Raw genomic sequence first — 72,089 nt, 5'->3', positions numbered from 1 at the left:
AGCAGCCGCCGCAGCGACCCCGGGGCAGAAGCAGCAGCAGCAGCAGCAGCGACCCCGGAGCAGCAGCAGCCGCCGCAGCGACCCCGGAGCAGAAGCAGCCGCCGCCGCCGCCGCCGCCCGCGGAGCACAGCCGAGCCGGCCAAGGCGTTTTCGATGCCGCTGAACAGAGGGAAGGAGGAGGACAAAGAGCCCCTCCTCGAGCTCTTCGTCAAGGCTGGCAGTGATGGGGAAAGCGTAGGAAAACGCCCCTTTTCCCAGAGGCTCTTCATGATTCTTTGGCTCAAAGGAGTTGTATTTAGTTCCGCAACCGTTGACCTGAAAAGGAAGCCTGCAGACCTGCAGAACTCGGCTCCTGGGACCCACCCGCCATTTATAACTTAACAATGAAGTCAAAACGGATGTCAATAAGATCGAGGAATTTCTTGAAGATGTCTCATGCCCTCCCAAGTACTTAACGCTTTCACCAGAACACCCCGCATCAAACACTGCTGGAATGGACATCTTTGCCAAATTCTCTGCATCTATCAGGAATTCAAGGCCAGAGGCTAACGAAGCACTGGAGAGGGGTCTCTTGAAAACACTGCGGAAACTGGATGAATATCTGAATTCTCCCCACCTGATGAACTTGATGAGAATAGTATGGAGGACATTAAGTTTTCTACACGTAAATTTCTGGACGGCAATGAAATGACATTAGCTGATTGCAACCTGCTGCCCAAACTGCACATTGTCAAGGTGGTGGCCAAAAAATATCGCAACTTTGATATCCCAAAAGGAATGACTGGCATCTGGAGATACTTAACTAAGGCTTATAGTAGGGATGAGTTCACCAATACCTGTCCCAGTGGTCAGGAGGTTGAAATAGCATATAGTGATGTAGCCAAAAGACTTACCAAGTAAAATAGCACTTACGAGAGAGCTATCTTTCTGTCTTCCCCTAAGAATATGCTTTTCCTAACAGACTGCTCTTATTCCTATAAAGTAGAAATTGTATTTTGGATGAACATGCAGTTATTCAAGATTAGGGCCAAGGATAGACAAGGTATAGTATTTATCTTAAAATGTACACTCCTAAGCAGTATTATTGTAAAATCCTTTTACCCTGCCTACCTCCCATATCCTCCCCCCTCCCATTTGGAGACCCTCCAACACAAACTTCACTGCAGAGGTAGTTTGCCATCTCTCTGGAGCCCTCGCCGTTGTGTCCATTCACTGTGTATAGAAGGCAGAACTTTTGAGGTGCAATGTTTAACTGTTAAAATAGTAGCCATGACTTCATCAGTCACCCCCAAACTGGTGCATAATGCATGGTACAAGGAATACTTATGGTTTTTTTTTTTTGAAATTTTGTAATATTTAGTAAGAGTATATGAAAGGATTGCTACTGTATCAGAAACAGTCTATCCTGGGTGTATATTAAGGGATATTACCACCAGAGAAGAGCCTTCTACAAAAAGTCAGTACAGATTTCGCTATTTTGCTTTGTAGATAGATTTTTACTTTTGCCTAAAAGCATTTATCCACACCAATTGTAACACCTGACACTATGTAGAAGCTAAAAGTTTAGAGGGAGGGGTGTATTCTCAAGTTCTTCCTCAAGCATTTTATCCTTACAAGAGAAACTGATAGGTACCTGATACTCTGTCTAAATGTATTGCGTGTTACGTGTATTTTGCCCAGTGCCATTCATTTGGAACATTATTGCTTTCTTTCCTCATTTTAAAAAGCTCCTTTATAGGTAAGCATACACCTTGCTGTTTATACATCTTTGGAGCAACACTACATAAACTGATATTTACTTGATTTAGCTCTAGCAGTACAGTGTTTAGTAATGTAGAAGTTAACACATACAGAAATTAACCTATGGAATGTAGGGTGGGTTTCTCAAAATATCAAGTAAAATTTTGTTTCTAAAGCATGTTTAATGTAGATGACCCAAAGAATACATTGTCCAGGTGGCCAACTTTCCCGTCCCATCCCCATTTACTGTTGAGACTTTGCGTAGAGGATTGTTCACTCCTTGTGGAGTAAATGATAGTTGTGTTATGGTGAATGCATATTAACAGTTTTGCCTGATCTCAATTACTGCTCTTCCTCAAGTTAAATTTTCTACAGCCACGTTGGAGAATATAACCCTGCATGGTTTTTTTGTTTGTTTTTGAAATCAAAGTCCCAAACCAGGAATTATTTGTGCTCTAACAAGGGAGAATGAACTTGGTGATTAAAAAAATAAAAGTTTTTTATTCATCTTTAAAAAAAAACCAAAAAATGGACTTTCTAAGTACTAAAAGAACTGTGGTTGTGACTCTAATACATTTTGGGTAATTTTTTGTACCTAACTTGTTTAAGAAGTGTTGTTTCTCATAGGCTGATTAGGCTGTTTTTTGAAAGTTTAAGTATATTGCTTTAAAATGGCAGTACTTTCTCCCCTTTGATGTGCTAGCATTTAGTAAGCACTGGCTTTGTGGAAGCAGCCTGACTTTTATCAGCATACTGCATTTTTTACCTATCAGTAACTAGCTTAGGATAGAAACATAACAAAAACTCTATGTTGTATCCATTTGGCTCAGGGAGATTCCTTTCCCTTACCTTTTCTAGAACTCCTTATTGCTGATCTAGAGTTTGAGCACCCATGTTTTTGTAATTCAATGTTGGGTGATGATGTGTCTGGTTCCAGGAAGAGGCACCCTCTAGTTATCTACTGACAGATTGTGTTGCAGTAGCTTCAGGGGGTGCAAGTGCCCTGTCTGCACTGGTGAGCAGACAAGCTTCTCACTCTTCACCTACTTTTAAATCGTGGCAACTTGGCCTTCAGGTGATATTGAACCTTGCCTCATAGCTTAAAGTACAAGAAAGACTCAAGAGGAGGGTGTCTTTCTCCTAATGAATGGTGGGCTGAGTGGTGCAGGACAGAGGGCTGACAGAGGAAGGAGCTCCAGTTCTCAAAACAGAGTGGCAAACAATACATTCTGAGCCTCAGTTGTGAAGTGTTTTCACTTTGGGTATTTATTCTATTGTTTTTAATTTATCCACTGATTACAGTTGGCTGTCCCTCTGGATGTCCAAGGAAGTCAGGTCTATTATGATTTTGATGAAGGCAGAATTATTTTTCTCTGTAGAAAGACAGATTTTATTACTTTACGAGGGAAGTTATTCATGTGAAATTGAGTTTGGCAAATGGACGAAAGCTAGTAAGAAGGATGATCCTACAACATGCTTTTACCCCATTGTATATTTGTGGAAAGATCATGGCTTAAAATCTTGAGATATTTGGGACATTAAAGTTTTCTTGGCAGTTTGTGTAGCATATGTATTAACATGGAAATCATCTGATTTTTTTTCTGCAACTAAGGAATCATTTCCCCTTTCGTGTTTCACTTCAGCGAGGAGATCTGGATGGAAGGTCTCATTATTTTCCAAGGGATTTTGAAAAATCATTGTATTCAACCTTTGGAAAGCTCTCTACTATTCCACTTAATGTAATTTCCCTTTTCTGATACAGATGCAGGTTTTCTATACGGTTCTGTTCTCTTCTTGTGCTAGGATTATTAACTTTTGTGATAGAATTCAAATAAGATTTTATTTCTTGGTAAGTTGCTTTCACAACTTATCTTTAAACCCTTGAGCAATATGTGTACAATTAAGAGATTTCTGACATTTATTCTTATACTAAGTGGATAAACTCTAGAATTTAGGCATTTTCACTTTACTTCTGTTGTGTTTCGATTCTCTCCAGAGTTGCATGTAGATAGCTTTTATTTCTGTGCATTTACAAAACCCATTTAGAAAATATCTACAAAGTAAAAATGAGAGGAAATAGAAGTGTATTTTTTTCAAGAACATTTTGATACACATTTCATGAAGTTTACTGATTTATCAGTTTCTTACACTGCTTATAATCAATATTTAATTCAAAGAGAGGGAAGCATTCATTATGATATACATGGCTTTTTAAACTCCTTCCTTTACGATTTATTGCGGTTGGGGCCACCAAAATTATATTTTTATCAGGAAAAAAATTTTCAACTCCTCTAGCCATAATGTTGAACAGAATTGGAATATTTTCTCTAGAATTTTCTTCAGCAGGCAAATGAAAGCTTAGAGTACTTGTATTTTCTTTTCTCTCTCTGGAACATCAATACCAGTATATTGCTGGCAGCTATTGTATTAAAAAAATAAAGTATATTTTCACTATCCAAAAAAAAAAAATCTTAAAAAACAAAGCCTATTTCCAAATAAGGTCACATTCTGAGGTATTGGGGGTTAGGATTTCATCATCTATTCTATTGGGGGACACAATTCAACCCACAACAAATACACCCTTAGCAGAACCTTGCTAAAGGAATTAACAGCGAATATCTTTTAAGATCAAGGAAGAATGCAAGAACTATGACATCTTTATTTTTTATAAATTTCCATTTTTGAATTGTTTTATAATTTTATAAAGGAATATTAAATACACAATATGCCTTTTTATCCAATTTTAAGAAAATATTAGGCAATTAAGAACATTTGAATAGCAAAAGAAAGAACAAATGATCATATAATTTGTATAATTAAATGATTATTTCTCCAACTAATTAGCTTCATAAAAACTCAACTAATTAACTCAAAGTCAAGGGTTGGGGCTAGGGCATCTTTACTTTTCATAAGACATACATACCACACTTTGGGAACCACTGGCTTAAACCATTCATATATGTGTGCAAGTTCAAATCCATCTTGTTGATAATTAGCAAGATGAAAAGTGATAGAAAACATTACTAAAAGAAAACACTAAGTTAGAAAAACATTATTATAGGAAAATTGTACAGATCCTTTAGAAGTTTGGTGAGAGATTTCACTATTTCTTCATTAGTGCTTGATTTCTAATACATTAATGTGAATAAATAAATCCAGATATTTTAGGGCTGTATAGAAGATTGAAAGAGAAAATGTTTTAAAGTAATTTCAAAGCATGTAAAGCTAGATACAAATTAAAAATTGTGATGACAATTTTCCTGTTGCTGATTATCTCGCATTGCCATCTATTGGGGTGACATTTTAAAATATCATTACTGAACTTTGGCAATGGTATCTGAGCTGAAAGCACTTTCTGTTAATTGTTAGCTAGAACTGTTATGCTTGCAATTCTCATTTCATTGGGTGCAGAGATTGACCAACTTAAAAAAAGGATACAAGTAATAGGTTAAAGAAGCAAAAGCAGCAAAATTCAGGCAAAGAACATTGATTAATGAATTTTAAAAAATTCTTAAAGGTCATGTACTCGAGTTTGGTTAAGCTTCAGGCAGACCTAATGAACATGACCAGGCCCCTCCATATGGAGCATGTAACCCATGCTGACTCCAAATTTGCTGACATTATAGGGTTATTATTTCTGGAAGGATGTAGCATTCTGAAACAATTACTTTAATGATTCCATTAAGACCATGGTTTCCTTCCATTTAGGTTTACATATTTCATTTTTCACATTACCCCATACCAAAAAGAAAATAAAACCATATCTTAGATTGAGTGTCTGTGAGCCAAAGGAAAAAGAAAATCACTTGATTTTGATGGTTCTTAACCCCATTTTATTTGATAAGTACATGTGTTTTTTGGATCATGCATCAGTGTGTAAATGATGAAATTTTATGAATACTAGTTTAAAGGCAAAAAGTGATTTTGCTTACACTAAATTATGGCAAGCTTAAACGTATGCCATCATATGAATGATACGGAAATGCACACTCCATAGCAAAGAAGCTGCAGGAATAGGGATCTCAGAGAACAGAATGTGACAACACAGGCTTCCAGGTAACAGACTCACACTGAGTGTGCAGTTACTAGTCTCTTAGTTTGAAGAATATCTGCTTTTTACTTATTTGTCACTAGATGTTGCTTTTTCTTTGGACAAAGGAATAAAATTCATTTTAATTACTAATAAAATCTTTTGAAATGCTGTCATAGAAAGGTTCTTCTTGGATATTTAAATATAAAAAATTAATTCTGAAGGCCCAGACATGGTTGAATGGTGGTTGAGTGCGAGCCTTACAATCTCATTTGAATTCTGGTCCCCAAACCTGCTTAGGAATGTGACAGCAGTTACCTGACCTCCCTGTGCCTCTGTTATCTCCACTATGAAACAGCCATCCCAAGAAGCCCTGTGACGTTGATCTTATGATGTTACCACCAACAGAGCAGTGGTCTGGAGTCAATGTTATAGTGCACTTAGTGTCTGGCATACTGAAGGACTAAAACAATTTTCAACTAAAACCAAACCAACTCTAAAAAGCAAACAGTGAACAAGACCCAAATATATACCTTAAGTGAAGTTTTGGTAAATTAAAGTATGTGGTTATTTCCCTTTATAGCACATCCATGATTGTATTGTTTGAAAGGATAAATGAGCAATTTTGAATAACATTTATATTTTGATTTTTTAAGTCCTTCCTTTCTAAAAACAATAAAATCTTTTTACATTAGAGTAGCATTTACAGCTTTCACTGATATTATGACCTTGAACTTCAAAAGAAATTAGTAAGGTGTACTAGTCCATTTTGTTTTACTATAACAGAAATACTTGAGACTGGGTAATTTAGAAAGAACTGAGGTTTATTTGGCTTATGACTCTGGGACAGCTTCATCTGGCACGGGCCTCAGGCTGTTTCTTCTCATGGGAGAAAACAGCAGGCAGCTGGTGGGTACAAGCAGATCACATGGCGAGAGGAAGCATGGGACAGAGAGAGAGAGAGGAGGTGCCAGTGTCTTTTAAACAACCAACTGTCATGGGAACTGATAGAGCGAGAACTCACTCATTAATCCCCCCTCCCCCAGGGAGAGCAGTAATCCATTCATGAGGGATCTCCCCCCATGACTCAAACAGCTCCCAACACTGCCACATTGGGGATCAAATTTCCATATGAGTTCTGGGAGGGCAATACATCCAAACTCCATCATAAGGTAAACATTAATATTTGTATTTCACTGATGAGAAATAGAATTTTGGAGAAGTAATGCAAGTTACCCAAGACCACATAGCTTATGATGGCAATGTGAGGAATAAAACCTATCCTCTATAACTTTGGGTACTTGACCCTTGCTTGCTAACTCCAGAAAGGGCATTCTATTAACTCAGTGTCATCACCAAGACCCCTAAAGTCATCATTAACTAAAATGGTCTTTCTGCCATGTTTCTTTATTGCTTTACTCTTAAAATCATTTGGCGACTCCCCTTTGCTCTTAGGATTGCTCAGACTTCTTGCCATGGATTTAAAGACCGCAGTAATGTAGCCTCAGCCTCCTTCCACAGTCTTTACCCACATCAAATAGAGCCTACCTCCCATGGCATACTCAACTACCCTTCCAGCTTGAGCTGTATTCAATTTCATATATCCTCCAAGATCTTTTTATTTTATTTATTTATTTATTTATTTATTTATTTATTTATTTATTTATTTATTTTTGACTGGTAAGGGGATCATAACCCCTGGCTCATTGTGGTCCACACCATGCTCAGCCAGTGAGCGCACCGACCATCCCTATATAGGATCTGAACCCATGGCCTCAGCGCTACCAGCTCCGCACTCTCCTGAGTGAGCCACGGGGCCGGCCCTGTCCTCCAAGTTCTGATGTGCCACCAGGCATTTTTCCCTAGAATTGACTCCTACTTACCCTTCAGTTTCTAAACTTAGCCACTTTTGCTATTGTTTATACACATTAATCAGCTCCAGCAAGATTTCAGGTATTTGAGGGCAGGTGCCATACCATGTTTATCTTTATGTTTTTCAGAGCATACAATACTTGTGTATAATAGGTATTCAATAGCTGTACTTCTAGTCAAAGAGGTGCAACAAGTTTAATATAAATTCAGCTCACCAAAACTGTGCATTGTTTCCTGAAAAAACAGAGAAAGTGAAGAAAATGTTATGATAATCTTAAGAGTAACATCTTGGTGTCAGTCATTTCTAAAATAAAAATTAAAGAAAGATCTGATGGAGAAGAAACAAATCAAGTCAGAGATATTATTTTAACATTACTTATAAATGGGAGTCCATCACTGGCAATGAATAAGAAAATAAACATCAATATTTAATAGTTTTACAACTTCATGTTTATTTTGTCTCTTCTCCTCTGTTTGGAAATACAATATTTTAAATATACATTTTCTAAGAAGAGAAGTGAGCTCATAAACTTACTTCTTTGAGGCATGAGCAAACTCAGTAAAGCTCAATGTCAAGGAGAAAACTAGATGGAAGGCCTCTGGATGTTTTCTGAGAATTTCTGTAGTACTGTGGCATGCATGGCGACCTCCCCCAAATACACCTGTTTATTGTCATGTTAACTGTAACCTCAATTTCTTTAAGAATGAGGCAAAAATTTCTTCAGACAATTTTTGATATTTTCAAATGAAAATAGCTGTATTGGCCTTTCTGACTATAGAAGAAAACTACAAACTCTTTATTAAGAAAATCAGAGAATTAAAAAAAAAAAAACCTATGTACATGGTCTTGTTTTCAACAGGCATATACTCCTATCCTAGAACTTCATTAATTTCATATATATTGACCTTTCTTTTCTTGGTTATGGCCATTTAATCTGGGTTGATTAAATTATTTATATGCACTGTGTGTTAAGACACACAGTTCAGGCAGCCATAACAAAATACCATGGAACAGGTGGTTTAAACAACAGACATTTACATCTCACAGTACTGAAGGCTGGAAAATATAAGGTCAAGATACTAGTAGATTTAGTTTTTGTTGAGGTCCCTCTTTCTGGCTTGCAGATGGCTTTATCTCCCTATGCGCTCATGTGGCCTTTCCTTAGTGTGTGTGCATGGAAAAAGAGTGAGATCTCTCTGTCTTCTTATAAGGACACTAATCCCATCCTGCCTTGGGTTGAATGTCCCCCTAAAACTTAAATCCCACTGTAACTGTTGAAGATGGGAAATCCTCTTAAGGTAATTGAAAGGTGATTAGATTGTAGGACCATGCTGTAGTGAATGGAATAAAAATGGTGGTCATGGGCATGGTTTGGTGGGCTTTAAAAGGAGAGTGAAGGAGGAGGTCAGTCTCTCTCTCTCTGCTCTGCCATTTTCACAATGTGATAGCCTGTCATTGCTGTCACCACCACCAAGACTTTCACCAGCTCTGTTCCCTGGACTTTGGACTTCCTAGCCTTAGAAATTGTTAGCAATAAATTTCATTTTCTTTATAAAATATCCAGTTCTGTGTATTTTGTTATAAGCAATAGAAATGGACTAACACAGAAAATTGGTACCAGAGATTTGGGTGTTGCTTATAACAAGTGAAATGTTATAACAAGTTGAAAATGTGGAAACAGCTTTGGAACTGATTGTTGAAGAGAAGCTGGAGGAATTTGGAGGAATAGGCTAGAAAAAGCCTAGATGCTGGTGAAAGTTTAGAAGATAAGAAAACCAGGTAAAATTTGTAACTTCTATATGACAACCACAATTATTTGAAGTTGATACGACAAGCAAACAGAAAGGACATTGTTGGGGGGGGAGGGAGAAGGGAGGGAGGTTTTGGTGATGGGGAGCAATAATCAGCCACAATGTATATCGACAAAATAAAATTTAAAAAAAAATTTGTAACTTCTTAGATGCTGGTTAAGTCGTGGTAACCAAAATGCTGATAGGAATATGGACAGTAAAGGTGTTGGGAAGAATTCAAAAATAATTTTCTGATAAGCTTGTTTTGTTTTTAAAATAATATTTTGTCTTTGAAATGATATTTGCTTGTTGCATCAGTCTGACTGCTAATCAACTGCTTGCATTTTTTCACTTCTGTAACCAAGGTTGCTTAGATCACACAAATTCTGAAAAATCGAAACTTACAGCTGACATAGCCACATGAATGCTGAAAAAGCGAAACCTAAAGCCTGGATGAGTTTGCCTATATAAACCTTGTAAGACCTCACCTCGGGTTCCAGATTTTGGAGTGTTATCTCCTCTGGGACTGCCAGTGTAATAAAATACCTGAGTCTCCGACCCTCTGAGTGCCAGCTGCTTCCTTGCTGAGTCCATTTTCATAACAAAGGCAATTCTGAGAAGATCTCTGATGTAAATGAAAAGGGACTTATTGGAAACTGGGGCAAAGATCAACCTTGCTATGAACTGGAAAGGAACTTGGCTGCATTGTGTCCATGCCCTAGGATTTTGTGGAAGTTGGAACTTAAGAGTTGTGAGCCAGGGTATTTGGTGGAAGAAACTTCTAAGCAGCAAAGCACTCAGGAAGCTGCATAGTTACTTGCTACAGCCTATGCTGAGTTATGGTGGCAAAGGGACGATGAAAAGCCAGAAGTTGAAAGAGAAGAAGAGCAGAAAGATTCAGAAAACGTGCAGCCTGGCCATGTGTGAGAGAAGTAGAGAGCATTTTCAGAAGAAAGATTCAATGGTGCTAAGGAGATTAGTAGGAAAGAAAGGGATTATTTAGAGAAGGGGAAAAGGCTCTGAAGGCATTGCAGAAGGCTCTGAGGCCAACCCTTCCATCATAGGCCTGAAGTCCTAGGCAGACAGATTGGTCTCAGGGAAAAGGCCTGAGTGCCCTCCATGGGCTCACCGCCCAGGACCACCTTGGGATGCTGCTCCCCACACCAGCACCCCAGGTGCTTTGGCTGCTCCAGCCATGGCTAAATTGGCCTCAGCTGCACTCGCAGCTTTGGAAAACACAAGCCAGAAGCCTTGGCAGTGTCCACGTGGTGTTAGGTCTGCAGGCTTGTAGGATGCCGGAGCTGGGAAGGCTTGGAAGCCTCCACTCAGATTTCAAAAGGATGTATGGGCCCTGGAAGAGATCTATTGCAGGGGTGAATTCACTGCAGACAGCCTTTGCTAGAGAGATGCCAAGAGGCAATGTGAAATCAGAGTTGCTGCAGAATAACCCCACCAAAGCCATGCCTGTTGGAGCTGTGTAGGCAGGAGTGCCATGGAGACCCCAGAATTGTTGAGCTATCAGGGTGAAGTGCCAGCCTGCGAGAGCTGAAGCATGACCTCAGACTAGGAAAGCCACAGAAGCAAAGCTGCCCGAGGACTTGGGGACCCAACCACCACACCAGTGTACAGAGGTCGAACATGTAGTCTAGGCACATGATTCACCAGCTCTTGAGATTTAATGCCTGCCCTGCTGGGTTTCAGCCTTGTTTGGGACCTGTTACCCCTTTCTTTTGCCTATTTCTCCCTTTTTGAATGGGACTATGTACCCTATGCTTTACCTTGGAAATAGATAACTTGTATTGATTTCACAGATGGGACTTTGAACTTTGGGCTTTTGAGTTAAAACAAGTGAAGACTTTGGGGATGGAATGAATGTATTTGTATGTGAAAAGGACATGAGTTTTGGGGGTCAGAGGTGGAATACCTTGGGTTGAATGTCCCCCCAAAACTTGGTCCCCACTGTAAATGTTGAGAATGGGAAATCCTATTATGGTAATTGAAAGGTGGGGCCTTGAAGAGGTAATTAAATTATAAGACCATGCTGTAGTGAATGTATTAAAAATGGTGGTCATGGACATGATTTGGAGGGCTTTAAAAGCGGAGTGAAGGAGGAGGTTAGTCTCTCTGCTCTGCCATTTTCACAATGAGATACTCTGCCATCACTGTCACCACCATCAAGAACTTCCAACCCTGTGTTCCCTGGACTTCCCAGCCTCAGAAACTGTAAGCAATAAATTTTGTTTTCTTTATAAAATACCCAGTTATGTATATTTTTTTACAAGCAATAGAAAAACTAATAAATGACATGACCTCATCTAAATCTAATTGCCTTCCAAAGGCCCCACCTTCAAATACCATTGCACTGGGGGTTAGGAGTTCAACATGTGAATTTGGGGAGGACACAACATTCAGTGTATTGATGTAACGTGCAAATGAGAAGTAGGTTTCATAAGTAAATAAGAATTTCAAAATTAAGAAAAAATACATATAATAGGAGAGTCAAAACAAATATGAAAACTTGGCAAGTAGCATCTTGAATTCATATTAGCTTGCTTGAGTTATTAAAAATCTTTCATATTTGGTGTTCACTCAGATGGGAATTGCTGGGTTAGTCAAAGGTTACTGCAATGTACATGGCCACATAGATTAATTTTATTTGTAGTACATAGTACATTTGGCATATTTTTGTTCATTTCTTTAGTTACCAGTAACCTCCTGTGGTAATAAAAGATGGCCATAAAATCTCTGCTAGTCTTCCCACTGAAGGATGAGGTTTGTTTTTTTCCCCTTGAATCTGAGGGGCCTCTGTGACTATTTATCGATGGAACACAATGGAAATGATGGCGTACTCTGGGTTTAAGATCAGGCTTTAAGAGACTGGCAGCTTTCCTCTTCTGCCTCATTGGAAGCCTTGCCATTAGAGCCTTGAATCGTCATGTAAAAAATCCAACTACCCTGCTGGACAGACTAGAAGGTGAGACCCTGTGACTACTGGAGAAGGAGAGAGAGAGAGAGAGAGAGGGTCCCAGCTTAGCCAATCCTTCCATTTGTTCTTGCCAAGGAGGAGGGCATGAGAGCGAAGCCATCCTGGACCCTCTATTTCAGCCCAGCCACCAGTTGAAGAGCAGCCCAAGTGGCCCCAGTTGACACCGTGTGGAGATGAGTTATTTTCCTGAGTTGTGCCTGAATTCCTGATGTGCATAATTGAGAGATACAGTAAATATTGCTGTTTTGAGCCACTAAGTTTTGGAGTAGTTTGTTATGCAGTAGTAGATGACTAAAGAAGTTATTTAGCCCCTTCTACATACTGAGTACTGTATCGAGTACTGGAGAAATAGTCAGGGCCTTTCCCTGAAAGTGCTCACAAGTGTAGCTTCCACAGATTGAACCTTGTATGCTTTAAAGGGAAAACAAAAATCATCCCATTTTTATATTCATTTTTGGATCATCCAAAAGGCATTTGGGTTTTGAGTGAAATGGTTTATCCTTTAGTTATGCTGTGCACATGTAAAAAGGTAGGTGTGGGAGATGGAAGTGGATCAAAAGGGGACTGTTATGGGATGAATTTTGTCCCCCCACCAACTTCACATGTTGAAGTCCTAAGAATGTGACTGTATTTGGAGAGAGGGTCTTTAAAGATGTAATTAAGTTAAAATGAGGTTGTTAGGGTGCACCTTACTTCAATCTGACTGGTGTCCTTATAAGAAGAGGAGATGAGGACAGGATACACACAGAGGGAGGACCATGTGGGGACACAGGGAGAAGACAGCACCTGCAAGCCAAGGAGACAGGCCTCAGGAGAAAGCAGCCCTGCTGACACCCAGGTCTTGGAATTGGTCTCTAGCATTGTGAGGAAATAAGTTTCTGTTGTCGCAGCACCCCAGGCTGTGGTATGCTGTCATGGCAGACCTAACACACTAACACAGGGGCTCATGAAGAACTGGTAACAATAAATTGTCCTTTTTTCTTAATGGACAAAAAGGAGCAGCAAAAGACTTCAACCTTTCAGAAATTAACAGGTAAATCTGGCATCTCTGAAATAAGCTAAATGTGTGACAGGGAGAGGTCTGGCCCACTCTGTTCCTTTGGTGTAGCCACATCATACGGAGGAGGTTTTGGCTAATTGTAGGGTCCACATAGGCACCTTAGAAGCTCCAGAGCAAACCTCACCTAAACTCACTCTGCTACCAGACTATTTTCTGATCTGTAGAACTTTTTAGAGTATATCAACCAGTTAATATTTATATATCAACGTGCCAAGGTATCATTATATAGTAGTCTATGGGCACCATTTTTGTTTGACTGGAGGGAAATTCAATATGAATAAAATAGCAACTTTTCAAACATGACATTTAATCCATGCATGTAAATCAAACAGAGAATTTTATTTATTATTAAAAGGGTGTCATATTTTTATTGCACTGAGAATGAAATACAAATACTATAAAAAATTTAGTGCCTTTTCTTGAAATTCTAAGACACTTACCATATAGTCATCTAGCTAGTACTGGCATTCATTTTAAATTATAGCCATGAAATTAATAAGTTTGAAGTTTTATGCCCCCAAAAAGAATGCTCAATTTCAGTGAAATAGGCAAATTTATTTTTTATTTAAAGCTTCCTAAGTACTTCAGATGGTCAAGTACTTCAGTAGTGCTCTGATTCTGATATGCATATGAAGAATATAGCTCATATACTTGTCATTATTAGCCATGGTTACCATGCTGTTCCCTGAGCTGTTTTCTGAAAACTGCATATATCAGAAACTGATTAAATTACCTTAAGTATTCATTCTTAAAATACGATGAACCCAACATTTTGCAAGAGGTATTTTCTGTGTGACGTTTAATATCTAAGAATTGAAATGATTTTAATAACTCATAGGAAGGAATGGTCTTAGGAAAACTATAGCCTGAGCATGATTTCTTTTATTGATTATTGATTATTAATCATTAATAATGGAGAGGCTTGGAGTACATTACGTTGTTCAGCTTTAGAATTTTTTCCACTATATCAGTTAGACGAAGGCCCATTTGGTCAGTTCTTGAAAAGGTCACTTCTGCTGGTTAAGGGGTCCCCCAGACTTGTAAGAACCTTAATGGCAAGTGACTCTTCCTGAGTGGCTCGTGTTTGCTGGGCATTCTCCTCTTAGCAGTGGTCTCTCCTAACTCACCCCTAACTCACTTCCCTCTACATAGAGGAGGCTCCGATTGAGTAATGAGACTCTGCCCCTCCCCTCCACCAAAATAAACAATGAAAAACGGGGCCCACAGTGTAGTTGTTAAGAGAACATGTTTAGAGTGAAGGTGACCAGAGTTGGAATCCTGGCTCTGCTACTTACATTTTTCAAAGCTTTGGGAAAATGATTTAAACACCCTGGTGTCAATCCCCTCGTCTGTAAAATGGAAATTTAATAGCTATTCCAGAGGAATTTTATGAGTATTAAATAATATAATATATAAATTGTTTATCATGACAGGTTTCATGGAGAAAATATCTGGTAGCTATGGTTGTTTTAATCATTATGATAATAATCGTCCACATGCAATGTTCTCTGCTTTCCTCTGTATGTTAGGTTTCTCCAGCCCTTCAGAACATTCCTTCATGAAGTTTTAATTACTCCGTTCTTAATTCTCTCCTCTGAGAAAACGCAGTTTACACTAAATTTGATTCTATTTTGCTTCCACTTCTTGCTACTAGATGCTGTGAGGTTGAGTAGCATTTATTGAATGCCTGCTGTGTGCCAGTTACATCACTGTATACAATTACATCACTATTCACTGTCAACGCCAACTTCACACAACCTGCCTAAGGGAAGCAGTGAGAACCTATATATTGGTTTTCCATATCTGTAAATTATCCACCCATTCCTGTACTTTTTCTTTGTGTTTTTACCAGACTTATATCTTTTTCTAAAGGCAAATCTCTCTGTCTTTTCAGTCTCTCCCTTCTGTCTCTGAAAGGACAGAATCAGTATCACGTAGCAAACTAACATTTGGGAAGAAGGCTATTATATTACGTGACTTTGCCAAGTGGTCATTGGATCTTAATAGTGCTTGGCAGCACAAGAATGTAAGCTTCTTGGGAGTAGGGACTTTGGTCTGTTTTGTTTGCTGCTGTATTGCCAGCATCTAGAAATATGGCTGTTTCAATAGATGTTTTTTAAATGAATGAACAAATCTAAGAATTCTGAAGAGTGAGACTGAGGTCTTCAAATAGACAACTAGTGACTGTCTTTTAGTTGAATTTGTTTAACATTAGAAAATATTTGGGGTTTTATGTTATTGGGAATGCTTTCAAAATGCCATAAATCCGTCTTTGCCCTTCGTGTCTGTTTTCTACCTCTGTTTGCATCCAATGTATTCAGAGTTGAGAATGCCCTAGTTACAAGAGTAGTTCTTGTTCACTTGGCATGCAATTCAACAATCAAATCATTTTGAATTCTCTCAAGAGTAGGAACTTGCTTCTGTATCTGAACTCACTCACATTCCAAGGGAATATGTTTTAATATTTCTACATCTATAAAAAATGCTTTACAATTACTTTTAAGGCATTAATTCTCATATGAACACCGAGTGAAGTCACCAAGGACTGAGTAGGACAAAGAATGTCTCTAAGGTCACACGGCCTGTGAATTGCAAAGTGTAGATCTGGCTATCTCTTTCCATCCATCTGTCTCATATACCAAGCAATAGTCAGTGACTTTGAACTGATGTGGCTTTCAAAGCTTTTGGAAATGGCAGGAAAAGGATTTATGTTTAAACAAAAACGTCACTAAACTTAAGAACCAATAAAGGTCCATCTAGAAACTGCAAATCAGATCATGTCAAGCCCCTGATTAAAATCTTCCATTGCATTGAGATCTTCATTGCCTTTAGAATAAAATCCAAATTCCTTATGTGGGCCTTCAAACCTTATGTGATTTGGCCTCTGTCCCACTCCCTAATCTTATTTCATCCTAGTTTTCTGCTTGTGTATTTCATTCCTGCCTCACTTTCCTTCTTTGAACACACTGAGCTTATCCTCCCTGCAGGGCTACTGAAATTATTGTGATTTCCTATCATGAAGCAGGCTGCTTCTTCAAACCTTGACATGGCTGGTCTTAGGGGAACATGTGCTTCTTTAGACAAGAGTTTCTTACCAGAATAACCTCCTCCTCTAGTCATTTTCTGGTCCATCAGTATTTATTTTTATTATTTCAATGTCAGTTGTGGTGGGTTAATCATTTGTCCCTACTGATAAGGTCTTTTTTCTTTGTTCATTGCTCATTCCCTCCCCCACCACATTATAGCTCAATGAGATTAGGAAGCCTGTTTGTCTTACTCAATTATTTTTGTCCGCAGTGCCAAAAATAGTGCTTAATCACAAAAATGGACATTTAATAAATGTATGTGAATGAATGAATGATTGGAGGGAAGCAGCAAAGGGGGATATGGCATTTTGCATAGTCAAATCAGCAATTTGGTAGCTGGGGAAACATGAGCAAATCTTTACTCTCCTAAACCTTTTTTCAATCACGTGTAAAATGGGCTAATGGCAACAACATAACAGAGTTGACATGCAGATCAAACTTGATAGGTGCATGTAAGGGCTTTGTAGAGTACAGAGCACTGCACAGGCATCAACTTCATTGCTAGGTATCTTTGGGGCAATGTGGGCTGCCCAAAGGGAAAATGTTGACTAGTAGTTATTGCCAGAAGTTTTCTCTCTTACAAATGATATATTTACATGCTCCTTGTAAAACCATTTGTGGGTAATTTGTTGGTCTTTGATCTAATCAGGCTGCAGATGTTCAGAAATGCTGTCTTTTTGTGTATCGAGGTTCACTCACTGGGGTTTGTAAAAGTAATGGGCTGTGCCCAATTTTTCCCCAATGTGTTCAACTCTCAGGGACAGTGAAGGGAAAGATCTATCTTTTGCCTAACAAGGAGAAACTGAAAAGAAAATTTAACTTTTGTTTTCACAGTAAAAAAAAAAAAAAGTAAGAATCTGAGAACTGCATTTTCTATACTAAAACATTCAATTAGATTTTCCCATCTCTCTAGTGTGCAATATTCTTGGTTGAACATTTGAGCAGCATGTGAAGAGATGAGTTATGACATGTTGAGGTTGAGGTCAGGAAATGGAATTGCCATATAATGAGATGACGTGCAATATATTTCTTCTTGATTTCTGTCATGTTTGATGGAAAATGGTAAAAAGGTCATATTGCTTAGCCAGTAATTATTCAAGTATGATTCATTCAGATTTTAGACAGGAATATACTTTTCCTTAGCAGTGGAAGTCAATCAGTGATCAAGAATTCAAAAGCCTGTCTTGCTTATCTTTGTATCCGTATTGGGAAGTGATTCTCAAAGCGTGGGCTGACACCCCCTCTGGTTCACAATTGGCTCAGCATGCGTGCTAAAACTCAGAGTCCCAAGCCCCATTCCAAATTTGCTGATTTAGTGGTAAGCATGAGTCTTGGAAATCTGCATTTTTAATAAGCACCTGTGGGTAATTCTTATCCAAACTTAATTTTGGGGACTGCAAGTTTAGAGCCTTGAGGACATTATAGTATGATCATTGGTGTTTCTCAAATTACTAAATTAGTTATTGAGAAATCATGAAATTATATTCAGGAGCTTTAGGTTTGAGAGATCATAGAATTGGCCCTTCATTTAAGAAGGATTTTTATTAGGAATTATTAATTGGTCAGCTATCTTGTAAATTTAGCCCTTCAGAAAGACTCATTCTTTGAGGATCCTGGATTGTATTGGGGTAAAAATTGTTTTTTCTCAGTAAGCTCTATGTTTGTTTTGTATACTTGAACCCACAGTGAGCAATTTAGGAAAGAACAGGCTGGATACAGAGAAACATCTGGAGGAAGAGCCCTGGCTTCTCAGTTTTTAGGAATCATGAAGAATAGCAATAGGATTGAGCAGAATGACCTGAAGCCACTTCACCGTGAATCTAAGGTGGGCTGTTGGATGTCGGCCCCTCCTACATTCAGGACGCATAGCGTGAGTGGCTCTGGAGCAGGTGGCCCAGAATCAAATCCCTGCTCTGCCCTCTGCATCTGCTTTGTGTGACCTAGGTCCAAGTCTTTCTTTTTCTCAGTTGCCTCATTTATAAAATTGGGTCAATGATAGAATCTACTGCACAGGATTATGTAGCAATTGAGTTAATGAGGATAAAGTGTTTTAAAAAGTGCTTAGTATTTAGTAAATAAATGTTAACAGTTGAGATTAAAGAATTAAAAAAAAATTCCTAAAACAGAGATCTGGAATGACTACATTTAACATGATAGCACTAGTTTTCTAGTGGTGGAGAAAGTAAGATTCTGTCTCTTCTACTCAAAGGCTGTGGTAGTTATTGCTCCTGCTACACTCTGTCCTCAATCCCTAGGCCAAGGTAAGTTTCCAAGAATAATTACTTCATTTTGTCCCACAGCAGGAAGACTGGGGATTAGAACTAATTGATCTGCTTATTTATCTTGACCAAGGGAATGAGGAAGAAAATAATGGCACCATAAAACTCTCGCTGGATAACCCAGATTACCCTGCGCTGTGGCCTTGACTCCCACTCATTTGTCCAGAGTTCTCTGCCTCCTCAAGAACGTTTTGCTGTTTCTAAACGAAAATTAAGTATATTGATTTACTTCCCTGACTACCCTATTCCCCATTCATTTGAGACCTAGAAGACACCTTTTGATTTATGTCCCACACCCTTTATCTGCCACCATTGTCCCCAAGCCTATGTCTGGGTCCCATCGGTATCTCTGCCTATGTGTCTGCTTGAAAACCTGTGGATTAGAAAAGATCACCTCGAAGGTCTTGTCCAAACTGAAGACAAGATTATTTGGTTATAATAAGCAAACTTTGGGGGAGAAAAAGGGATTTTCTGATGAAGAGGTTGCCATGACAAAATAACAGACTCTGTGTGTGTGTGTGTGTGTGTGTGTGTGTGTGTGTGTGTGTGTGTGTGCAGGCATTTGAGAACATAATTTTAACAATAATAATTTTGACAGTGTTTAATATGTATGTGTTTATATCATATATGTTAATATGTATTTAAGTATGTATTTAATAGGAAAAAACTAGGGAGTTAGACTGTAGTAAGGCTGTATTAAGGTCTTGAATGTGTGCTAAGGAATTACAATTCATGTGGTAAACATAAGTTTGTAATATGTCAGCTGGGCAAGAAACAGCCAACCAAGTACCCAAGGGGGGCACTTATAGTAAACCAAAATTTCTGGGAACTTTTTGGTTAGTGCCGGAGATAAAAGTGACTTTTTGTGACCAGAGTGCAGAGCAAAGAAGATGGGTAAAGAAATGAAAGTTAGATTTTCCCTACTATGTATAATAATTTTATTTTGTTAGATTTTTTATTTTATTAAATTCAGGATTTTATTAAGGAAATATGATATCTAAGAAAAATTTATTATTGGCTGTCCAAGGGACATACTTAGTCATCATCGATGAGCCTCTAAGATTTTCTCTTTATCTTTCTGTCAATTTGACCATGATATGCTTAGGTGTTATTTTGTTTGTTTTACTTTTGCTTGAGATTTTCTGAGCTTCTTTATTTTGTAGATTGATGTCTTTCATTAATTTTGCAAAACTCTCAGCCATTATCTTTTGACATATTTTTTTCTGTACCATTTTCTTTCTCTTTTTCTTTTAGGACACAAGTTACATGTGTGTTTGACTGTTTGTTATTATCCCACAGGTCTTTCATGCTCCAATCTGTTTCTCTTCACTCTTTTTGCCCTGTGCTTCAGTTGGTATAACTTCTATTGATTTCTCCTAGAATTCACCTATCCTTTTTTTTGTTGTGTCCATTTCTACTGTTAAGCCCATTTAATAATTTTGTCACTTTAAATATTGTTTCTTTTTTAAAACTTTAAAAAAGTTCTCTGTTGAAATACTCCAACTTTTCACCAATTATTTTCATCTTTCCTCTAGTTTTTTATCCTAACTATAATGATTGTTTAAAGTCTTAGTTAATTCTAACATTTGAGTCACCCATGGGTCAGTTTCTATTGACTGGTTTTCTTTTGTCTGTGCATCATGTTTTCCTGCTTGTATGGATGTCTCATAATTGTGTATTGAATGCCAGACATTGTGTATAAACGAATTGTAGAGACTGAAGTAGAAAATATTTATCCCCCACAAGGTCCTGGTCTCTCTGCTCAAATCAGGAATTGAGCTAAGTTGGGTTTGGGTTGCAGTTTAGTTAGTTTTATTTACCACTGATTCCAAAAGCATTAAGTTGAAGGTCCCTCCTTCCAGCTGGGCTTGGTATCCAAGCCCCATGTAACTGTGAGATTCTGCTCTGCTCTCCTGCCATGCCCCAAGATTTCTGTGACACTGGAAATCTCTTTTTGCCTTTTCATCTAGACCCTCTTGCCCACATGCTGCTGAGCCCTTGGTAAAAGTCCCAAGGTGAGGACTTGCTCTGTGTCTGGGGCTCATATGTATTCAGTATGCCCCATTAGCACAAGATTGTTAAAAGTTCAGCCAGTTTCTCCTTTCCCCTGCAAAATCCCCCACTCAATGACAGGTCTGCTTCTTTATCTGCTCCCCCAGATTAAAGCTGCTTCTAGTCCTAGCTCATATATGAAAGGTTTATCCCTCTCTGGGATTTAGTTTCCTCTAAATTTCTTTGTGTCCTCAGCTTCCTATTGGGTTAAAAAATACTCATAATTTTGTAATTTAAATGGTGTTTCCTCTTTGTTATGGTGGGAATGTTGGTCAATGGTTACCGTCTTTAACATAACCAGAGGCAGGACTTTGAAGACCCTCTGTTTTTGGAAATATGAACAATACTTTATGAATATGAATTTTTGTCATTTTACATATTTACACTAGTCCTCTCTGGACTGATTTAATTTAAAAATATTTGGTGTCCAGGTGGAAAGAATTTTGCTTTTATTTCCAGTCGTCCATTCAACAGTCAGTCTTCAAAATTCTTCTTTGCCTCTTGGTTTCTACTTGTTCTCCACCCACCTTTCGTATGTACCTTCTGTGATATGGAAGGTCCATTACTCTTACATTATTCACTGAAATTCAGCTCCATAGTATCTCTTCCTTCCGAAGGAGTGCTCTTCACGGTGCTCCGAAGACCAAGTGCTCAGAGGATGTTGCGACCTCCAACTACTGGGACTCTGATGCTGAGAAGGCATTAGTAGTAGGGGGAGACTGATACATTTATTTCTTTTAATATGTAGAACTTAATTACAAAGCTAATGAAGAATGCTCATGAAAATATCACATCATAGTATAGCTGTGGAAATATTCAAGTTTGTGAAAGGAATTTTCTGAGAAATACAGTGAAACTTAGTGATCTTCCTTACCAAAGGGAAAGAATGCATCCCAAGCTGGATATTACAGAGCAAAAGAACTCCCCTGCAACACGCAGCAAGAGAAAGGCACTGGAAGAATAAAGAAGTTAAAGCAATTGTTGGCCCGTGAAGTAATTCCTTTATTTATAATTTATAGCTTTTATCTTCTTTTTCAATTGGTATTAGTGACTAGGTTTGGTCTTGTTCGCGTATTTGTTCATTTTGGGGGCTGTCAGGGTAGTTGCATGTGACTTCTCTATCTTGTAGACAAAGCTGAGATGAAGTTCCTTTCGTGCATTGCTGCAGGTGACACAGAGCTGCATGGTGTTCATATGCTTGATAGTCTTGAACTGTTTCTTATGCCAAAAGAATGCTGGGGTTTTGCATGTTCGCAGATGTGTTTTAACCTTGAATATGTTCTTTCCTTCTTTATTAAAATAAACTATTATTAAACTATTATTTATTATCTAAATAGACTATTATCTAACTAGTTAGGATAAAGTTTTAAAACAAATAAATAAATAAATGAATAAATAAACAATGTGTATTTTATATTTTTCTGATTATTCTTATATGTGCCATCTAAGTTGATGATTGCATCGTGTCTCTGAGGAAGATATATCCCTGTTTTTTATTGATGAGGAAATTCAAGTACATGGAAACTTACTACTAGCCCAAGACTACAACAAAATCAATGATCCAATGGGTTCGGTATTGGTCAGATTCTTACTTCATCTACTTTGAAAGTTTTGCTGAATAAGACCAGTTTAGTATTAAAGGGGCACTAGTTTTGATTTCTAAATGCAGGGATAGAAAGAGATGAAATTATTATTAATAGCATCAGTTCAACTCTGTTTTTAAACAATGGCCCAAATCAGGTTTCTGACTCCATTTCTCCATCTCCTACTCATTTAGCTTTTATTCTCTTATTGGAAAGGTTACTCCCTGCCAACTAGTCCAATGAAAACTATGGCTTCATTAAGGATCTCTTTCGTCAGTAATTTGTGCCTAATGTTTTTAGCTTTCCCATGGGCTGTTGTAGAAAATGGTAAATCTGGTTTAAATGAAACCTGATCCTGTTAATGGTTTAATAGCAGCTGCCACAGGGTTATGGCATTTTTCAGCAGATGACTCTTTAATTTTATATCTAAACTAAGTCTTGCAATATTTACATAAATCATATAAAATATACCTGCATAGTTTTGGCTAAATATATTGTTATAAAATATCAGTCTTAGGCAAGTTTCTATCTTTGTTTATAATTCTTTGTACAAAATTTTTAAAAATCCAAGGCTGTAATCTATTTTTTTAAAAGAAAAGATTATTCATGTCCTAAAATTATTATTATTTTTTAAAACTGAGAGATAAGCTCCATCTCTACACCTGGGGACTCGAAGAGTGACTTGGCCAACCTGGTCACTGTATTCATCTTTATACCTAATAGTATTTATTTAACACTGACAAATTTTTTATACAGTGACATGCATTATAGTGTCAATGAAATAAACAGAGTAGTCAAAAAATTAAGTGAGACTATTTTTCCTTCAAGAGGTGAGCCTTGTAATAATACCTCAGATTATCTTTATGGGTAAGATTAGTTTCTCTGGAGTGTAATAGTTTGTTCAACCACTTTTTAAAAAGCATTTATTCTGTGCAAAGCACTTGTTCTGGGCAAGTGAGTGATACAAAGAAGAATGATGGGCACGTAAAAGAATCACTATGATGGAATGTAGAAATAGTCGTACAATAGTGGTACCAGCTCAAGCAAAGAGAAATGAAAATACAGTATATCCTGTTAGTTAATGTGTTGCACGCTTGAATTCTAAAGCTCTTAAATTGCAGAATCTTGAACTGGCAATGTTGAATTTGTCTTGTTTGGGTCCCATTTTCATGGTGATATTGTTGCTCAATTACCTGGGGCTGAAAGGATTATTTATGTAAATAAATCTGGTGGTGAGTTTTCAAGGGCAAACAACAGGAGTACAGAACAACTTTTTACTTAATTCTGTTTTTTACAGGCATCATTGAATACAATGTGTTTCTAGAAATCCAACATCCCAATCTTCCCTTGTTTTAATGTCCTTCCTAGGTACTCCCTCAAAAGAAGGATGTGAAACCTGGCATGGCTTTCTTGTTTGAACTTTTCCTCCTTCGTGGGACGTCAGCTTGCCTTGACCTGGTTGTGGATTGGACACTCTTCTCTTTGTGTGATAACAACTTTGATGTAGTGGAGGGAAAATTCAAGTGTCTCCTCCTCCAGGGACATTATGACCAGAACCTTGGCAACTTCAGGGAAATTGAAGATGTGATTTGCCTGGACTTGGACCGCTGGCTGTGCAATCTCTATTTTCAGGTTTGCAATATGATTTTGTGAGTGTGAGAGAATTTAAAATTTTTCTAAAGCTGCTTTCTTCTAGCCTTTAGTATCCTTTCATGTTATTGAAAATTTTAATAAGTATCATGAAATGGTAAAAGTAATTACATCTTAATGCTGATTTCCGATAATGTAGATTAAATTGGCATGAAGATATAAGGAATAAAATTCTAATGTTAGTGAGAAACATAAAGATAATTTAATACACTCTCCTATGTTATGAATTGGCCAGAACTGCCACCAGAGTCCTCTTATTCTCAGTTCACAATCTGTGGCTGCTGGAGCAGACTGTGTAGCTTCATTTCATCAACATGGGGATGGGGCTATGGTATGTTTCCTTATCCTTTGTACTTACTCAGCTTCTGTTATGTGTTGAGTGTTGCCATTTTAGGGATAAAAAGAGATAAGCTGTGGTCTCTCTCATCCAGACTCTTGCCATCTATCTAACCAGACAGATGTGTTCATACAAAAAATAATTAGACTCGCATTTCCACAGGATTTGAGTAGCCATCACAAAACTACCTCCTTTAACCACACCACTTCAAAGCACACCGTCTTTTTTGTTTACTTCACATATTTAAAACAACCAACCAAAGAAACAAAAAACACTAGGGCATACACCATTTATTTGCATATGATTGGTATTCTGTCTATGTTCAAACCCAGTCTCTTAGCAGAAATGCCATTGCTTCAATTCATTCCAGGCAATCACCACAGAGGATTCAGAAAAGAAAATGACAGGCTACTTCAAGTATAAAGCATTCCAACAATCTGTAGGCTGCTTTTGTCCTCTGTGTCCAAATTTGTTCTTCCTGATGATGTTTTCCAGGACGCCTGTATCATAAAATTCCATGAATTGTTCTAACTTACCAACATTTGATTTTATCTGTCTGTCCATCTATATCTCCACTTACCTACTATTTATCTCTCTGTCCTCTGCCTACCTACCGATCTAACTGATGGAACTATGAATATGGCCATTTCCAAGACACACATGTAATTTTGGCTTTGAAATCAGTAGCTACATATCCTTCTTGTGTGATGGTTTTCCTGTTTCCTATTTATTTTGAGTAGATTATCAGGCTTTTTTTTTTTCTTTTAGCTAATTCTGCTATAATGTTTTGCTGAAATAGTGAAATATCTTGTTGGGGTAGTGTAGTGGATTGAATTATGTCCCCCCAAAACTCACTGATGCTTAAACTGTGTCCCCCAAGTTGTATGTATTAGAAACTTCGTCCCCACTGTGACTGTTAAGAGTGTGGGAAGTCCTATTCCGGTAATTGAAAGGTGGAGCCTTGAAGAGGTGATTAGATTGTAAGACTGTGCAGTAGTGAATGGGTTCAAAATGGTGGTCAGGGGTGTGGTTCTGAGGGCTTCCACCATCTTGCAATGTGAGACCCTGCGTCACTGTCGCCATCATCAGATGGACTTTGGACTTTCCAGCCTCAGAAACAGTAAGCAATAAATTTCATTTATTTATTTACCACCCAATTCTGTATATTTTTTTATAATCAACAGAAATGGACTAATACAGGCAGTCTAGGTATGCTGCTAAGAAAATAACTGTCTGGCCAGCCACCAGAAAAAAAAAGACAGTAATTTATATGAACATGTGACTTTCTTTTTTTTTTAATGAGGTATATTTTATTTTAAATACACAGTTCTTTATGAATGTGAATGAAACCTGTGATAGACATTTAATACATTTAACATTTAAATTAATACACCTGCCTCTAAAATACCACAGGGAAACAGTTCTGCTTTCTCATGGGCTTTGTCAGTGTTCCCTCAGACCAGGCCCAGTGTTCAGGCATACACAAATGAATAGCTCCACTGTGGTGGTTCACAGAATCAATAAAGTTCAAAATTAAGAGAGGCCATGTTTTCATGTATACTGCATAGGCCGTAAAATAGAGTAATTAAGAGTATGGGCTCTGCCACCAGGTGGCCTGATTCAATTTCAGGCTTTAGGGCTGGCCAGTTAGCTCACTTGGGAGAACATAGTGCTGATAACACCAAGGTCATGGCTGTGGAGCCCTGTACTGGCCAGCCGCCAAAATCAAAACAAAACAAAAATTCTGGCTTTCTCCATCACTGTGTTACCTTGGACTAGTTATTTAATCTGTTTATGCCTCCGTTCCTCATTCTTAAATGAGGGTGATAATAGTATCCAACTCATAGGATTCTTGTAAGGATTATGTGAGTTGATGCATGTAATATGCTTAAAATAGTGCCTGGTACCTAGAAAAAAAGTTAGCTACGACAATGACATACTTTAGCTACGACAATGACATACTTTATATTGAGATCATATTTAAAGTCGTGGGAATGGACGTCATTACTTAGGGAAAGAATAAAGAGGAGGGAAGAAAAGAGCCCAAGATTGAGCTTTGGTGAACTCCAACTTGTTAAACTCACTTTTTAAAACTCATAATCTTAGCTGTTTTCAGGAGTCAGGTTTGTAAGTAAATGCATGAAGTGACACAAATGCAAGTGGTGGGGACGTGTATGATTGGAGCGTGCTTATTAGAACTCTGTACTGTGATGCGTTCCTGGAGGTTGGATTCTGTAACACTGGGCTGTGACCCCAAATTTAGAAGTCACTTTATCAATATAAATAATGTGTATATAAATATATTATTCATTGGTCTTGCTGGAGGCTTTTAGGAGCTCTCAGGCTTTTGCTTCCTTTGTGTGGTGTGGCATGTACTGACTATCCACATGTATGCCAAGGAGACCATTCCTAAACAGTTTCTGGTGATAGGAGAGAATCTCCAGAATGCCTGAGTCAGATTACATGTTCTAGAATGGGGCTTGCTAGTGAGTCTGAGAGGATGGGGACACGGCTCTGGATCTACGCATCTCAGGCAGGCCTCAGTTGTTGAGCATGAAACCTGATATCATAAAGAACCTCACAGAGAAATGATTCTATTAGGAATAATCTCTATTCAAGCCAGCTTCTCATTAGCCTTCTGAATGAGGCAAGGCAAAGGAGCTGAGGGAGCTACCCTCTGAGTGGATTCTCTTCTACCCTTGCCAGAAAGAGTGATGAACCATCCTGGTCAAATGAGGAGGTTGGAAGCAAGCTGGTATTAAAGCATTATGGGGGAAATATATTGATAAGGGAAAAATGTAAAATATAAAACTGGATGTGCATTATGATATCAAATTTGTAAAACTTATGTATGACCTAGAAGAGAAATTTCCATATGATTAACAGTGGTTATTGCCAAATGACAAGGTAAGTGATAGTTGTTTTCTTCTACATACTTTTTCTTTTTTTTTTCTTTTTTTTAAATTTTATTTTGTCAATATACAATGTGGTTGATTATTGTGGCCCATTACCAAAACCTCCCTCCCTCCTCCCTCTCCCCCCCCCAACAATGTCCTTTCTGTTTGCTTGTCGTATCAACTTCAAGTAATTGTGGTTGTTATATCTTCTTCCCACCCCACCACCACCCCTGGCTTTTTTGTGTGTTTGTGAGAATTTATTTATTTATTTTTAGCTCCCACCAATAAGTGAGAACATGTGGTATTTCCCTTTCTGTGCCTGACTTGTTTCACTTAGTATAGTTCTCTCAAGGTCCATCCGTGTTGTTGCAAAGGGCAGTATTTCATTCATTTTTATAACTGAGTAGTATTCCATTGTGTAGATGTACCACATTTTCCGTATCCACTCATCTGATGATGGACATTTGGGCTGGTTCCAACTCTTGGCTATTGTAAAGAGTGCTGTGATGAACATTGGGGAACAGGTATACCTTCGACTTGATGATTTCCATTCCTCTGGGTATATTCCCAACAGTGGGATAGCTGGGTCGAATGGTAGATCTATCTGCAATTGTTTGAGGAACCTCTATACCATTTTCCATAGAGGCTGCACCATTTTGCAGTCCCACCAACAATGTACAAGAGTTCCTTTTTCTCCGCAACCTCGCCAGCATTTATCATTCAGTCTTTTGGATTTTAGCCATCCTAACTGGGGTGAGATGGTATCTCAGTGTGGTTTTGATTTGCATTTCCCGAATCCTGAGTGATGTTGAGCACTTTTTCATATGTCTGTTGGCCATTCGTATATCTTCCTTAGAGAAATGCCTACTTAGCTCTTTTGCCCATTTTTTAATTGGGTTGCTTGTTTTTTTCTTGTAATGTTGTTTGAGTTCCTTGTATATTCTGGATATTAATCCTTTGTCAGATGTATATTTTGCAATTATTTTCTTCCACTCTGTTGGTTGTCTTTTAACTCTTTTAATTGTTTCTTTTGCTGTGCAGAAACTCTTTAGTTTGATATAATGGCATTTGTTTATTTTTCCTTTGTTTGCCCGTGCTTTTGGGGTCGTATTCATGAAGTCTATGTCCAGTTCTACTTCCTGAAGTGTTTCTCCTATGTTTTCTTTAAGAAGTTTTATTGTTTCCGGGTGTATATTTAATTCTTTAATCCATTTGGAGTTGACTTTAGTGTATGGTGAAAGGTATGGGTCTAGTTTCATTCTCCTGCATATTGATATCCAGTTCTCCCAGCACCATTTGCCGAAGAGGCAGTCTCTTCCCCAGTGTATAGGCTTGGTGCATTTGTCAAAGATCAGATGGCTATAGGTGTGTGGGTTAATTTCTGGATTCTCTATTCTATTCCATTGATCAGTGTGTCTGTTTTTATGCCAGTACCATACTGTTTTGGTTATTATAGCTTTGTACTATAGTTTAAGGTCAGGTAGTGTTATGCCTCCAGTTTTATTTTTTTTGCTCAGCGTTGCTTTGGCTATGCATGGTCTTTTCTTATTCCATATAAATGTCTAGATAGGTATTTCCATTTCTGAGAAAAATGTCCTTGGAAATTTGATGGGGGTTGCATTGAATTTGTATATCACTTTGGGTATTATGGCCATTTTCACTATGTTGATTCTTCCAATCCAAGAGCATGGGACATCTTTCCATCTTCTTGTATCCTCTCTAATTTCTCTCAGCCGTGGTTGGTAGTTCTCATTATAGAGATTTTTTACATCCTTGGTTAACTCACTTCCTAAGTATTTTATTTTTTTAGTGGCTATCGTAAATGGGCAGGCTTTCTTGATTTCTCTTTCTGCATGTTCACTATTGGAGAATAGAAATGCTATGGATTTCTGTGTGTTGATTTTGTATCCTGCTACCGTGCTGAAATCATTTATCAACTCAAAGAGTTCTCTTGTAGAGGCTTTAGGCTGTTCGATATATAGGATCGTGTCATCTGCAAACAGAGACAGTTTGACTTCATCTTTTCCAATCTGGATGCCCTTTATTTCCTTCTCTTCTCTGATTGCTCTGGCTAGTACTTCCAATACTATGTTGAATAGGAGTGCTGAGTATGGGCATCCTTGTCTAGTTCCTTTCCTTAAACGAAAAGCTTTCAGCTTTTGCCCATTCAGGATGATATTGGCAGTGGGTTTATCATATATGGCTTTAATTATGTTGAGATACTTTCCCTCTATACCTAACCTATAGAGGGTCTTTGTCATGAATGAATGTTTTATTTTGTCAAATGCTTTTTCAGCATCTATAGAGATGATCATATGGTCCTTGTGTTTGACTTTATTAATATGGTGTATCACATTTATTGATTTGCATATGTTGAACCAACCTTGCATCCCTGGGATGAATCCCACTTGATCGTGGTGAATAATTTTACGTATGTGTTGCTGTATTCTGTTTGCTAGTATTTTAGTGAGGATTTTTGCATCTATATTCATCAAGGATATCGGCCTGTAGTTTTCTTTTTTGGTTGTATCTTTACCTGGTTTTGGTATCAGGATGATGTTTGCTTCATAGAATGAGTTTGGGAGATTTGCGTCTGTTTCAATCTTTTGGAATAGTTTGTAAAGAATCGGTGTCAATTCCTCTTTGAATGTTTTGTATAATTCTGCTGTGAATCTATCTGGTCCTGGGCTTTTCTTTGTTGGGAGCCTTCTGATAACAGCTTCAATCTCCTTTATTTTTATTGGTCTGTTCAGATTTTCTACGTCTTCATGGCTCAGTTTTGGGAGCTTGTGTGTGTCCAGAAAGTTATCCATTTCCTCCGGATTTTCAAACTTGTTGGCGTATAGTTGTTTATAGTAGTCTCGAATGATTCCTTGTATTTCAGATGAATCAGTTGTAATATCGCCTTTTTCATTTCTAATTTTTGTTATTTGAATCTTCTCTCTTCTTTTTTTTTTTATTAGCCAATGCTAATGGTTTGTCAATTTTATTTATCTTTTAAAAAACCAACTTTTTGATTCATTGATCTTTTGTATTGTTTTTTGGGTCTCAATTTCATTAAGTTCTTCTCTGATCTTAATGATTTCTTTCCGTCTGCTAAATTTAGGTTTGGATTTTTCTTGTTTTTCTACTACTCTAAGGTAAAATGTTAGGTTGTTCACTTGCCATCTTTCCATTCTTCTCATGTGAACATTTAATGCAATAAATTTCCCCCTTAGTACTGCTTTTGGAGTATCCCACAGGTTTTGGTATGGTGTATCATTATTTTCATTAGTTTCAATAAATTTTTTGATTTCTTGCTTGATTTCTTCTTAGACCCATATGTCATTTAGTAGAATGCTGTTTAATTTCCATGTGTTTGTATAGTTTCCAGAATTTCATTTGTTATTGATTTCTAATTTTAATCCATTGTGCTGTGAGAAAATACATGGGATAATTCCAATATTTTTGAATTTGTTGAGACTTGAATTGTGACCTAATATGTGATCTATCCTGGAGATTGACCCATGTGCTGATGAGAAGAATGACTATTCTGAGGTTGTTGGATGGAATGTTCTGTTGATATGAAGTCCAATTGGTCTAGAGTATTGTTTAGATCTTGTGTTTCTCTGCTGATTCTTTGCCTAGATTATCTATCCAATATTGCCATTGGGGTGTTCAGGCCCCCTGCTATTATGGTATTAGTGTCTATTTCCTTCTATAGGTCTAATAGAGTTTATTTTGTAAATCTGGCTGCTCCAACATTGGGTTTGTATATATTTATGATTGTTATGTCTTCTTGATGGATCAGTCTTTTATCATTAAGTAGTGTCCCTCATTGTCTCTTTTTATGGTTTTTAGTTTAAAGTCTATTTTATCAGATATAAGAATAGCTACTCCAGCTCGTTTTTCTTTTCTGTTTGCATGGTAAATCTTTTTCCATCCTTTCACTCTTAGTCTATGTGAGTCTTTTTGGGTGAGGTGGTTCTCTTGAAGGCAGCATATAGCTGGGTCCTCCTTTTTAATCCAGTCAGCCAGTCTGTGTCTTTTGATTGGGGAATTGAAGCCTTTTACATTAAGAGTTGTTATTGAAAAGTGTTGATTTATTCCTAGCATTGTATTGATTATTGTTTGGTTGTCTTAGGTGTCTTTTGTTCCTTTCTTTCTGATTTACTGTTTGTTTTCCATATTTTTTAGTTCCTTGGGTTGTAGATAGACTTTTTGTTTGCTTGTTTTCTCTTCATGAATGCCATTTTTATTATACTAGTGTGTTTAGATTTTTCTTGGGTTTTTATGGCATTGGTAGTTATTTTTCAGGAACCAAACCCAGTACTCCCTTGAGAATTTCTTGTAAGCGTGGTCGTGTGGTGGTGAACTCCTGCAGTTTTTCTTTGTCTGAGAAATATATTATTTGCCCTTCATTTCGGAAGGATAGCCTTGCAGGGTAGAGTATTCTTGGCTGACAATCTCTGTCTTTTAGTATTTTGAATATATCATCCCATTCCTTTCTGGCTTTTAGGGTTTGTGATGAAAAGTCTGATGTTAGCCTGATTGGGGCTCCCTTATAGGTGATTTGATGCTTCTCTCTTGCAGCTTTAAGATTCTCTCTTTGTCTTTGAGTTTTACCAATTTGACTATAACATGTCTTGGAGAAGACCTTTTTGGGTTGAATACCTTCGGAGATCGTTGCACTTCCTGGGCCTGAAGATCTGTCATTTTTTCCTATACCTGGGAAGTTTTCTGCCACTATTTTGTTGAATATGTTTTCAATGCAATCTCCTTTTTCCTCCCCTTCTGGAATACCCATGACTCAGATTTTTGAGCACTTTGGGTTGTCTGATATCTCTCTCAGAAGTTCTTCAATGCCTTTGATTCTTTTTTCTTCTTTTTTGTCTGCTTGTGTTATTTCAAACAGCCCATCTTCAAGTTCAGAAGTTCTCTCTTCAACTTCCGCAAACCTGCTGGTTAAACTCTCTGTTGTGTTTTTTATTTCACTGAATAACTTCTTCAGTTCGGCAAGTTCTACTACATTTTTTTTCAGGGCATTGATTTCCTTGTACATTTCTTCTTTCAGGTCCTGTATACTTTTCCTCATTTCATCATGATGTCTAGCTGAGTTTTCTTGTATCTCATTCACTTTCTTTAGAATTATCACTCGAAATTCCTTGTCAGTCATTTCAAGGGCTTCTTGTTCTATAGGATCTAGAGCTTGAGAGTTATTATTCTTTGGTAGTGTACTTTCTTGATTTTTTGTATTTCTGGTATCTTTTCTTTGATGTTTATTCATTGTAGCATGGGGTTTCATAGTCCACAGGTTTGACACTCTTGACTGACTAAGATGTTGCTGTGGTTGCCAATTTGGCATGGCTACCTCAGTGACTGCACATTTGGCAACTAGTGCCTTGCATGTGTGGCTGCGTTGGGTCTTGGGCCTCTCCAGTGAGCCACCTCTCTGGTCAGCTTGGACTCAGCTGGGCTGCTGGATCACAGGGCGGTACTGCAGGGTGTGTGGTCTCTGTTGAGCTTCCACCTCCCGTTCTGGACTTCTCCCTGTTTCCTGTGCTCTTAGCCAGGCTGCTGGGATGTGCGGAGGCACCGCAGAGCATGTGGTCTCTCGGGAGCTTCCCCTTCCCCTGCTGGATATCTCCATGCTCCACGTGTGCTAAGCCGTTCTTGGGATGGAGCCAGGTGGCAGTGGTGAAGCCTACCTGCTGCTGGATCGCATGGTGGTGGCCCCCCCATAAGGTGTGTGGACTCTACGGAGCTTCTATCTCCCTTGCTGGATGACTCAGTTCTCCATACACATTGGCCGGGCTGCTGGGTCACGCGTCTGCAGTGTGGTCCACGTGGAGTTCCCGCCTCCCCTGCCTGACGTCTCCCTGCTCCGAGTGCACTAGGCCTGGCTTGGAATGGAGCCGGGTGCCTGCGGTGAAGCCTACCTGCTGGATCACACAGTGGAGGCCCCATAGGGTGTGCGGTTTCTGTGGAGCCTCTGCCTCCCCTGCTGGACGTCTCCCCACTCTGTGCGCACTGGGCCAGGCTGGGAATCGAGCTGGTGGCGGCAGTGAAGCCTATCTGCCAGATCATGTGACGATGGCCCCGCAGAGCATGTGGTGTCCGCGAGCTTCTGCCTCCCCTGCTGGACGTCTCCCCATTCTGCATGATCTTGATGCTATGTTTTTATAGTTTAAATCATTGATTTGTGAGAGAGAGTGATGCTAGGGACCGTCTATTCCACCATCTTGACTGGAAGTCTCTACATACTTTTTCTTTTTCCCCAAATTTTTATGAGCTTTCAGAGCTGTAGATGGTAGTGAGCTCTCGGGAGCCTAGGAGTTCTCTTCTTGGCAGTAGTGAGAGCAGTTCAGGGTGAGCTTCAAAAAGGTGCGGGAGGAGTCATAGAATTGTGGGGGCTGGCAAGTCAAGGATTCAGGTAAAACTTGATGTTGCAGTCTTGAGTCCAAAGGCTGGAAACTCAGGCAGAACTTCTATGTTGCAGTCTGGAGGCAGAATTTCTTTCAACATGTGCCTTTCTATTCATTGTGGAGACAGCACCATCCTAGGATAGATCTGATTGTATAGTAGAATCATGTGAGAAGTTTTAAAAATGCTACTGCCTGAGCCCTATTCCCAGAGATTTTGATTTAATTGATTTGGGAGGGGGTGAGTGGGAGGCTCAGGCATCAAAAGTTTTTAAAAGCTTCTAAAGATCAGAATCAGTTATATAAACAAACCTGAAAAGGAAAACTATTATAAATGAATGCAAAGAAGCTGTTGAAAAATCACCCAAATTTTGAAGATTAACAGATATCGTACTACCAGTTGAGTATTTTATACAAAACTCGTGACAAAATATTTTTAAAATTGGTAACTTGAATACTGTACTGAGTCAAAATAAATTGAAAATTAGAATATTGCCATAAGAGAAAAGAAATTTTGGTATAGATAATATGAAAGGTATCTGTAACTTTTAACTAACTTTTTCACTGATTGTTACCTAAAATTTGCTCTTCTACAAATGACAACCTGGAAAGTTAGTACTAAATTTATTTTTATAGAAGACAATTTAGGTAGTAGTGGTATTAATCATAAAGAGAATTTATATTTGAGATTAAATCAAGAAGTGATACTTAAGTTTACAAGGTCAGAAAAGTGGTTATTTGTTAAACAACATTAGAATAATTTGATTTGGCAAAACCTACTTGAATATGAACATACTACTAAAATTGTCCTCTTTTTGTTTTCTGACTTCCCATTAAAAAAGAAATGTTGTGGGGAAAAAAGTAATATTATGATTTATTTGCAGAGCCCAGTTGGCCATTATCCATTAGAGATGTAGGTAATTTTCCACTAATGTTATTATTAAATAAACGATAATAGACATTTTCGCCGTCTGTGTATTTCACAGGGGAGTGGGTGAGTCTTATTAATGACATTAGTAGCAGTATGCAAGATGTGTCATTTTCTAATTTAAGGCAGAATAAGTAGGAATGTAGGTGCTTCTCTTTCATGAAGATGAAAACAAACAAAATTCTTATCTGGAAATCCCATTTTCCTCATGTGTAATTCTAAACTATGTGGATTTTTCCAATGCGAGTTTTCTCAGATGCAAAGTTTCTGAACAAATAAATGCTGGAGTTACTAAAAAAAAGAATGACTTGGAATTAGGAAAAGAAAAGACAGGCAGTGCAGAGACAAAACAGAAAAGTTGTTTTTGCAATGCAGCCTTAGAAGACATTAGAGGAAACATGTCAACCCAGGTAAATCCTGACCATTTCCCCCCGGGTGGGTCAGTCAGTGGTAGGAATCTGCCACAGTCAAAGAGGGGCTGGCAGGACCAGGGCACATGGCCTCATTATGACCTCACGTGCTCTCTCATGGTGATATCAGGGACAGTACTGGGGAACATCACCCTGAGCATAGGAAGAAAGCTGCAGACAACCTGGATTCAGCCCCCTTTGCACACGTGTGTAAGGATGCAAGAGGAAAAATTATGCAGGAAAGACAGACTATAACTCCTTTCCAGAAAACATTTTCTGTCAATTCCTCACTTTTCAGAATATTTCGTTTCTCATATGATTGATTATTGTCTCCAAGCAAGTTATTATAAAAATTTTAAACATGGAAAAAAGCTTCAAACAATGCATAACAATCCTCCATTCATTTACCACTAGATTCTATAATCTTGTCATCTCTTTTTGAACTTAAAATATTATTTCTTGGAGATAGTAAATACTCAATAAATATTTGCTAATTCCATCCCACTATGAATGTTAGACAACAGTGTTATCTGGAAGAAGAAAATAAAGAAAATTATAGATTGAAACAAGAAAAAAACTAATACATATAGAGCAAATGGCCGTATCTGAGGGAATTATGTAAATAGGTTAATATAAAGAAATGCATTTTTCGTAATTCACAACCAAACAAAAGGTTCCGAAAACAGAATTATTGACCTTTTCAATTCTTCCAATTGTCTCATTGTTCTAAAGAAAAATTACCTGCATGTGTAATATTGTCAACATTTTACATGACAGATTTTTTTCTTAATAGGTGATTAAACTTCCTTATATTCGGATGAACACAAAAACAAGGAAAGCCACACTTGGCTTTCGCCTGAATTTTCAGTTTGTTTAATGGCTAAAGCAGAGAAAACAGAATCAGGCATCAATAATACAGCTGACTCTGCAGAGAAAGAAGCAGAGAAAAACACCTGTGCCCCAGTGGATTAAGAAGCTGTGTCTGCCCCACACTCTTCTCAGGGTTGATTGACTTTTTTCCCCCCCGGATTCTATTGATAATGTTTCAGTTTGTGTTATATAAAACTGGGTAAGAAGTATTAAGTCTTTGTCAATGTTAATATTAATTATTTAATATTATTAATATTAATTATTTTATATACCATATCACTTAAAAAGAACGTAATCATTGACAGGAATATGAGTTTTCACATCACATCGTCTGTTACATAAGTAAATATAAAATTACTTCCTTGAAACATGAGTCTTTCACTACGGTCTTAGTATTTTAAAAATATGGACTTTTGGTCAAGATGGTGGAATAGATGGTCCCCAGCATCACTGTCTCCCACAAATAAACCAATTACAACTGTAAAGAAGCAACAACAGCCAAGCTGGGGCACCTAGAGCTCAGGGAAAAGGAGGAGAGACCCACGGAGTGCCCGAAGGCCAGAGAAGCCACAATGAGAGAAAGAAAGAACCGCTCTGACTGTTTTGAGCCCCAGCCATGTCCGGGCTGGAGCTGCTGAGTGCCTGAAACAGGAGCTGGCAAAGGCCAGAGCTGTGCCCTTCAGATGAAGTTCTTGGAGGCAGCAGGGGAGAAGAGGGCCTTGGTGGCCCCCAGGCCAGCAAGACAACTAACAGGGGTCCTGTGAACCCACATAGGACTAAAGAGCAACAACAACTGAAAAAAAGGAGCCACTCAGAGGCTGGTGAGTCATTGCAAGTGACTGAAGCACGGCCCATCCCATGGGAAGTGTTTGCAGCACAGGTGGGGGGGAGATGGGCCCACTGGGGGAACACTGGGTGGGGCACAGCAAGGACAGCTGATCTGCACCCCACTCAGCACAGGACCACTCAGAGGAGACTGGTCAGGAATATAGAATTGCAGGGGGTGCAGTTTGATGAAAAGACTCAAGCCCAGACCAGAGTTTCTACACAACCCTGATATACAGGTTCTCATGAGAGCCAGAAGTACCTATAAAGTCAACCATTAAACCCTGAGCTGCCCAGAAAGCCTTCCCTAGAGAAACAGCAGCAAAGCAGCAATTTAGCTCAACCACACAGCTCAAGTACTGGTCCCCACAGGAAGATCCCCCATTGTAGACATAAGCAAAGGACAGCAAATTAGTTCCAGTGCTGAGTTTAAGTGGTGGGAACAGCAAATAATCCAACACAGAAATGAAAGTAAAAACAAAGTACTCACAACCAGAGACATAGTTTCATATTAACTAGCAAAAGTCCCATTTCATCAAAGAATACCTATAGCACCTAGAAGGACCGGAAGTCCCCTGGGATACCAAGCCAGAAATGGGGATGGCCAGGGGCCTCAGCCATGCCACCTGACACCCACAACTAATCCTGAGGGTGGGGGCTGAGGGCCTCGGCCACACTGGTCCGACATGCACAACCAGCTCAGTGACAACCACTGACCACTGAGTTGCAGCAAGAAGGGCCCAGGGTTCCCGAGCTGGAGTGCTGGGGGTGAGGGCTTTTGCCACAACTCTGGACATCAGCTCCCAGCCCAGCAATGACCAAGACACTGCAGGAAGCCACCTGGTCTCCCCTATGGTAATGGGGGGGTGGTGTGACAGGCCTCAATCCCACTCCTCCTCTTTCCTCCTTCTTCTATCCCATTTCCTTCCCCTTCCCCCCCACCAACTGCTCTACAACAACATCCTAGAATATTAAAAAAATGATATTAATAAAAAAATAAAAATATGTTTTTTAGTTTTTTTAGTTTTTTTTTTTTTTTTGGGATAGTTTGACTTCTTTTGGTTCTTATTTTTAGATTTTAATCTTTCTTGCATGCTTGCAAGATTGGTAACCAAAACATGGCCACGAAAGAAAATGTTCTCAAAAGAAAGTTCTCAAATAATGTAGTTAATTTTATTATATAGTTCTTTGTTTTCAAAGACTGGTTTAATCAAGCACTGAATAAACAAGTAAAGTTTTAAAAAATATTCCATCTATAAAAGTTCCCCTTTATAGAAGAGATATATTAGAGATTGTTATCTTTTTCACAAAAGGGTTATTTCCTTTACGGAAAGATTACAAGTTTCTTTAAGGAGGTGGGTCCTCCGCAAATCTCCCAAACTCATTCTATGAAGCAAACATCATCCTGATACCAAAACCAGGTAAAGATATAACCAAAAAAGAAAACTACAGGCCGATATCCTTGATGAATATAGATGCAAAAATCCTCACTAAAATACTAGCAAACAGAATACAGCAACACATACAAAAAATTATTCATCACGATCAAGTGGGATTCATCCCAGGGATGCAAGGTTGGTTCAACATACGCAAATCAATAAATGTGATACACCATATTAATAAACTCAAACACAAGGACCATATGATCATCTCTATAGATGCTGAAAAAGCATTTGATAAAGTTCAGCACTCATTCATGACAAAGACCCTCTATAAGTTAGGTATAGAGGGAAAGTATCTCAACATAATTAAAGCCATATATGACAAACCCACAGCTAATATCATCCTGAATGGGGAAAAGCTGAAAGCTTTTCCTTTAAGAACAGGCACTAGACAAGGATGCCCACTCTCACCACTCCTATTCAACATAGTGTTGGAAGTACTAGCCAGAGCAATCAGAGAAGAGAAGGAAATAAAGGGCATCCAGATTGGAAAAGATGAAGTCAAACTGTCCCTGTTTGCAGATGACATGATCCTATATATCGAACAGCCTAAAACCTCTACAAAAAAACTGTTGGAATTGATAAATGATTTCAGCACAGTAGCAGGATACAAAATCAACACGCAAAAATCAGTAGCATTTCTTTTCTCCAATAGTGAACATGCAGAAGGAGAAATCAAGAAAGCCTGCCCATTTACAATAGCCACCAAAAAAATAAAATACTTAGGAATTGAGTTAACCAAGGAGGTGAAAAATCTGTATAATGAGAACTACAAACCACTGCTGAGAGAAATTAGAGAGGATACAAGAAGATGGAAAGATATTCCATGCTCCTGGATTGGAAGAATCAACATAGTGAAAATGTCCATACTACCCAAAGTGATATACAAATTCAATGCAATCCCCATCAAAATTCCAAAGACATTTTTCTCAGAAATGGAAAAAACTATTCAGACATTTATATGGAACAATAAAAGACCACGAATAGCCAAAGCAATGCTCAGCAAAAAAAAATAAAGCTGGAGGCATAACACTACCTGACTTTAAGCTATACTACAAAGCTATAATAACCAAAACAGTATGGTACTGGCATAAAAACAGACACACTGACCAATGGAATAGAATAGAGAATCCAGAAATCAACCCACACACTTACTGCCATCTGATCTTTGACAAAGGCACCAAGCCTATTCACTGGGGAAGGGACTGCCTCTTCAGCAAGTGGTGCTGGGATAACTGGATATCGATATGCAGGAGAATGAAACTAGATCCATACCTCTCACCGTATACTAAAATCAACTCAAAATGGATTAAGGATTTAAATATACACCCTGAGACAATAAAACTTCTTAAAGAAAACATAGGAGAAACACTTCAGGAAATAGGACTGGGCACAGACTTCATGAATACGACCCCAAAAGCACGGGCAACCAAAGGAAAAATAAACAAATGGGATTATATCAAACTAAAAAGCTTCTGCACAGCAAAAGAAACAATTAAAAGAGTTAAAAGACAACCAACAGAGTGGGAGAAAATATTTGCAAAATATACATCTGACAAAGGATTAATATCCAGAATATATAAGAAACTCAAACAACTTTACAAGAAGAAAACAAGCAACTCAATTAAAAAATGGGCAAAAGAGCTAAGTAGGCATTTCTCTAAGGAAGATATACAAATGGCCAACAGACATATGAAAAAATGCTCAACATCACTCAGCATCCGGGAAATGCAAATCAAAACCACATTGAGATACCATCTAACCCCAGTTAGGATGGCTAAAATCCAAAAGACTATGAATGATAAATGCTGGCGAGGCTGCGGAGAAAAAGGAACTCTCATACATTGTTGGTGGGACTGCAAAATGGTGCAGCCTCTATGGAAAATGGTATGGAGGATCCTTAAACAATTGCAGATAGATCTACCATACGACCCAGCCATCCCACTGTTGGGAATATACCCAGAGGAATGGAAATCATCAAGTCGAAGGTATACCTGTTCCCCAATGTTCATCGCAGCACTCTTTACAATAGCCAAGAGTTGGCACCAGCCCAAATGCCCATCATCAGATGAGTGGATACGGAAAATGTGGTACATCTACACAATGGAATACTACTCAGCTATAAAAACGAATGAAATACTGCCATTTGCAACAACATGGATGGACCTTGAGAGAATTATATTAAGTGAAACAAGTCAGGCACAGAAAGAGAAATACCACATGTTCTCACTTATTGGAGGGAGCTAAAAATTAATATATAAATTCACACACACATATACACACACACACACACACAAACCGGGGGGGTGGGGAGAAGATATAACAACCACAATTATTTGAAGTTGATACAACAAGCAAACAGAAAGGACAGTGTTGGGGGGGAGGGGGGGAGGGAGAAGGGAGGGAGGTTTTGGTGATGGGGAGCAATAATCAGCTACAATGTATATCGACAAAATAAAATTAAAAAAAAAAATAAAAGAAAAGAAAAAGAAAAAAAAAAAAAAAAAAGGAGGTGGGTCCTCTAGTAGCAATAGTGGGGGATAGATTGGCAATGACTGCAGTAAAGGAACAGATGTAGTGCTACCCACATAGCACTGCCACTGCAAGTATTGCCACTGGTAATAAGCCCTGGAGTAAGCCTTTAATTTTATTTTTGAAATTATCAAATATTTCAAACATGTCATACAGAAAGTAACATAACATACACCAGTACCCAGTTCCCAGCTTTGCCAGTTTTTACTATTTTACCTTATTTGCTTCACATCTTTTCTTTTAAAACACGTCTTACATGTGATTAAGTCCCTGTGTGAACTCCATTCCAAGCCCTCTCTGATTTGTGACTGATAATTTCCATCTATATTTGAATATGTTTTCTGTATATATGTAATCATAAACAATGTATAATCTTTTTATCATTTTAAGCTTTATATAGATGTATCATACTTCACACCTTCTGCAACTTTTATTTTCTCGGAACATTGTCTTTGAGACTCATCTATCTCTATACCTGTCTCTTTCTAGTTTATTGATTTTATTGCTGTATAGACGTCCTTTGCATGATTGTAACAAAATTTATTTATTCTTGTGATTTACTTTGTTTCCGGTTAACTCTATTGTAAGCAAGGCTACGATGATTATTCTTGAGCATGTCATCCTGTGCACACAGGTGAGAATTTCACTAGAGAATATACATCCAGGAGAGGAATCCCTGAATCCCAGGGCACACATTTTCTAACAGTGACACCGCACTGTGCCAAGAGATGTGTCAATTCTTTCCTAACAGCTATGTAGGAGAATTGCTTTGACCCACACCCTTTCCACCCATGTACTGTCAGATTTTTAAAATTTTGCCAATGCAATGAAACGATATCTCTTTAATTAGAATTCTCCTAAATACAAGCACATTTGAGCTTTTTTTGTCTCACCCGCGCCATATATTTCTGTTAACCATTTGGGTTTTATCTTCTGTGAATTGCCATTGCCTGTTCCTGTACTGTGTCCATTTTTTCCTTTGGGTCATTTTTTTTTTCTTCTCATTGATTTGTAAGAGTTCTGGCGGTAATTTTTGTCATTTTTCTTAGGAGGAGTGAGTGGAGGGAAACACATTTTTTAATTTAATTTTTGATTGTTATTGATTATCCAATAATTCCATTTTTTAATTGAGTTCATATTTTAAAAAATGAGCTGAGTTGACTTGGTCATGGCATTATATTATATTTGTAATTTTTAAGCTTATTTTCTTCAGTTAAAGTTTTATTGAACAGACAATACATTCACATTGTTCAAAATAAAATCTGCCTCCACTTCTGCCTCTCGCTTCTGCCTCTCAGCAACCTAGTTGTCCCTGGAGGAAACCAGTGTGTTTTTTGTGTATTGTTTGATAGGTGTTTTATGTATCTATTAAAAAAAATAAAAATATTATTATAATTTGGAAATACAACTAAATCTATAGTTACGTTCCTTTTTTCATTTCCAACATTGATTAATACTTGCCTTCTTTGCTTCTTTTATTAGTTTTGCTTCAGTTTGATCTTTTCACTCATTTTTTTCAACATACATCTGCTGCACTTATCTCCATGAAACCACTCCACTAATTTTTTGTTTTCTGTGTACGATTTTGCTTTCTCATATTTATCTTAGCTTTTTTATTGGCCTACTCTTATTTTCCTCAGGGTTACTTTTTTAATCTTTTCGATTATCTCATTTCATTTATCTTCAGTCTTTTTTATTTGATAAATCACCAATCATGTCTACATCTGTTCATTATAATTATATATTTTTATATTATATCTGTTCATTATCATTATAATTCTGTCAGATAATGCTTTAGAAATTTTAAATCCATCAAGTGTGTACAAGTTTATAATTGTTAGAGTTTTGGGGATGTTATTCTTTTCATATAGATGTCGTCTCTTTCTTTATGTCTATTAATGCTTTTGAATTTACATTCTATTCTTCTGATATAAATACTCCCACATGAATTGTTTTTTCAATGGTATTTTAATATTATTTTTCTGCACTTTATTTTAAAACTTTAAAATATGTCTATGGTACTGTTTGGGTTTGTCTTAGCAGCATGAATCTTGATTTTATTTTTATATTCAAGACAAGTAGATAATGTGTGTTTTTAATTGATAAGTTTAAATTTTTTGAAATTATTCTTGTTACTGTTGTATTTGTACTTGTTGAAAACATCTTCCTTACTTTGGTTGTTTTTGTCCTTTTGGTGGCTGGCCAGCACAGGGATTGAACCTTGGACCCTGGTGTTATCACCACCACACTCTAGCCAATTAAGCTAACTGGCCAGCCTGAAAACATCTTCTTCCCATTTATATTTATCATCCTATTTCTTTGCTTTTTTTTTTCAGTCCTAGCCAAAAATTTATTTATATGTAGACACTGTGAATAGAAAGGGTGTTATAAATCAGTGTAGAATAGATAAACTATGAAAAATTGTTAGGCTAGCCATGGAGGAAAAATACAAATATATATCCATACTTCACATCATACACAAAAACAGATTAAAAACATTAAGTGTGAAAATCAAAACTTTGAATACTTAACAAAAAAATATTGAAAACACTGTTACAATATTAGTATTAGGGAGAATTCTTTAAAGCACTATTCAAAAAACCGAACCCTTAAAACACTGATGATTGTGACAGATTAAAACCAAATCATCTATATGACCAAAAAAAAAAAAAAAACAAAAACGGTAAAAATGTGTGAGAGGGTATTTGCATTAGATACAGCAGACAATGGATTAATGTGCAGACATATAAAGAAGTCTTACAAATTAATTAAAATTTAAAAAGGGTCTAATGGATTTGAAACCTGGTCCAAAAAACAAAAGCAAAAATGTTTAACATCACTAATAAGCAAAAGGTGCAATTTAATACCATAACCAATTATCACTACACATCCACCGAATGGCTGAAAAGATGCTGCTAAGGCCAAATGTTCACAAGGGGTGGGAGTGCAAGTTGATACAAGCTCCACGGCAATTTGGCAATAGCCCGATTGCTCTATGTTTCTGGCAGGAGAAGCTCTGGCTCACGTGCTTAAGGACCTGTGCATTGCCTGCAAATAGCAAAAGACTGTAAAGAACCTAACTGCCTCGCCACTAGGGAATGGATAAACAAACTTATTTTCTCCCCTATATGAAAGAACTAAAATGAATGAATCAGATCTACACTATATGGAATATGGCTAAATTTCGAAAACTAATGGTAAGTGAAAACATTAAGTTGCAAAAGGTTACAATATACAACTTATATAAACTGTCAAAGCCCACAATATAACCATATAGTTTATGTATATAAACGAACATAGTAAAATTTTAAAATTATAAAGTGGCATGCTAACCACAGACTTTTACTACTTCTGGGGAGAGTGAGAAGAAAAAGAAATAAGGGCTCGATTTAGTCTCTAATGTTTTATACTTTAAAACCTAAAACAAAATGGTAACTCATTGATGGGAAATTGTTAATATCACTTTGAGAAAAGCGTGGGAGAAGATGTTTGCCTCAGATGTAACTGGCAGTGAGTGCTGGGTAATGATAATTTTCACCATTAAGATGAAAACATGAATATTAGAGCACATGAGGAGGAGAAAGCAGAGTCAGTGAGGTAAGGGGACCCACTAGGCAGGACGTAATTTACATACTGAAATAAAATGCAGGCCAATTTGATCTCAGAAGGTAACTTAGACACTGAAATAAAATGCAGATCAAGAAGAAATGCCTTCAAGGACCAACTATAATCCATTGATGCAAATCCCAATTCAACAGAACGAAATAAAACCCAGCAACCTATCACATTCCCCCTTTCTCACCACATAGCCCCCACAGATTTTCTAGATGACAGTTAGTTGTGTGGGTGAAGTTCACATTTCCTTTTTATCCTGAGCAAAGTACTGACACCTCATTTCCTGGTTAATTTGCATCACTTCCCCCCAAAACAACTATACCTATCATTCAGTGAATAAAACATGTGTTGAATCTCTGAATATAAACAGCATTTTGCTAGGGATTATGGAGGAAAACAAGACAATTAACTTTTCTTCTGGCTCGTATAATCTATATAACAAGCTATAACATAGTTATTATTTATCCCATTTAACAGAGAAAGAAATTGAGATTCAAAGAACTTAAGACCTACCCCCAAATCACCATGCTGGCGAGTTAGCATGAGCCATAACTCAAACCTGGTTTTTTAGACAACCTCAAAACACACCCACTTTTCACTATCTATAATGCTCTCTCAAAGCCCGGGGGAGACCTTCTAACTTTCCTACTCTTATTGTTCTGTGAGGGCTGTACTCACCATACCCGTCATATTTTTCTATAAAACCATAAAATGGAGCCAGACTAGAAAAATACAGTCGTAACTTTTCAACCAGTAATTGCTCTTCTAGCAATGATTTAGAAGATAATTAAAGAAGAAGAAGAAAAAAAAAAAAGCAGCTCCAGACCAAGGAGAATAAAAAAAAGATTTTTAAAAAGTTTAAGGAACAGCTGGCCCATGGCTCACTTGGGAGAGTGAGGTGCTGACAACAAGTCAAGGGTTAAGATCCCCTTACCAGCCATCTTTAGAAAAAAAAAATTTTTTTTAAGGAACAAATAACTAAATCCTCCACACCAAGGACCATGCCAAGAACTATATAAATTTCCATATATAATTATCACACTAGCACACATAATATAGGCATCATCAGCCCATTTTACACATCAGGAAATGTCGGTACACAGGCTAAGGAACCTACCTCAACTCCTATCTGAACCCAGGCAGTCTGATTCCCGAGCAGGCTTCGTTAATCACTTTGCCACTGTTTTATAAACTTTTCTGGGACTCACAGTGAGAGATTAGATCTTACATCATGATCCAATATACATACATACATATACGCACATATACACAAAGTAAAGCAACTTCTAAAACACACCACCTTAATAACATGTAGCAAAAACTTTTTTTAAAGATACTGGTTTTGAATCATAAAATTTTCTCATGTCCTACAATTTAATAAACTCTGCTTACCTGCTTCAAAATACAGTATTTATTATAACTACAGTAGCAAAAAAAGAAAAAAAATGGAACTAAGTCGTCAGCAACAGAGCTGAGTAATTGTGAATATAAAAAAATTATCTAGAGAAAATATATTATGTACATTATAAAGACTTTTATTTTTGCTCACAAACTGAAGTAGTTAAGAGACCAGATAATAGCTACTTTGCTTTTATTTTCCTGGCACCAAAGCAATTTACTCGTGTTCTTTCCTAAATATCTGTTCCAGATCATAGTACAGTTTTCCAGTTACTAAGCTAGCAAAAATTTTATACCAAAAAAGGTAAAACAAATCAAAACAAAATAAATGCTCTTCTAATCTGTTTATAAGTGAAAATTTGGAACCAAACAACTCACAATATTAAACACACAAAACTCTGCCAACACATCCTAAAGCTACACACATTTAGGCGTTACAGAAATATGCTCCCTCCGTCCCTCCTATCCCTAATTCCTTCAGCACTGTGTCTTTGGGTCCCAGACCCTTGTCCCAGGAGTCCCTCTGAATCCATTTCAGATTTCAAGAGGATGGGGCTCGGCCACTAGGCTCAGGCGCAGGTCGGGCCCTCTTCTCCTCATCTGACAAAGCTTCACAGGCCTTGGGGTCTTGATGATGCACTTTGGCCACAAACTTGAGAACTTTCCTTTTGCTGGTTTCTAGGTTGGTTCGCGGGCCCCACTGGAATTCAAAGTCTACAGGATCAGTGTGGGGTGTCCGCAGGTACTCCAGGTAACGCTGCCGCACAAAGTCTTCAGTAATGAGTTTCTTTGGATCCCCCCAAATTAAGTGCTTCTTGGTGGGGTACACCCCCAACCGCCGCAGAAAGTCCCAGACTTCGGTCTCCTTGATAGTGTTGCCCTTCATAAAGATAAGCCCTAGAGCCATCCTCAGGAGGCCGGTGGTGGGTGTGCCCTGATCGCCCCTCACCTCGGCATCCTCCTCCATGGGTTCCAGGGCGTCCATCAGGATGTAGGGGTTGCTCTCGGGCTCAAGCTCCACCAGCTGGTACCCGAAGACGTACTGGAGGCGCTGGGCAGCCAGTCTGGGGAGGTCCGGGAAGAGGTCCTTGTAGTCTCCGACGACGTGCTTCATTACGTCGGTCCGCCTGACCGGGATCTTCTTCCGGTCCTTAACCAGCAAGAACTGCACCGGCTCGGCCGCCTTCAGCTCTAGCGGCTTCTGGGTCCTGGGACCCGCGGAGGGGGCGGCCTGCGACGCGGAGCCCAGGGCCTCCTGCGAGCCGCCCGGCCCGCGGGACGTGCTCGGGGCCTCCTCAGCGACGCCACCGCTTGGGACCCGGGGGACGCGGCCGGGGCTCCGTTCCTCGTCCTTCTCGGCCTGCGCGCTAGAGCGGCCCCGGCGCCTCGGTTTCTGCAACAGTCACCGGCGCCGGCTCGGTCTCCGGAGGACGCGCGGGCGGCCCGGCGCTCGCCCTTCACGGCAGCGGCAGCAGCGGGGACGGTAGGGCGAACCTATTTCGTTGCTTTTGAAAAACACTTCCTTTCCTGACTTTCTCTTTAACCCCAATTTTGCTTTATTTTGTTTAGCTTCTTCTGTTTGTTATCTGTAGATTTTATTTTATTTTTATTGGATATTATCCTTAATTTTCTCATCTACATATTTAACTATAAATTATCTTTAAAAACTTAAGTTCATTCCATATTTTTGTTCTCTCCCTGGAATGACAAAGACTTTTAGAAGCTTCAACTACCCACTAAACAATTCCTCTTACTCTTGCTATTGTTACCTATGCTGTCAATTCCACTTTTCTATTAAACACAAAATTTAGGATTTTTTTTTTTTTTTTTTTTTACTAAATAGAAAATTAATTTACTGACTCGTATGATCCGATATCTGTGCTTTATAATATTTTAAATATAGCATGTCTTCACTCTGGTTCCATTTTTCTGCGTGCCAAAATAAATCTTTAGCAATTCATTTGGAGTTTGGATCTCTCTTAGTCCTTGTATGGCTGAAAGTGGGGTTTTTTTGTCCCCCACTTTTGATAGATTGTTTATTTATCTATAAAGTTTTAGGTTAGTAATAATTTTCTCTTACTATTTTTTCCACTGTCTTTTTGTGTCCATAGTGGCTGTTCAAAAATCGCTCTATACTGGGCAACCACTGGAGGATCTTAGGAAGGGAAATGATATATTTTAATTTCTATTTTAGGCAGATCTCTCTGGTAGCTTTTAAGAGGCTTTATTTGAGGATGGCGAGTTGAGCACCAGGTCAGTTAGGAAAAGTTTAGAATAGTCAAAGTAAAAGATGAGGTCCTCGATTAGGACAGAGAGTAAAGTTGGAGAAGAGAATATAAATTCATAAAGTATTAAAGAGGTGCAATGGAATGACCATAAGAATAAGAACAACACTGTTGATTGATTGGATATGGATGGCGAGGAACAGTAAAGGATGATTCCTAAGCTTTTAACATGGGCAGATGTGGATATCAACCAGCGGGTGATAGGAAATAAAGGAGGAGAGAAAAGATTAGAGGAAAAAACATGAGCTTGATTTTGGACCTACTGGGTTTGAGGTTTCTGCATTATATTCAAATGGATATGTTCAGAAGACCATTGGGAAAATGGATGTGAAGCTCAGGAGAGAGCAGGAGAGAAGGGAAGGACAATTTGTCCATAAAGGCAGCATAAGCATGGAGACTGTAGCTGAAACTGCTATGTGGTTGAGTCCGGCCAGGCAGAGTGTGTGGAGTGATGAGTGTGGGGCTGAGGGCACAGCTCAGAGAAACAGTGATGCTTTAGGAGAAGGATGCTGGGTCCCTATCATTGTGACCAGATCCAAAGCCTACACTGCTTGTTTTCCTGGATGACATCTGCCTTTCTGTCTTGTTCTGCCTATCAGATGGCAGCACAGAGCTTCATAGAGAGTGAGAGATATTTCCTAAGTTGTGACTGGAGCTTTCCAAGTCCCTTGGAGATTATGCCTTGTTGGGCCAAATACAACTCCACTGATCACCAGGGTTAAGTCCTGGAACTCTTGCTTTCATTAGAAGCAGGTCTCCTATAAATCTCAGGATTCCTTCTTCACACCTGACCTGCTTCCTTGTGTGTAAGTCAACATCATCAGCTAACGATACCACCACATTCACCTTCAGACAGCTAAATATCATGTGATAGACTGGTATATACCTGGAAATGTTGTGTTGAAATTTTATACACAGAATACATGTATATCAAATTATGTCACTGGCTTTAAACAAATATTTGTAAAAATACATTAGAAATGAGATATATCTTGAAGCTTGGTAATAAAGGCCCCAGTGATAAAACAACTTGATCAAAGCATATTGTTTCTCACACTTTACAACTTGGATTTGATTTACTTGTAGCCAGAGGAGAGAGGAGGTGACCAATGGCGTGGTCTGGTTTTGGTGGGTAATGAGTACAGCTAATTGTCCTCATAATGCACAACTTTAAGCTGACTTTAAACATTTTATGTTGGAATTTAATAGATTTAAGGCTTTAGTTTTTTTTAAGGCAAATATCTGAGGTGGATCACAATGAGTGTCTCAATATGCTTAGTGTATGTTTTAGTCCGTTTCTGTTGCTTATAACAAAATACCCGAAACTGGGTGATTTATAAGAAAACATAATTTGCTTACAGTTTCTGAGGCTGGGAAGTCCAAAGTCCATCTGGTGGTGATGACAGTGACCCAGAGGTCTCACATTGCAAGATGGTGGAAGCAGAGAGAGCAGAGCAGAGAGTAACCTCCTCATTCACTCTCCTTTTAAAGCCCTCAGAACCACGCCCCTGACCACCACTTATAATCCATTCACTCCTGCCTGGTCCTACAATCCAATCACCACTTCAAGGCTCCACCTTTCAATTACCATAATAGGATTTCCCACCCTCTTAACAGTCACAGTGGAGGCTAAGTTTCTAATACATAAAACTTGGGGATACAATTCAAGCTTCAGTGAGTTTTGGGGGGACACAATTTGATCAACTACATTCCACCCCTGGCCCCCCAAACTCATGCCCTCTTCACATACAAATACACTCATTTCATCCCCAAAGGGGATGAGGCAAAGGTGAGAGGGTGGGGGCATCATATAAGGCCAAGGCACTTGATAGTTCAAAAAGGAGCAAAGGGTGCCATAAATGGGCCCTAAACCAGAGACCACCAATGTGAGATTTAGCCTTATTCCGCAAATCTTCACTATGGCATTTTTTTCTTGAACCATAACTAATAGTATCTCCATGTACCTTCTCCTAGGTTTTTAATAAAACATCTTTTCCCCACCTTTTTCATACTTACAGATCAGGTGTCATGTGTGTGACTACTTTCTATGAAATAAAGTTTTTATCAAGTGTGGTGAACTAGTTGTTGGGAAAACCAAGAATTCATTATCTTGACACTCTTTTTCCGCATAATCCACGTCACATTCAATAAGACCAATAGTTGTTGGATATGCAGTTTGCAAATGTTTTCTGCCAGTCTGTAGTTTGCCTTTCATCGTCTTAACAGGGTCTTTCACAGAGCAAAGATTTTTAATTTTAATCAAGTCCAATTTATCAATTTCTCTTTGTATGGATCATGCTCTGGATGCCAAGTCTAAGAACTTCTTGCCTAGTTCCAGATTTCTTTCTACTCTTTTTGTTCTAAAAGCTAATGCATTCCAAGTTATTTTTATATAAGGAGTGATGTTTAGATAATTTTTTTCTGATAAATGTGTAATGATTTCAACATAATTTGTTGAAAAGGCTGTCTTTGTTCCACTGAATTACTTTTGTACCTTTCTTAGAAATCAGTGCTTGGGCATGTTTTTGTGGACTTCTTTCTGGCTTCTTCATTCTCTTCTATACCACACAGGCTTGATTACTGTAGCTACATACAGTAAACCCTAATATCAGGTAGATTAATTTCTCCCATTTATTTTTCTTTTTCAAGCTTGCCTTATCTATTCTAAGATCTGTGCCTTTTCATATAAATTTTAGAATAAGTTTGTCTGTGACTAACAAAAAAACGTGCTGGGGTATTGATAGGACTTACATTAAATTTATAAAACAATTTGGGAGAAGTGACATCTTTACTATGTTTGGTCTTCCAGTCCATGAACATGGTATGTCACGACTCTAGTTACTTAAGTCTTGTATTATTTCTTTCAACAACATCTAATTCTGAGCACAAAGATCCCATACTTGTTTTGTTAAGCTTATTCCTAAGTATTTTATTTTCTCTGGAACAATTTGAAAATGCTATAGTGTTATTTTGTATCTTGCAGCCGTGCTCAAGTCACTAATTGGTTCTATGAAATTTGGGGGTAGATTTCTTAAAAATTATTATGTAGGCAATCATGTCATCTGCAAAAAGCAATAGTTATATTTTTTACATTCCAAGCCGTATGCTTTTTATTTCCTTTTCTTGCCTTATGTTGAATAGCAGCAGGGAAAGTAGACGTCCATATTTTACTTCTGATCTTTGGAACAAGCATTCAGTCTTTCACCATTATATGTGATAATGGCTGTCGGCTTTTCGGAGATGCTTTTTATCTAGTTAAGGTAATTACCTGCTATTTCTGTTATCACAAATGAGTTCTGACTTTTGTCAAATTTTGTTTTGTGTGGATACATATGATCATATGATTTATCTTCTTTAGACTATTCATATGGTGGGTTTCGAACAATGAAACCATCTTGCGTACCTAAAATAAATCTCACTTGGTCATAGTGTATAATTATTTTTATACATTGTTGAAATTAATTTGTTAATATTTTGTTGAAGATTTTTGCATCTAATCTGCTGGGAGATATTGGTCTGTAGTTAGTTATTCATGTCTTCTCTTTGGTTTTGGTGTCAGGGTTATAAAGTCCTCATAAATGAGTTAGGAAGTGCTCTCTTCTCTATCTTTTAAAAGATGGTGTAGGATTCGTCATTCTCTTGTAAATGTTTGGTAGGATTGTCTAGGGAAGCTATCTGTGCCTGAAATTTTAAAATTACAAATTCAATTTATTTAATGGTTATAGAACTATTCGGATTATTTTATCTCAGTTGAGTGTTTGTAGTTTGTAGTATTTGAGGAATTGATTCATTTCTTTTTAGGTAGTTGAAGGTATGAGCATAAAGTTGTTCAAGTTATTCCTTTATTTCCTTTTTCAATGGCTGCAGTACCTGCAATGATATCCCATTTTATTTCTGATATTGGTGAGCTGTATCTTCCCTCTTTTTGTCTTTGTCAGTCTTGCTAGAGGTTTATCAACATTACTGATTTTTTGAAGAACCAGCCTTTTGTTTTATGGATGTTCTTTATTGTTTTTCTGTTTTCAGTCTCCTTGGTTTCTGTGTTTTTCATTGCTATTTTCTTTCTCCTACTTGCTTCAGATTTATTTTGCTCTATTTCTAGGTTCTTGAGGTGAGATCATAGGTTGTTGATTTTTTTTTTCTGATGTAAGCATTTAGTGCTAAACTTTTCCTGTCCGCATTGGTTTAGCTGCATCCTGCTAACGTTGATATGCTGCATTTTCATTTTATCCAGTTCTGTATCAATTTCTATTTTCTTTGAGACTTCCTCTTTGACATACAGATTATTTGGAAGTGCATTATTTAATTTCCAAGGGTATAAGGTTTCCTGTTGTCTTTCTGTTATTAACTGCTGGTTAGATTTCATTATGAGAAAATATATTCTTCATAATTTCAATTCTTTCAAATTTGGTGAGCTTTGGTCCAGGATATGATATTTGTGAATGGTCCATGGGCACTTAAAAAAATGCATACTGAGCTGCTGTTGGGTCAAGTGCTTTACATATATATGTAGGGGTGCATGTGTGTTTGGTGTGTTTGTGTGTGTATCTCAATTAAATTCTGTTTGTTGATTGTGCCATTCAGATCATTGATATCTTTTCTGATTTTCTAATAATTCTATCATTTGATGAGAGCAGACGGTTGAAATTCTTAACTGCAATTGGAAATTTTTCTGTTCTCCTGTTAGCTCTGTCACTTTTCATTTCAAGCATTTTTGAGGCTGTGATGTTTGGGCATAAAAAGTATTTAAGATTGTTATGTCTTACTGGTAGATTGAAATTTATTCATTATGTAACATTTTCTCTATTTGGTAATTTTCTTTGCTCTGAAGTCCATTTTATCTGATATTAATATAGCCATTCCTGCTTCTTAAATGTTAATATTGGCATGGTATAGCTTTTTCCATTTTTAAAACTTTTAATCTTCCTATACCATTGCATTTGAAGTATGTTTCTTTTAAATAATATACAGTTCAGTCATGCGTATTGTTTTAATTCACTCGCCAATATCTGCTTTTTAATTGAAAGAGACCATTGACATTTAAGCTGAGCATTGAAACGTTAGGGCGTGAGCCAGCCATTTTAATATTTGTTTTCTCATTGTTTCCTCTCATTCTCATTCCCCTCTTCCAGTTTACTTGCTTCCCTGTGCATTATTTGAACAGCTTTTAAGATCCCATCTTGATTTATTTACAGTTATTGGGCATATCTAGAGTACTTTTCATAACGGTTGCTCTGGGTGTAACTATAGGCGTGTGTGACTTATCAGTTTCCTGGTGTCACTGTTTTCTTGAGTAACACATGGTGTTATAATTTTTGTTCCAATCATCAAATACAATTTATAAAACTCATGAGGGAAAGGATTGTATGTCATATATGCTACATTTGATAGCTCTTTCTGTTTTTTTTCTTCCAGATGCTCCAAGATTCCTTCTTTTACCAGTTTCTTTCTATTTGAGAAAATTTCTCTAGCCATTCTTTAAGAATAGATCTGCTAGTGACAAATTCTTTTAGTTTTCTTTCATCTGAGAATGCATTTTTCCTTTCACTGCTGAAGGATGGTCATTGGGCATAGAATTTGTGGTCAACAATTTTTTTTCTTTCATCACTTGAGAAATGTTGTGCCATTTGGGTCTACATGACTCAGGGCTCCCACGGGGTCCTGCTGGTAATGCTGGAGGGGACAGAAAGAGTTTCCCCAGACTGGGCCACCTGGTGTCTCTGGGTGGGGGAAGGCAGTCTCCGGCCCCAGGATGTTAAGAGGCTTCCTAGGTCCGACAGCAGTGGTGGGATCTCCCCGCTGGTGGGACTGAGCCAAATGGTGTCTCTAGGTGGGGGCGGGATGGATGTCTCAAGCAGCAGTGAGGAAGACTGCTTCCCCTGGATGCTTGCTTCAGTGGGGATTCTGGGCTATTCTCCTCACATGTGCTGTGGGACCCACCTGGTGGTGTCTGTGCAAACTTCCCTTCCAGAGAGGGTTGAATGAGCCTGCCTGGACTACTGCCTGCTGACAGGAGGAGGTTGAGAGATGCTGGGTGAGAGTGGCTTTCTTCTGCTGAGTAGGGTGAGGGTGAAGTGTTAGATGCCCTGCCCTGCACTGTGGCCCCAGTTCTGAGATCTCTAATCACCTTGTCTACCTATTCACACCTTTTGGAATTCTCCTTTGGCTGCCTTTTGCATTAGTTCCAGGGTTCACAGTTGTACTTAGTGGGGAGGACAAGGGAGAAATGAGTTTATGCCATCTTTTCCGAGCTGGAAATCCTCCCATTCTTTTATGTTTGTTTGTTTTTTGTTTTTACTTAGGTCTCTGCAGCATTTAAAGTTTGTTAAGCATTTCATTTGGGGCTTGAGGAATATGAAAGTAGAAATAAAATTAATTGTGGTAAAATGTCGGTAACATAAAGTTTACCATTTTAACCGTTTTTAAGTGCACAGTTCAGTTGCATTAAATACCTCCACATGGTTGTGCAACCATCACCACCACCCATCTCCAGAACTTTTTTTATCTGGCACAACTGAAACTCTACATTAAACAACTCCCCACAGCCCCCTCCCCTAGTCCCTGGTAACCTCCATTCTCCACTCTGTCTCTATGAATTTGCCTACCGTAGATACCTTGTATAAATGGAATCAGACAGTATTTGGCTTCTTTCACTTAAATAATGTCTTCAAGAAAAGAGTTACAATTTAAATAGTAAATTTTATTACTCACTGCAGTGTTTTAAACAGTTTTGTGGTAAAAAGTTTAAAGTTAGTAGCTAACTTGAGACTTTAAAAGCTGTAAAGCCTGGTATGTAGCATGAGCTCAACAAAGTTAGCTCACACTGGTATTTTCTGCCGAGTCTTATTATTCATTTTTTCTTCTCTATAGCATGAATAGCTGAAGGTCTGCAGGTAGGTCTCTGAGTCATAGTTCTGTTTTTGTTCATTTGTGCCAACTAGTTTCACTCTAATATCATCTGCCTGCAGCCCTAATCTTTGTTTTCCTACTGGAAATGTTCAACAGAGGATAGCCAGAGGGAAGTCTGAAAAGTGCAAATTTAGTGGGGGAGTAGAACCTGAACAGGAGAGTCAGGGAGGCTTAAATTCAGATATTGACTCTGTCATTTAATGTCCTTTGTCAAGGTTTCTAATCTCAGAGTCTTTGTTTCTTCACCTATAAAAAAAAGAGATGACAGGCCCTTCTTGAGTATTAGTAATACTTTATGTAAAGTGTCATAAACATAGTAGGTGCTTGCAAAATCATCCCTGCATTATTGAGTTGATTTCCATAATGTTAGACAAAATCCACTTAATTGTGGTAGTGGGCATTGACTCCCTCTATCCCTCTCTGTAATTTTCTCTTAGCAATAGAGACTTCCTATTGGATAAAATAATTCATTATTCCAAATAGCTTTGGATGTTCTAAGTTCAGTGAAAGTGTTAATTGATGATAACCAGGGAAAGCTCGTGAGCAGCATATTAAAATTTCTGAATTCTTTCATCGTGCTTAAGTTGGAGAGTTTAATACTTTTAAGAATAAGGAAAAAGGAAGCTGATTTTCATAAAAGGATAGAATCCTCTTAACTGTGGAAGAAATGGGTGATGTTTAAAGATTATTCTTGAGAAGAATCACCACATATCTTTCTGCTCTTACATGAGAGTAATATTTTATTAGGAAAGGCATGTATGTATGAATCTAGTTTTTATGCTATGAATGCAAAATATCCAGACACTGTTACTAGATCAACAGGATGGTATAAATATTTACAGTTCTGTACTGGCAATGAAGTTAATCAAAATAACTCGAATTAAATAACACATGAAAATGTTTTTATAAACTGAACATTTTTGTATAATTATAGTATATTGTTTTCAATCAACTAACTGCCAATACTCATAAATGGTTCCAAAATGTGACATAGTTTAAAGTCCCAGGTAGCAAGATTGTGGCTTCATGGTTTGGACAGAGTGAATGCAGGGATGGTTTGTTGCATTTCTGCTGCCAATTATATTAAAATATCCCCAAATATTAAACCATTAAGCTTTTTAACATTTCTAGGAAACAGCAAAATGTTAGATCCATTTTACCTATAACTAAACACTTTGGGCTTTGGAGGGAATAATCCTGGCCAAACCTAAATTCCTATTTTACTTGCCAACAGTTAAATTTTTGAATATCAATTTGTTCATTTGTTGACAAGCTAAGAGAATGTCTCGTTTCTTGTCATGTTAACAAATATTTATCTATTTATGTTTGCAGTTCCCACAGAGTTACCATTCGCAGGTTCTAACCATGCCACTAGCAGAGAACATTATCAACTCATTACGTGCATTTCTGTAATTTCTCATTTATTCACTGCTAATATCCTCAATTAGATGATTGACTTCAGTTTTGAATGTAGTTAAATAATTTTTGTTTTCTTAACCAGAAACTAGATATAAAAAAAATCACATTCCAAAATTTTGAGCATCTATTTCTGATGTGGATGGAACACATTAGTACTATATTTGGATCTGTGGTTGCAGCCATGGTCACTGTAACATGTCATTGAGAATTCGTAGTTTAGTGCTTATTTTGGCCTTTAAACTGTTCGTTTGTACTGTGAACTAGATTATGTGCTTCTACCTGTCAGCTGGCTGAATGCATTTCAAGTCAGTTTACTAAAATAGTCACTGTTAAGCGGTATATTTGGACAGAGTTGACACCTGTGACACTTTCTAAAATGGCAAAAATAACTGTATTTAAGGGTATGATTTATGAATGCTGTGTGCCTCCAGAACTTCTATTTGATTATGGCTTTCAGTTTAGCTGCTGCAACTCTTTCCACAAACTGCTGAAAGGACAACTAATTAGTGCTGTGTGATCAGATATTTAACACAAATAGACATGTGCACACACACACATACACAGACACAAAAAACCATAATATTGATCCAAAAACGATGACCTTCTTGTTGCTTCTTAGAATTGCCATTGTCTCATGAGAGTAGAACGGTGGGGACAACAGCAGAAGCAGAGAGAGTACGAAAGAAGAAATAAGATTAATAGTATAGAATTGCCTTTATGAAATGCATATTCTTTGTTATAAATAAGAAAAGCAACTTGCAATAATTAAAAAGTATTTTGAATCTTTAGTTGTCTTCCAGATTGCTGACCTCTATTAAAAACTTCTTAAAATAATAGATAGGTTTAATTCCTCAAGCAAAAGAAAATTGAGATCATTTTAAAGATTTTGCATGTTTATTATATAGACGTGACTTGACTACAGGGGAAAAAAAGAGCAAAATCCAGTGTATTGCAAGTATAAATGTACCAGGCTAAGGTTTACTTAATTAGAACCTTGAGGCAATAAAGGAGCCCTTTTTAAAATTCTGTGATTCTTAATATGCTAAATAATGCAAAGCTTTGACTCTTCAAGCATGAGACACACATCCGGCAGCTTAACATTTAAATTACAGGGGGAAAAACCCCCTCACTTCAGTAGTAATTTTCTCAAAGAAAAGAATAAAAAATGTATTACAAACTAAATTTAATTTCTTTTTAGATTTCCATCTTATATAATTGCAGTCATTTTTCTAGGTTCTTTGTATTTATATTTTTTACACATATTTTCTGTGCATTTTATTAATTTTATTTGAGATGCTTCTCATTGTTACAGCTCTTAGAAAATTGTGGTGTATTATACCTAGCATATTATTTTGAAAAATCTATCTGATCGCAAGTAATAAAGACAATGATTTGGAAAATAAAGAAAAAATGGAATTTCAGAGACCTGTAGAAATATTACTACCAAAAAGGCAACATTTTTCAGTTGGCTCCACTTTCAAGCTTTAATTTTTTTAGTATTAATATTCTCTGTGTTTGTCATTTTCTGGTTGTTTTTCCACACAAAAGTTATTATAAGCAGCATTCTTTCTTTGTATTTCTCCAAAGGACAGTGTCAGATCCTTGATTCATTTTATAAAGGTCATTTGGAAAACCATTAAAAATATGCCAAGTGAAAAAGATTAGCACAACACAGGGGAAATACACTTTTATAAACATATGCATTTATATATAGATGGGCTATGGTAACATTATGCAATTTTGACAAGTGTTTTTCTTGTGTACCTCATGTATTATTAAAAATGACTGTTTTATTCATTTTTTTCTGTGTAATATCAGCTGACACATTCCACAGACATCAACAGGTTAATATTATTTGTAAACATTTTTTTCTTTTTCTCAGTGTAAGATCTGACAGTTAAATTGTGTAGTAGTTCCATAAAATAAAATGGACTTTCAACATAATTAACTTACATTTGTATCACTAGCATGCAACGTGGGTGTTAGTTAGCCCATGACAAACTCATGTATTCATTTCTACTTTTTAATTAAAAAATTAAACAATATCACAACTTTTAATTTAGCGATGGTAGAAAAGAGCTGGTCCTGTACTAGCTATTTTGCTATAATCAACCATTAAACTGGAAAGAATATAGAAAACAACTTTTGGGGCACTGCCATCATGAAGCATAAGACTGTAATCCCTGAGAGAAGAGAAACTTATGATGGAATCCTATAAGGCAAACACTGGCCCTCTACCTGGGCACAGTTTCAAACTAGAGGAGTGAAGTGGAGTCCAAGCAGAGAAAGTCTCACTGAACTGAAGGGTCACAAAGTTCAGCATTCAGGGCAGCTGAAGCAGCTGGAATCTGCAGAGTGGAACAGAGAGCAGGGAGATATCAGTACAGAGACTCCACCATGAGTCCTCGGCTGAGGGCTGTGCTGTACATAACCATAGCAAGACTAATTGAGGCTTTGCTTAGTGGCTACTTGCTAGTGGCTACTGTGGTCCTGAGAGTGGAGCAGAGATACTAGAGTTCAAACAAAGGTGGAGTTCAAGCCCAGCTAGGAGAGGCACGTTAATTCCTCATTATCCGTTTGCTCAGCAAATTGAGACACCGAAAGTCTGTATATTAGGAATGAAGACCACAGTCTAGAGTGGCTTACTCTAAACCTGCCCAAAGAAAGCTCTAAACAATCCCTGAACAAGGTAAGCAGAGGGGTTAGTGTTTTGAGGTTGAATGCTGTCAAATCAGAGTGACTTGGAAACCCTTGGTTTCTCACATATCTGCTGTAACAAAATGTAAATTCAAGCCTACATGAGTTTAAAGGGATTAACCAGTAATGCTTACTAAAAAAAACCAAAAACCAAACCAAAACAAATCAGAGGAGTATAACAGAATCCAGTCTTCTATGATGTCCCTCATGCAATCTGCAATTACTAGACGTACAAGGGAACAGGACAATACAAACCTCAAGCAAAGAAAAACGTGAAGAAAAATAACCACAACATAATTCAAACATGAAATTTAGCAGGGAAACATATTAAGACATCTAGCATAAATTTATTTACAAATTTAAAGCAAATGCTTTCAAACAATTAAAGATAAATATGGTCATCATGAGAGAATAGTTAGGGCATCTCAGCAGAGACATAGAAATTATAAACAAAGTAACACAGAACTGAAAATCCAAGAATTCAATGAAAAATTCACTGGATAGGCTTAACAGAAAATTAGAATGGCAGAAGAAATAATCAGTGAACTTGAAGACAGAACAATAGAAATGAATCAAATTAAAGTGCAGAAAACAAAAAGATGAGAGAAAAGTGAATAGAGACTGACAGACCCATGGCACAGTATTGCAGAATTTGACATAAATGTAATGGGAGGGGGTCTTAGAAGGAAAAGAGTAATAGAGTGGAAGGAAATACATAATGAAGATGTAATGACTGAAAATTTCCCAAGTTTAAATAGTTTGACTTATAGGTTGAATACCCTCATTAAACCTCAAAAGAATAAATACAAAGGAAACCACACCTAACAATACTGTAGTGAAACTGCTGAATACGCAACATAAAGTGGAAATCCTGAAATCAGGGAGAAGGAAAAAAACAAGTTACAGACAAGGAAATGATGATACGAAAATGTCTGACATTATCAGAAACAATGAAGACCGGGAGTTAATGCAATGATATATTTAAAATGGTGAAAAATGTCAACCCAGAATTCTGTATTGGCAAAATATTCTACAAAAGTTGAGGGTGAAATAAAGACACTTAGATGACTTGCACTATAAAAAATGTTGAAGAATTTTTTAAGCTGAAGAAAAATGATACAAGTGATCTGTACAGGAAAACAGAGGATACCAGAACTGCAAGTAGATGCGTAACTATAACAGCCTTAGTCTTACAAATAATTTTCTTAATATACATTTTACTGTCAAAATAAAATAAAATGGCATTGTAAGGTGGGGTTATAAAGCATGTGCAGGTAAAAGATATGATGGCAGCTCAAAGGAGGAGGGGTGGAAACTGGGATAAACTATTGTAAGGTTGTTACATTTGTGATGTGAGAAGTGTGGACGATCAGGTACAAAGTGTGAAATTCTGTAACACTGACTCTTAGATGGGGATTATTATAAGATGCATGCTATTAGCCCTAGAGCCAACAGTGTCAATCTCAAAGATATAGCTAAGAAAATAACAGAGGAAATAAGATGAAATACTAAAAACATATCTGAGTAACCCAAAAGAAGACAGGAAAGGCTCAACAGAGGAACAAAAAACCAAAGAGACAAAGCAAAAATGAATAGCAAGATAGTAGGCAAACTCAGCCACATGAATGATTGCATAAAATGTTGAAGACTAAATAAATTAAATTGCTAATCTGGATGAAAAAGCAAGACAACTAAACACCAACTATAAGAGATGCACCATAAATTTAAACACAAGTACATTGAAAGTGAAAGGACAGAGAAATATATACCATGGAAACACTACATACAAGAAAGCTGGTATGGGGCCGACCCTGCAGTGCACTCAGGAGAGTGCCGCGCTGGGAGCGCGTAAGCGCTCCCGCCGCAGGTTTGGATCCTATATAAGGATGGCCGGGGCACTCACTGGCTGAGCGCGGTGCGGCCGGTCACAAAAAAGACAAAAAAAAAAAAAAAAGCTGGTATGGCTACATTAATATCTAATATTAGAAACTTGATGGACTTCAAAGACAAAGATAAAAGGGGAAACTCAAAAGGAAGTATAACAGTCCTAAAATATGCACTGAATGAGATTGAAAATTCATGAAACACAATCTGACCAAAAGATGGGAAAAATGATAATTTGGAGGAAACTTTCAAATGTTACTGATTGTTTAAGTCCATTTTGTGTTGCTGTAACAGAAATACCTGAGACTGGGTGATTTATAAAGAAGAGAGGTTTATTTGACTTACGATTCTGGGACAGCTGCATCTGGCACAGGCCTCAAGCTGTTTCTACTCATGGTGGAAAAGTGGCAGCAGCTGGCGGCTAGAAGCAGCTCACATGACAAGAGGAAGAGAGAGAGAGAGAAGAGAGAGAAGGTGCCAGGGTCCTTTAAACAATCAGGTCTCGCAGGAACTAATAGAGCGAGAACTCACTCATTAATCCCCCCGCCCCAGGGACAGCATTAATCCATTCATGAGTGATCCACCCCATGACTCAATCAGTTTCCAACACATTGGAGATCAAATTTCTACATGAGTTTTGGAGGGGACAACACATCCAAACTCCTTCACTGATAGAAATATAAAATGCTACAGTACTTTGAAAAGCTGGCAGGGTTTTTTTTCCCAATTAAACAAACATTTATCAAATGACCCAGTAATTCAACTGCTATATATTTACCCAAGAAAAATAAAAACATATGTCCACAGAAGCCTTGGACATGAATTTTCATAGCAGCCATCCTCACAATAGTCAGAACTTTGGAACACTCAAGAATCCATCAGTAGATGAACTAGTAAACACATTGCTGTCCATTCATAATGGGGAATACTACTCAGCAGTAAAGTGTAATGAACCTCTGTAAAGCGATGCGACCACACCAGTTGTCAGGCTCTTTTACCTACTGGTAATTCTGCAGGGACTGGGCCGATTGTTGAGCTAGGGATGGGTCTAAAGCCCACAGACCCCTCAAGCCTCTTCACAGACTGGGTCACAAATGCTTTACACACCACACTGGGTCCCCAGACCCCTTACACACAGGTCTATGAGCTAGGTAACCAGCCAAAAGGTCCTTGGAGCCATAGGTTGGAAAGCATGGCCACGCAGGGCAGACACATGAGGCAGATGCCCACCTGCTTCACTGAAACTCCTTTCTCTCTCTCTCTCTCTCTCTCTCTCCTCTCTCTCTTTCTCTCTGTAGAACACAAGAATAGCAACAAAACTAAAAAGACACATTGGGGTGCATGCGCACTAACTCCACACACAGACACACACACACACACACACACACGCGCAATTTGCTTACAATGGATGTGCTAATCCACACCCAACTGGACCCATGGAGAGGGCCCTGACCAAACTATTCTATTTTCCCAACAACCTCCCACACAAGCAATAACTCAGATGAATTTCAGAATACTGTTCTGAGTGGAAAAAGCCAGAAACAAGAGGGAAAATACTGCATTATCCCGTACATGTAAAACAGTGTAACAGAATTCTAATTTATAGTGATAGAAATCAGATCGGTGTTTGCTAAGAGAGTGTGTGTGTGTATGCATGTGTGTGTGTGTGTCTGATGTGTGTGTGGCGGGGTTGCGGGTGAGGAAGATTGACTGCAAAGGGTATGAGAGAATTTTTTGATGTGATGCAAAATGTATATTTTACTTGTGGGGGGAGTTACATGGATGCATACATTTGTCAAAACTCATTGAACTGTACATATAAAATGTTTCATTTTATTGTTTGTAAATTGTAACTCAACAGTTTGACTTAAAAAATACCAATTTAGGACCCCACCCCAAGGATGCCCCCAGGGGAGCCATGGGGAGGCCGCTACTGCTGCTGGAGGCTGTTGCTGCAAGCTGTTGCTGCCAGGGCCCCCAGGACCATCTGAGAGGCTGCCGCCACCACCAGACCTGTACTGAACTAGACCCTGGGAATGCAGAGTGATGCTCAAGACAGTTCTGGATCTTGTTTTCATGGATTTTACAGTCAAATCCAAAAGGTAGACATTGAACACATATTACAAATGTGACGAGGGTTTCAAAAGGGGGCAGTACTGATCCTATGGGAGCAAATAACATGGTGACCTAGCTTGGCGGGGAGAGAAGCTTGGAGGTGTGCTGCAGTGGATGCTGAGGTCCTGGGGATGCTTTAGCTCCAAAGATGGAGATTGTGTGTCTTTCCAAACACGAGTGATTTGTGGGCTATAGTAAGGAGTTTGGACTTTGTTCTAAGGGTACGAGAAATCACTGAAGGGTTTTAAGTAAGTCACTGGCATGCTGAAATATAATGCTAAATGAAGAAAAATCTGGAATTGTATATGAAGTATGATCTCAGCTCTGATTACATATGTATGTGTGTGTGTGTGTGTGTGTGTGCGTGTGCGTGCGCGCGTGTATGATATTGACTCATTTATTTAACAAAGACTTACTAAGTACCTTCTATGTGCCAGGCACTATTATAGGACCTAAGGTTGCAGCAGTGGACAAAACATAGTCAAGAAGATAGAAAGTAGAGTTAGTAAATAAATAGGACACTGTTTATTAAGTAAAAGAAATTATGGTGAGGGGATAGAAAGTGATGAAAATCAGCATGAAGGGAGGTTCTATTTTAAATAACCAAAATGTTAACAGTGGTTGTTTTGGGATTGTAGGCAATTGCTGTTTCCTTATTTATATATTTCTGTATTTTTATAAGCTTCCAAAATAAGCATTATGATTCTAAAATTAAAAACAGTGCAGGTCAGTTAAAGAATAAAAGGGAAAAGGAAAACTATCACACCAGAAAAAACAAAACAAAAAACCAATTAGATTGAGGCGCTCTGGATTTAGCCAGGGGTAATGCAGAGTGTGAGATAAAACAGCTGCTAGTGATAGCCTCATCTGATCCAAACTTTTAGAAGCTTCATGGAATGAGGTGGTCCTTGCTCTTGATCTTGACCATAAACATATTATGCAGGGTTAGAGTGACAAGGAGAGGGTCTCTATGAAGGAAGTTTGTGGTGAACCTGCAGTCCTCATGTCTGTTAGCATCCCTGCCTCCAGTCGTAAACCACTGACTTGTATGGCTAGTAATAAAAAGATATTTTCAACATCTTTAGAGGCTTTGCCCTGCCCACAGCATTTCTCAGTCTGGCCCTAAAAGCTGAGCAGGAAGGGCAGAGCCTAGTTCCACTCTTCTCTGTTTCAGACTCTGTGCTTCTGTACCTCCTCCATCTTGCAAATTGTGGCTTTGATCCGTTCAGGATCTGGTTAGGGGCAGGATGGGAGGCAGAGAAGGTCTTATTTGTCTGGTGTTGTTATGATTACAGGAGTTGTCTGGGTTTTTTAAGCAGACCCCTTCTTCCAAGGGGCACTGGTTCCCTTTCTTTAGACGCACCCTTTCTATATCCTTCTTTTTGCTGGGGCTCTCTCCCTTTGGGCTGGTCTCTTACCACTCCTTGATTCCAACCAGGCACCTGGCAGTACACATCTAACTTCATGCCCTATGTATGTGACTCTGGTAGTCATAACTGAATGGAGAAGCCCAGGAGAACACACACATTAAGGAGCAAAATGAAAAGAGAAATGAGTATCGACCCCAGCTAACTGCAATGAAAAGAAACAAAAAGGGGACGGCAGAAAGGTAAAATAAATAAAAACAGAATAAATTCAAATAATTATTTATAATAATATGATAATTCCTCAAGTAAAAGACACTGTCAAACTGAGTAAATGACGGAAACCCAGCCATATAATGCTTACAGTAAATAAAAATAAGACAATGAAAAAGAAAAGTTGATCCCTATTTCTTGCTGAATCAAGTGATACCAGAAATGTAAAGCAGAAATAAACCTGGAGAGGCCATAAAGGAAGTTGCTGTTTAGAGTTTAAAAAGGTCTGTACAGTAAAAGAACATTTTATAATGATAAAGGTTTAATTTAGGAAAGTGATGTTATAGTGACACGACCTACATACGGCAAATAACAGCAGCTGAATATAAAATCTAACAACATTTGTATATTTGTGAAGGAATATGTACTCAGTACAGTAATAAGTGCCACCTCTCTGATCATAATCTAAGAACATTATAAGTTAACAATTCAAATGTGATCTATTTTTGGCAAGGATTTGGGGAAATAGATTTTCTTATATATCGTTTGCCCAAATGTATTTTTTAACAAGTTTTTTGAAAAGCAGCCTGGCAATATCTATTAACATTTAAAAGATGCAAACTCTTCAACCCAGTAGATCCACCTTGAAATCTATCCAGAGGAATACCAGCACCGGTATGAATGGATCAGGAACAGGGATTTTATTGTAGCATTCCTTTTGATAGGAAAATAAAAATGACGATTAAAAGTGAATGTCTGTTAGTAGGGAATGGTGAAATAAGTCATGTTACAACTGTAGCATAATATATTATACAGCCTTTGAAAAGAATAAGACGAAACTGTAATTACTGATGTGAAGAAAATCCCACCAGCTCTTGTTGAGTGAGAATGAACGTAGGGAGGTGTAGACAACACACAATCTCTCTGTGCAACAGTGGAAAGTTCCTCTATAAGGGAATATGCCATTTGTTCATAGATATGTGTATGCATATATTTTGTTACTTAAACATGAAGGAAATAAAATGGGTTATGTGAGGGAAGTGTAATGGACAGAAGCAAGGGGACTGTGGATAGAAGACGTGAAGGGGGATCAAGGAAAAAAAGGCCATTTAAGAAAAGAAATAAACTTGTATTTTATGACTTGTAAGGATGACCATGATTCAATGAAAAACGCAAGTTTGCATAAAAGTGTATGGTATGCTTCTGTATCAGTTAAGAGTCCCCCCCGTGTGTCTCTCTGTCTCTCTGTCTCTGTCTGTCTCTCTCTCTCTCCTTCCCTGCCTCCCTCCCTCTTCCCCTCCATCGATCTCTCCGACCTTAGCTGCGAGGTGGTGAGTGACAAAGGTTCAAGCGAGGATTATGGCAGAAGGGAGGAAAGAATGGCCATGAAACTACTTAATGAGATAGAAGAGCATGTAGCCAGTTACCAGATGTGGGTGACATTAGAGGAAGAAAATCCATGGGTGGAAGAGAGTTTTTGAGTCTGGGTGGCTTGGAGAATAGCAAAGTCATGAAAAGAAATAGGAAGTATGGGGAAGGAGCCCTGTGAGCAGAATGAAGGTCAGTTCTGGTTTGCATGTCTGAACCCGAGGTGCTGGCAGGACCCGCAGGGGTGGTGGCTGCTCACCTGGGAGCGGGAAAGTAGGAAAGAAAGCCATGCAGGACCCCCTTGAGTTCTCTTATTGCCTACAGTTTGATTACATAATGTGAACAGATTTTGTAAGTTTATAAGCAAAAGGAGCAACGATGAAGGGGAATGTTGAAGCAAGTGACGACACGAGACTGAAAGCGATGTCTCACACTCACGCACGTGCACACGTACACACGTGCACACACACAACCCTCAAAGAAATGGAAAGGCATATTGTGAACAGAAAAATATTTTGAACCATTGTGTCAGACAAAGAGTTAGTATCTTTAATATGGAAAGATGAAAATTACGAAGAAAATGTTCAATATTCCAACTGAAAAAAAATTGTGGAAATAGCATGAAAGGGAATTTACAATATAAAAAGCATAAATGCTCAGCAAACAAAAATATTTAAATTCATTAGATTTACGGGATTAGGTATTAATATAACAATGAAATATTATATTGTCTACTATGTAGGCAAAACTGAAAAATAGGGTGACAGTTTTGGCAAGCATATGAATAACTGGATATTTTCCTACATTGCTGGTTGCAGTATGAATTTTGATAAATTTGTTTTTGTAGTGCAAAGGCAAGAATTCCAACTGTTTGATTTAGTGTTCCTGATCCTAGATATTCATTTTAAGAAAAGAAGCAGAGATAAACATCAACACTTTTGTAAAACTGTTTCAACAGGATATAAATATCCAGTCAAAGAGGGCTGGTTAAATAAACCCACAGTATGTACTACTATTCGTTTTAGCGTTATGTATCTCCTCCCCCTCCCAGTTCCTTTTGTCTGTCTGTCTCCTTCTGGCCTCAAGGTGCTGCTTCTGTGACATTTGATATTTTTGTGTATTTCCCTTCATTCGTCAAAGCTATCAGGAATCGGGCTTAACCACATTATAGTAACATCAATTTCTGTTTATTAAAGTGAGCACTGATATATGTAATTTTTTAAAAATCTAATTTGTAGCTTTGCTTTGTGAAGAAACTTCTAGTTTTCTTAATATGGAAATGCACATATTATAGTCTTGAGTTCTGTTTTTATGCCAGTACCATGCTGTTTTGGTTATAATAGCTTTGTAGTATAGTTTAAAGTCAGGTAGTGTTATGACTCCAGCTTTATTTTTTATTTCTCAGAATTGCTGTGGCTATTCATGGTCTTTTGTTATTCCTTGTAAATGTTAGGATGGATCTTTCCATTTTTGAGAAAAATATCATTGGAATTTTGATGGGGATTGCATTGAATTTGTAAATCACTTTCAGTAGTATGGACATTTTCACAATGTTAATTCTTCCAGTTCAACAGCATAGCATATCTTTCCATTTTCTTGTGTCCTCTTTAATTTCTCTCAACAGTGGTTATTAGTTCTCATTGTAGAGATTTTTCACACCTTGGTTAACTTAGTTCCTAAGTATTTTTTTTTTTTTTTTTTTTGGTGACTATTTTAAATGCACTAGCTTTCTTGATTTCTGTTTCTGCATGTTCACTGTTGGAGTGTAGAAATGCTACTGATTTTTGTGTGTTGCTTTTGTATCCTGCAACTTTGCTGAAATCATTTATCAACACCAAAAGTTTTTTTGTAGAGGCTTTAGGCTGTTCGATATATAGGATCATGTCATCTGCAAACAGGGACAGTTTGACTTCATCTTTTCCAATCTGGATGCCTTTAATTCTTTCTCTTCTCTGATTGCTCTGGCTAGTACTTCCAACACTGTGTTGAATAAGAGTGGTGAGAGTGGGCATCCTTGTCCAGTGCCTGTTCAGGATGATAGTGGCAGTGGGCTTATCATATATGGCTTTAATTATGTTGAGATACTTTCCATCTATACATAACTTGTAGAGAGTCTTTACCATGAATGAATGTTGAATTTTGTCAAATGCTTTTTAGCATCTCTATAGATGATCATATGGTCTTTGTGATTTTATTGAAGTGGTTGGCACTTCAGCTCTTACCTTGGAAATTTCTACATGAAGAATCTGTCCTGAAAGTATAACAGACTGTAACAGACTCTTTGAGCATGAGGCTACACTGATTCAGAAAGACCAAGAGGGAGTGATGAAACTGTCTCTTTTTGTCAAATATTTTTAAAATATTTTATTATTCTTGGACATTATTCACAGACTCAATATTACGTTTTAATGTACAGAAATGTGTACAGATTTAGTGATATAAATATGCAGGGCTTTGTGTTTGATTCCTTTGCACAGCTCTTAGTACCTAGAAAATCTATGGAACAAATTGTTTCTCATGCAAAATTAAATTTCAGAAGACAGCAAAGAATAATATCAAGGTTTATTGATAGGATGTTATGATTCAAAATTGGTCTCCCCCCAAAAATATGCTGACATCCTAAGCCCCAGTACCGCAGAAGGGGAACTTATTGAGAAGTAGGGACACTGCAGTTGTAATTAAGATGAGGTCACACTGGATCAGGGTAAGCCCTTAATCCAATATGACTGGTGCCCTTGTAAGAGACAGAGACACAGAAGGAGCAAGGCCATGTGACATACAGACACACAAAAAATCAGATGAAGACAGAGGCAAAGATGAGCATGATAACTTTGCAATTCAAGGAAACTCTGGGAATATCAGAAACTGGAAGAGGCAAAGAAAGTTCCTCCCCCAGAGGTTTTGTGGGGAGCACGGCCCTGCCAACACCTCGATCCTGGACTTCTAGCCTCTAGAACTGTGAGACAATATTCTGTAGTTTTAAGCCTCCCAAACTGTGGTACTCTTGTCACAAAAGCCCGAGGAAATGAATAGAGGAAGAAAGTCAAATTCTCTGTTTCTTCTTATAATAAACAGATTAATATATTTCTAGCTTTCCTGGGGTTTGGACTTTTGAAAGGAAGATTTCTTATATCTTATGAGAATTATGATATTGTCACCCACTGATTGGCTTCCTGCTTCTGTGACAGGCTTGTGTTCCTGCCTCCCACTGCAATGCGTATTATGTTCCTCCAGCTGCCATATTTGCCTTTGAGGAACCAGTATCATTGCTTTTTTCTTTCATGAACTCTTCCCCAATCTTTCCAACAGGAAGTAGGCCCTCTCTTCCCTACACTTTCATAGTGCCATATCTGTGCCTCGTGTGGCCATTTTTTCTTATCCTTGCATATCTGTGGTTATTTATATTAATGACATCTTCTGTACTTGGTAAACCACTGGATGGAAGGGTTCAGGCTTTTAGATCTTAGGAGTTCCCACTACAGTTAAGACAGTGCCTTCTATTTAATAATTGTCGAATAAATATTTGAACATTGGCTGAAAAGTTTTATGAGATTTTATGTGATGAAGGTGTCCCAAAGCAAAACTTACAAGTATGTTTAGACTGGAAGATTACGATCCACATCTTTACTACCAAAGTCATTGCTTTTCACGACTTTGGAGGCACTGCTTACACCATATACTATGTGAACGGAGCCCCATAGAGCTTTATAATGAAGCATCCCCTTTTACTCCCCAAACCTATCATTATGACAGGGTTACATTCCTCACTAAATACCCTTAAAGTATGAGGCCCAGAAGGAAGCAAAATAGAATGATTACCAGCATGACTTTGGGACCAGACATCTTGAGTTCAGTTGCCCCGTTCAGAACCTACTACAGGCGGCAGAGCCCCCAATTCCTGCTTTGGGTCCCCAGCAGCATGCATAGCAGGTCACGCTTTTCCTAGACTGCTCTCAGCCAATGACTGAGCAACATGGGGGAATTAAACTAGGCCATCCACGCTCGGGTTTTTTCTCCACCCACTGGAATCCCCATCCATTGACCTGGCAGAAACTTTCTCAGAGCTACACGGCAGTCTGCGGGTCCGCCTACCCATCTTTCCCTCCCTCTCTCTTTTCACACATTTCACGCCTGTATCTCAGTAGGAAGCCTCTCCCCACCCACTGCTCCTGTTTGTCCCCTTCATCCCTCATAGATGTTGCTCCCAATAAATCCCATGAACTTCCAATCCCACCTTGGTGTTTGCTTCTGGGAGGAAAGAGGTTCAAAACTTAGCTTTTTATTTATAACCTTTGGCTATAAATGTGACTTTGGGCAAATAATTAAGCTCCTTTTTTTGACTCAGTTTTCTCATTTGCAAAAGTAGGGAGAGAATAGCACCTACTTCCTATGGCTGTTGTGAGGATGAAATAAATTTCTATGTGTAAAGCATGTAGGACCATGTAGTGAGCACGCTGCAGACGTTAGCTATCACGGATGCATCAGTGCCTGACTTGAAAAGCATTTGATCTGTGTGTGATGACTGTTAAATCCCTGTTTGAAGTAAACATCTTTATTATATCAATTGTCAACCAAAAGTATGCCTGACTCTGTGTTATGTGGATGACGTTAGTCCTTCACTCGCCTTGATGGGTAAAGCTACGTTCTCAATATCCAGATAGACCCGTGGAACAGCATTCTGAAGCTATTCCAGGATGAGCATGTGGCCATTGGAGGCTCTTCTTTAAGAATCTGACCCCATGAGTACTTTGTAGGATTCCATTTTGCAAGGACACCAATACCCCGCCTTACTCTGACTTCAAGTTTTACCCCATGTGTTGGCTACGTTTTTTAAGATTGTAAGGAACAGAATTGTGCTTGGATTCTTTTAAATCATTAGTTGTATTCTTTTTTTTTTTTTTTTTCCATAAGGATGCAAGGGAAAATAAGGAAGACAGGACTGAGCTGACCCCAGCCAGAATGAAGCCCTGTTCAGGATACTGCGATTCTCCAGGGATCTGATCATCTTGTTTCTGCAAGAAGAAGTCCATTGTTCTCTGCTCCAGGTGACTTCAGGTAACAGAGCGACTTGCCCCTTCTGTCTTTGCCTGTACTGCTCCCGCTGCTACCTGCGTCTCTCTGGTATCTTTGAGTTCCAGCTCCTTGACCTGGAAGCTGGGTGGATTGGTCCATCAGCAATCAGTGCTCACAGCCTCTACTGGACAGAGCCCTTCCACCAGGCCACTTCATCGACCATTAGTCAGTCTGCTGTTGGCTGACTTCAATGAATTGTCTCTCTCTGGTCCTATCAACCTGGTGATGAGGCCACATGACTCTAAAGAAGGTGGCCGATGATCAAGAACTTCCTTTGAAAGACTCTGAGTGCTCTCAGTACTCAAAGATTTTACAGAGCAGAAAGTCCAGCCTGCATGCACTTCACTAAGTATCCCTGATGCGTTCTGCCTCTTTCCTTCCATTTACCAAGAAGCCACGGACTAGCTTGCATTCATTGCCTTCACTTTCTCATCTTCACTTTTGGTATCCTGAATCCCCGAAATCCTGGTCCTCTGATTCCCAAACCCACCTTCCCTTCACTTAAGTCCAACTTGAAGTAACTCTCAAGTTAGCATCCATTTGTTTTTCTCTCCTCAAACTTGCTGCTGCATTTAAAACCATCGATCGGTCACCCCCACTTGCAAAGACCCCTACCTCAGCTTCTGTGACTACATTATCCTGGGAGTGGAGGTGCCAGTGGGGCGAGGAACAGCAAACTGTGGGACAGTCTTGGCAACAAGGGTCCTAGATGTGAATCCTGAATCTTCCCAATGCTCAATATCTATGCACTATTGTGTATGTTAATTCTGTACAGTTCAATAAATTTTATTTCTGTGCATATGTTTTAGCCCTTGACTTGGTAGGGGTCCCTCCAGAAGCTGATTCTGACACAATGATTCAAATGTTGAGAGGTGATCCCAGGAGTCACCAATAGGGGAGGTGGTTCGTAAGACCAGGTAAACTAAATCCATTAAGGAGGCATTATCAATTCAATTACCGCTGTGTGGGACTAGAGCT

The 72,089-nt window shown here is 38.2% G+C and overlaps 1 protein-coding gene and 1 pseudogene across 1 annotated transcript; one reads left to right on the top strand and one right to left on the bottom strand.

The window, feature by feature from the left end:
• The first annotated feature begins 153 nt into the window (after positions 1-153).
• LOC134377822 (chloride intracellular channel protein 4-like) lies at positions 154-900 on the top strand (annotated as a pseudogene).
• A 45,320-nt stretch (positions 901-46,220) lies between these two features.
• On the bottom strand, positions 46,221-64,293 carry LOC134378903 (non-structural maintenance of chromosomes element 3 homolog). Its single transcript, XM_063098208.1, has 2 exons — positions 64,285-64,293; positions 46,221-47,177 (listed from the first exon to the last, which is right to left on the bottom strand). Exons 1-2 carry the CDS (start codon positions 64,291-64,293, stop codon positions 46,326-46,328), a joined length of 861 nt encoding a protein of 286 aa, XP_062954278.1. The 3' UTR covers positions 46,221-46,325.
• Between the last annotated feature and the right edge of the window lie 7,796 nt (positions 64,294-72,089).

This window comes from Cynocephalus volans, chromosome 5, assembly GCF_027409185.1.
Source record: "Cynocephalus volans isolate mCynVol1 chromosome 5, mCynVol1.pri, whole genome shotgun sequence".
NCBI classification, from domain to species: domain Eukaryota; kingdom Metazoa; phylum Chordata; class Mammalia; order Dermoptera; family Cynocephalidae; genus Cynocephalus; species Cynocephalus volans.
The sequence above is the reverse complement of the archived record's forward strand: the minus strand, read 5'-3'. Positions and strand labels throughout refer to the sequence as shown.